This window comes from Hirsutella rhossiliensis, assembly GCF_020360975.1.
Source record: "Hirsutella rhossiliensis strain HR02 chromosome Unknown scaffold00002, whole genome shotgun sequence".
Lineage (NCBI taxonomy): Eukaryota > Fungi > Ascomycota > Sordariomycetes > Hypocreales > Ophiocordycipitaceae > Hirsutella > Hirsutella rhossiliensis.
This window is the reverse complement of record NW_025408668.1, coordinates 767,842-839,930: the sequence shown is the minus strand read 5'-3', so window position 1 is coordinate 839,930 and position 72,089 is coordinate 767,842. Positions and strand designations below refer to the sequence as shown.

General features: G+C 40.2%; 7 protein-coding genes across 7 annotated transcripts; 6 read left to right on the top strand and 1 right to left on the bottom strand.

Moving 5' to 3' along the window:
- Positions 1-39,082: 39,082 nt before the first annotated feature.
- HRG_01646 (short chain dehydrogenase domain-containing protein) lies at positions 39,083-40,176 on the top strand (the record flags this gene model as incomplete). The annotated part of the gene is made up of 4 exons (XM_044860117.1): positions 39,083-39,125; positions 39,239-39,797; positions 39,889-39,988; positions 40,105-40,176. The coding sequence occupies 4 exons, from the start codon at positions 39,083-39,085 to the stop codon at positions 40,174-40,176; spliced, it is 774 nt and encodes a 257-aa protein (XP_044723750.1).
- Positions 40,177-43,856: 3,680 nt separating this feature from the next.
- On the top strand, positions 43,857-45,518 carry HRG_01645 (fringe-like domain-containing protein; the record flags this gene model as incomplete). Its single annotated transcript, XM_044860116.1, has 1 exon — positions 43,857-45,518. One exon carries the CDS (start codon positions 43,857-43,859, stop codon positions 45,516-45,518), a length of 1,662 nt encoding a protein of 553 aa, XP_044723749.1.
- A 1,218-nt stretch (positions 45,519-46,736) lies between these two features.
- HRG_01644 (BRO1-like domain-containing protein) lies at positions 46,737-49,598 on the top strand (the record flags this gene model as incomplete). Its single annotated transcript, XM_044860115.1, has 6 exons — positions 46,737-46,747; positions 46,817-47,060; positions 47,123-47,831; positions 47,878-48,598; positions 48,653-49,123; positions 49,196-49,598. 6 exons carry the CDS (start codon positions 46,737-46,739, stop codon positions 49,596-49,598), a joined length of 2,559 nt encoding a protein of 852 aa, XP_044723748.1.
- Positions 49,599-50,101: 503 nt separating this feature from the next.
- HRG_01643 (SPFH domain/band 7 family protein) lies at positions 50,102-51,674 on the bottom strand (the record flags this gene model as incomplete). The annotated part of the gene is made up of 2 exons (XM_044860114.1): positions 50,102-50,291; positions 50,335-51,674. The coding sequence occupies 2 exons, from the start codon at positions 51,672-51,674 to the stop codon at positions 50,102-50,104; spliced, it is 1,530 nt and encodes a 509-aa protein (XP_044723747.1).
- A 1,402-nt stretch (positions 51,675-53,076) lies between these two features.
- HRG_01642 (uncharacterized protein) lies at positions 53,077-53,372 on the top strand (the record flags this gene model as incomplete). The annotated part of the gene is made up of 2 exons (XM_044860113.1): positions 53,077-53,227; positions 53,269-53,372. The coding sequence occupies 2 exons, from the start codon at positions 53,077-53,079 to the stop codon at positions 53,370-53,372; spliced, it is 255 nt and encodes an 84-aa protein (XP_044723746.1).
- Positions 53,373-55,537: 2,165 nt separating this feature from the next.
- HRG_01641 (cysteine-rich secretory protein family domain-containing protein) lies at positions 55,538-56,587 on the top strand (the record flags this gene model as incomplete). Its single annotated transcript, XM_044860112.1, has 1 exon — positions 55,538-56,587. One exon carries the CDS (start codon positions 55,538-55,540, stop codon positions 56,585-56,587), a length of 1,050 nt encoding a protein of 349 aa, XP_044723745.1.
- A 3,171-nt stretch (positions 56,588-59,758) lies between these two features.
- On the top strand, positions 59,759-60,271 carry HRG_01640 (uncharacterized protein; the record flags this gene model as incomplete). Its single annotated transcript, XM_044860111.1, has 1 exon — positions 59,759-60,271. The coding sequence occupies one exon, from the start codon at positions 59,759-59,761 to the stop codon at positions 60,269-60,271; it is 513 nt and encodes a 170-aa protein (XP_044723744.1).
- Positions 60,272-72,089: the final 11,818 nt, after the last annotated feature.

Here is a 72,089-nt window from a genome sequence, read left to right as displayed (position 1 = left end):
GATAGCTATACTATTAAGAGCACGTAGGTCTATTACTATTCGGCCCTTTTCGTTGCTATATACGGTTCTCTAAACTATAAATATAAGGCACGCGAACGGGGTTATAATTATAGCTTATTTTATACGCCCCTTTTAATATAAGTCCTTATAGGTCTAGTTAATTAGTACCTTATCCTTCTAGCTAAGCGAGTAAGCCCTAGACGCTAGTTTATATAAGTACTAATTTTCTATTAATAGAATATATATATAGTAGTTTAGGTAGACCTTAATAATACCCTAGTCCTTTTATAAGGTTAGGAAGGAGGCGACTTTATAATAGATCTTTTCTATAAACGTAGGGTCCTAATTATAGATTTTAATGTCTTTTAAAGTAGTTATTTCTAGGAGGCTATAGTCTTATAAAATCCTAATCTTATAGTTCGGAGTCTATTTATATATTTATAAAGGGAGTTCCCTTTTAGCGGACTTAGGGCTCCCTTCCTCTAAGGTTTCTATTAATTAGTTAGTAACTTAGTATAGGTCGCTATATCCTATAGTCTTTTATACGGCCGGCTCTTTAATTAAAGTTACCCTAGCTAAGGTTTCCCTTAGTAGGTCGATCTATAAAAACTATATTTCGTCGCTAAAGTCTATTAGTATTCTTAAGTACTATCCTTTCTTAAATCTAATATAGTAAGCGGTAGTATTAACCGCTATAACTAAAGTTATACCTTAGATTAAGTTATAGGCTAATAATAAGTCTCTTAGAAAAAACACTAGGTTACGATCCCTTAGTATATCCTTAATCTACGCTAGTAAGCGTTCTATCCTATATATAGGGACGTTAATATTAGCTTAGTATATAACCTAACGATAGATTATATAGCCTTATTAAGTCGAGCGAGCTATAACTATTAAGTTACTATATAAGCTAATAAATATTATTTCCTTAGAATTTAAGATATTAACTTTATTTAGTACTAAGAAATCTTATCTAAGTAATAATCCTATAAATAGGGTCTAAACTACCTAAGCGCTAATAATAAATTATTTAACCTTAAATCCTATTCTTTATTTCTATAGTATATTAATTATTAAGTATTACGACCACGGTCTAGCAAACCGCGGGGACCAATATATATTACGAGGTTACGTAACGTAGGGAGCAAGGAATATTAGACGGACCGACGGGCTAATTAAGTTTAGAGCGACGGGTTACTTTAGCGCTCTAACGCTCTACGGCTAGGATCGTAGGATCGCTCTAGCGCTCTAGCACTCCTAGACGACGGGATCACCTAGCGCTCCCGGCGATCTAGGGAAGCTCTCGAGATATATAAGGAAGGAACGGAACACTCCTTAGGATAAATAGCTCGATAGCTTTTAATATTATAATTATTATAATCTCTATTACGATCTTATCTTTAATTCCGATTACTTAATTACCTAGTTATAGTCTATAGTCTATAACCTCCGACTTATTACTAACGTAATATATATATTATTGCTTAGACCACGCCCTATTATATCTACTAATATAAACCCCTCGATAGGTTTATCCCTTAGGAATAACACCGGTCGTTATATATTAAAAGCTCTTATTTAGTATAATACCGCGTTACTCTAAGCAATATCGTAACTATTAATATGCCTATATAGTAAGCTAGATTAACTAACTCTAGAGCTACTATATCGCCTTAGGATATAATACGCGAAATTATCGCCCTTCGATATAAGGTATAGTTACTTAGGAATAGAGGAGGCAACGGATAAGTTAAGGACCTTAGAGAAGCAGTTAAACTAAAATAGCTAGGACTATTTAACGGTACTTATAGCACGCTTTAAGACTTTCTTACCTAACTTAAGGCCTACTACCGGTTTTACCCTACTAAACTCTTAGACCTAGTCGAAAAGGTACTCTACGTAGGAAATTATTTATCTAGAACGGCACTCGCTTAGTTTAGACCTATTATAAGGGACTATCTCGATAACTAACTAGTATAACGAAATAGCGAAACGGATAAAGTCTTTACTAGTTTCTAAGGATTTAAAGAAGCTATTACTAAGGTATTTAGAATAACTAACGAGGAACGAGAAGCTAAATAGAAACTCTAAGAACTCTAATAAAGGATCTTAGTATCGGATTATACTACGAAGTTCCGTTAAGTTACCTTAAAGCTTAATTAGGACGACGAACCCCTTATATTACGATTCTACGACGGGCTTAAAGAAGAAGTTAAGGACGAGCTCTATAAGGAAAATCGACCTAATAACCTCTCGGACTATATTACTATAGTAGTACGAATCGACGATAGATAGTATACGCGACGCTAAGAAAAGAAATAAGGAAGAGGAAACTAGAACCCTTCTTATAAGAATAACTTTAACCGACGCGCTAACTATAAAAAGAAGCGCGAAACTCCTATTGCCTACGCCTATATAACTAACCTAGGTAGGATAGATCTAGATATAATATAGAAAAGTAAAGGAAAGTGTTTTAACTACGGGAAACTTAGATATTACTCTAAAGAATATAGATAACCTCGTAAGGAGAAGAAAACCTACTAGGCACTAGCCCTAGAAGGTAAGAAATACCTAAACGCTACTAATAGATAGGAACTAAAGTATAAACTCCTTAGTTAGACTATATACTACGACGATAAATATACGGTATACTTAAGCGATAAAAACGGTACCGGATAGTTCCTAAAGCTATTAAAGAAGACCCTTATAATAATATAACGAAGGGATCCTAAAATATAGAAATAAGTTAAATTCGTAGAACTAGAACACCCCTATCCTAAAGGAGTCTCCTAAGACTAGATTAAGAAGAACGGCAAACGATTCTAGGAGGATATACGAAATAAAGATCGATAATAACGATAGGTAGTCTATAAGCAATATAATAAAGAAGACACGGACGTAGCCCTTATACTTACGAAACTTAGATAACTACCCGAAGAGGAATAATAAAGTATCGACGATATAAGCTCTAAAGAATAAGAAACACCTAGAGAAACGGAAGACGAGAACGAACTTATACTACTACCCTCGCTACTAAGGGAAAATGCTACGATTAGAGAATATACTCTATACTTCGAAGAATTTAAAGAAATACTTAAAATTAGAACCTAATAAATACCTTAAATTCTTATAGAAAACTAATAAGCTATACTAACTTAATATTAACCGGCACTATATAGAGGAGACTACGCTATAGCTATCGCTATAGTCGATACCTTTATAGCTCTATAACGAGAATAGTAACTACGAGGAGAATTTAGAGACGATCTATAAATACTACTTACTTATAAGCACTATAAGTATATTTTATAGATATTATACGTCTACCTAGATTGCATAATATACTTTTAGATAAAGGTACGATACGACGCCTTCCTAATTAAGTTTAAAGGATAAGTACTTTCGAAACCCTACTTAAGCATAGAACTAAACTACTAGAAAATCGATTAACGCTACCCGAATAACTAAGTTATATTATTAGAACCCGATTATAGCACGCTACTCGAATACCGCGATAATTACGGTTTATTAACGAGATGTCTTTCGGAGATATATAAAATCTATAAATACGCTAAAATAAAAGAATAGTATAACGCTACTCGCTCTAAGATATCTAAACCCTTAATCTTCTAAAAACTTACGTAATAAGTTAAATACGACGAAGAAGATTATAACGAATATATATACCCGAACTATAAAATTTATAAATATAAAAAAGCATAAGTATAGTATAAACGATATAACGGTATACTAAAAGATTATTAGTAATATATATAAAGGCTATAAGCCGTATTTAACTAAGGAAGAATCGATATAGAAATACTATATATAAAATAGAAAGACATAGAACGAAAACTCGACCTTTAGTACGAAAACGAATAAAATTATAAAGCATAGTACGCAATTAACTATAAAGTAGTATAATATAAGCGATATAGCGTCGAGAAATAAGAAATCTTCGATTAGCTATAAGAAATTAGTCTCTTAAGCCCCGATATAATACTACGCGATAAAAATATAAAGAAACGATATTAATAATAAATCGAAGAAGAATACTTAAATAAAACAAATAAGGACTAAGTAAAAAACAAGGTACGCTATCTATAAAAGGGCTATAGTCTAGCATAATACGATAAGATCTAAGGACCCTATATATAGTAACGGTAAGCTATAGCGACTAAATAATATTAGATATCTAAATCGCGGGATATTACGCACGTATACTTTTAGACTACGGCGCGATAGGTAATTATATTTTACCTAGAGTCGTTAATCGTTACCGACTTATATAGAGATATAAGAAAGATCTATATAAACTTATAAATATCGAAGGAGAGGCCTTTAACTATAATAAAGGAATTATTAATATAGAGATTAATTACCTCGATATTAATATCTAGGGCTACGACGAATAAGTTAACTTCGATATTATAGATATTAAAGAATACGACCTTATATTAAAGCTTCTATAGCTATAGGAGAGCAACCTACTAATTAACTAGAAAACTAGCTAGCTACGTTAGAATAAAGACGTAAGTTTCTAGGACTAGTAGATTTAGAAGAAAGTAAAATTTTGCGATAATTTAGCTACTAAATAGGATAAAAGGGATAACCGTTTAAGTAAATTATTACGGGCTTTAGCGATATAAACGAAAATAGCAACCGAACTAGCGGATATAAAATCGACTAATAAGACCTACGTACTAACTAACACGGCTATATAACCTAGCATCCGATATAAATAGAATAAAGGATATAATATAAAGATCTAAAGAGTTATTGCTACTTTAAGGAAAGACCTTAAATAAATTAATAAAGAGCTCGAGTTAAGAGAAACTAGCTCTTAAAAGAAAGAATAAAGCCTAAAAGATAGAATAAAGAACATCCCCTAGGAATACCGGAAATACAATAAACTCTTTAAAGAAGAACTCGAGATAGGGTTACCCGAATATAGCTAATAGGACTATAAAATTTATCTTAAGGATAGAATAACGCCGACGTTCTATAAAATCTATAACCTAAACGAAAAGCAACTATAAACGCTACGCGACTACCTTAACGAGAATCTACGAAAAGGATATATACGAATATTAATATCCGAAGCAGGCTATCTAGTTATATTTATTCTAAAGAAAAATAGTAAGCTACGACTAGTTATCGACTATAGACGCTTAAACGATATTATAATAAAGGACTAAATACTATTACCGCTTATATCGGAACTACGAGATCGACTATACGGCAAAAAATAGTTTATAGCCCTCGACCTTAAAGGCGCCTATAACTTAATACGTATAAAAAAGGGACGCGAATAGATAATAGCCTTTAGAACGAAATTCGGACTATTCGAATATCTAGTAATACTATTTAGACTTATAAATATACTAGCTACCTTCTAATAGATAATTAATAATATCCTACGCGAATACTTAGATATCTTTATAGTAGTATACCTAGATAATATCCTAATCTTCTCGGATACCCTAGAAGAATATAAGGAATACGTTTATAAGGTACTCTACGTACTTTAGAATGCGAAGTTACTAGTTAAACTAGAGAAAAGTAAGTTCTATATATAGGAAGTAGACTTCCTCGGATATATAATCTTACTAAGAGAGATATAAATATAATAAAATAAGATTAACTTAGTTAAAGAATAGCTAACGCTAAAGAACGTTAAGGACGTATAAAGTTTCCTAGGATTTATAAATTACTACCGACGATTTATTAGAGATTTCGGAAAGATTATAGCACTACTATACGACTTAATAAAGAAGGAAAAAGAATTTATATAGGACGATAAAGCTAACGAAGCTTTCGAATATATTAAAACTACGATTACGTAAGAACTAGTCTTAACTACCTTCGATCTAGAACGATAAATTAAACTCGAAACCGATATATTAGACTTTACTCTAAGAGCATAAATCGGATAAAAAGACGATAAAGGAAGACTACGACTAATTATATTCTACTCGAAAAAGCTATATAGCGTAGAACTTAATTACCCTATCTATAATAAAGAATTCCTTATAATTATTTAAGCTTTTAAGGAATTTCGATACTACCTTCTCGGAAGTAAATATAAAGTTAAGGTCTATATAGACTATAAGAATATCTTATATTTTATAACGACGTAATAGTTAAACGGATAATAGATCCGATAGGCCGAATACTTATTAGAATTCGACTATAAAATAATCTATAAAAAAGGAATAGAAAACGGTCGAGCTAATGCCCTTAGTCGACGAAGTAACTACGATATAGGGGCACCTATAGCGAAAGGATAGCTCCTAGAAATCAACGAAAACGGGAACTACTAGCAACGATAGCTAAATATAATATTTAAAGTATAACCTAACGACTCGACTTACTAGAAGATCCTAAAATAAATAAAAAAACATAAAGCACCGAACGAGATTATCTTTAATAAAGGAAGTATATTTATAGCTAAATTTTAGTAAGCTCTTATAGTATAATTAGGGACGAAATATAAGCTTAGCATAGCTTATTACCTATAAATAGATAGATAAATAGAACGACTTAACTAAACGCTTAAATAATATTTACGATGCTATATTAGCTACGAATAAAACGATTAAGTTAAATAGCTACTAATAGCGTAACTAGCTTATAATACCTTAGTTACGGAAATAACTAAGCTCTTACTAGCATACGCTAATTACGAATATAACCTAGAAGTATTTAAGGTTACTCGATAAAGACTATAAGCGGAACGAGCGATACTATAAGTAGATTAGCTACGAAAATTATATAAAGAAATATAATAAGAACTTTAATTCGTTAGAGAACGAATATCTACTTACTATAATCGGAAAAGATTATAGGGACTAATCTTTCGAGAGGGAGATATAGTCTACCTCGTACGACGAAATATTAAAATAAAACGACTAAGTAATAAATTAGATTTTAAGAAACTTAGACTATTTAAAATTAGGAAGGTTATTTCGAAAGTTAACTACGAACTTTCGCTACTAATAATAATACGGATATACCTAATATTTTATATCTTATTATTAGAACTAGCACTACGAAACGCTAAACTATAGGATAAAATCGAAGTCGATAATAATTAGGAATATAAAGCCGAATAAATACTAGATATAAGAAAATAAGGTTAGTAATAGGAATACCTTATTAAGTAGAAAGGATATAGACTAGAGGAAAATACCTAGGAACTACTTAAGCACTTAACCTACTACGGCTCTCTACTCCGATAGTTCTACTAGGCGAACCCTTAATCGGAAATATAGGGTTACTAAGAATAGCATCCTAGTCTAATACGTCTAAGGCACTAAACGATTAAACCTCGCTAATAGTAATAGTTTCCTTATTCGATAAACGAACCGATTCGTCTTAAGAAGAACGCGTTATACTATCTTCTTTATTAATAGCTTATATACCCCGCTAAAATAACTTACTACCTCGGTCCTTTAGGAAACGCTTCTATTTCCTAATCCGAGCTAGGCGAGCTATCGCTTCCTCTAATACTTCTTTTACTTTCCGTTCGTCCGAATTAATCTTTTACTATTAATTTATAATACGACGAACTAGAAAAGAAGGAATATTAATAAAAAGAACGATAAGGAAGGAAAGGGATAAAACGAACGGGCGGACGCTATATTATAACTATTATAAGAACGGCCTATAGAGGTATATTTAGAACACCGATTAGAACGCTCGCCGACTTTATAAGTTAGGCCTAACCGAAAATAACGGGAGTAAGGCATAATTTCAATACTATAGATCTCGGTCTAGGATACTAGCTCCGATCGTTAACGCGATTTATCGGAATTATAGGAACGGGATTTTTAAATACAACTAGACATACTATTAGCAGCATATCCTAAAAGGATAAAAGAACAAGGAATAACATACTTACGCACGACGCGATAAGGGTATATTTATATACGGCGGCTAAAGTAGCAGGTCTTAAGGATAAGACTAAAAAGAAGGGAGGCATCCTATTACGACCACGGTCTAGCGAACCGCGGGGACCAATATATATCACGAGGTCACGTAACGTAGGGAGCAAGGAATATTAGACGGACCGATAGGCCAATTAAGTTTAGAGCGACGGGTTACTCTAGCGCTCTAACGCTCTACGGCTAGGATCGTAGGATCGCTCTAGCGCTCTAGCACTCCTAGACGACGGGATCACCTAGCGCTCCCGGCGATCTAAGGAAGCTCTCGAGATATATAAGGAAGGAACGGAATACTCCTTAGGATAGATAGCTTAATAGCTTTTAATATTATAATTATTACGATCTCTATTACGATCTTATCTCTAATTCCGATTACTTAATTACCTAGTTATAGTCTACTATCTACGACCTCCGACTTATTACTAACGTAATATATATATTATTACTTAGACCACGCCCTATTATATCTACTAATATAAACCCCTCGATAGGTTTATCCCTTAGGAATAACACCGGTCGTTATATTAAGGTCGCTTAACCCTTAGTTTAGCTTTTCCTTATACTAGATAATAGGACCTACTAGGTTATATCGAGGGTTATATCGTTAAAGTAGTTAAGCTAGTCTTTCTTAATTATAGAGCGGGCTATACTAAAGTCTATATATACGTTTAATAGCTAGTTTAGGCCTTTAGTTTTAAAGATAGATATCTAAGCGTAAGTAAACTAAGACGGCTTTAATAGATCTAAGGTTATAGTTTATAGCGCCGCTTTTATAGTTAGCTAGCTCCTTAGTATTCTAAGCGAATAGCTTAGTCCTATAAGTTCTACTTTTATTATATTAAGAATAAATAAGATCTTATCTTTTATTTCTTTAGTTTCTTCTCTTATATCGGTAGTAGTATCTTTATCTTCTAGCCCTTTATCCTAGGTAAATAAGATCTAGTTTTATATTTCCTAGGAAAGATAGATCCCGCCTTAGTTATCGGTTAGTGCCGCTTAAAGCTAATAAGCGAGGTTAATAACGATTAGGTTTTCCTAAGAGCCCTTCTTTAGTTTTAAATCCTAAGGCTATAGTCTAGTTTAAGGACTAGTTAACTAGTTTAGTACTAGGCCTATATCTACTTAGTATAGATTATTCTATCTTAATATAGTCGTTATATTTTCTTTCTATTAAAATTATCCTTATTCTTAGGGTTTCTAACTAGTTAGTTTAGCTATAAATAGGGCGGAGTTTACTATAATCTTATTCTTAGTTTTACGTAACCTACTTTATACGCGTTCTTTTACTACGTTACTTATCTTCCCTTATAACCTAACTATTAGCTTAGTTTCTAACTATAGGATAAGTTACTTATAGTTATTAATCTAGGTATTAAATAATTTTAAACTAATAGGTTAGCGGAATAATTCTTATAGTAATACGTTTAGTCGTTAATAGACTAGTATAGTAAGGTACTCTTTTAAGTATAGTACTACTTTTACTTTTTAATAGAGCTTTAATATCTATTTATAAAAGTCGGCTCTATTTATAATATCTAAGGTAGTAAATTATTCCGTTTATAACGATCTTAAAGCTACTTTTAGCTAGATAGTAAAGCGTTTTTATAGTTTAGTATACTAAGTAGTATATCCCTAGTCTAGGGTATAAAGTATAGCTTAGTTAGATTTGCTAAGATCGCTAAAATACTATTTAATAGTAGTTTTATAAAGTAAGCTAAGGATTAATATCGCTAGTTTATTAGTATATTCCGGTCTATAGATAGCTACCTATTTTAGGGAATCGATAAATCGATTAACGCTTTTATATATAATCGTTTTCTTAGTTTCTTTAAGGACGTCGAACGTTATATTAAAGGGGCTAGCGGGGTTAAACTCCCCTCTTTCTTTTAGTTTAATATATACTAAGGGTACTTAAGGAGGGTTTATAGTAGTATTATCCTTAGTTTCTCTTACTATAGCTTTTACTAGTAGTTTTATAAAAGCTTCTTTTATAATTAGACTTACTAGCTAGTTTGCTAGGGTTATTATCGTAAACGTGCTACTAAGGGTAGTATTATTTAAAGGTTCTTCCTTATTTTATTTATTATAGTTTAGCGAAGTTCTTAGCGAACTTCTAAGGCTTTATCCTTTTAATAAAGGTAGTTAAGGTAAGGTAAGGGAAGCTATACTATACCTATTTCTATATAGCTCTATTACTTATAGCTAATATTACCTTATTACTAAAACGTATTCTAGGTTATTAATTTGTTTTTATAGGCCTTAACGATCGGCTAGGTAGGCTAGTAAGTTATATTATAGAAGTTCTACTCTTAATTCCTCTAAGCGTTATTCTTATAGCTAAGGTAAGCGATCTAGCTATCTTTTATTTCTATAGGCACTTAATAGGAAATATCCTAGAAATAAGTATCTTTCTAACCGCTAATAAAAGCTCTATAATACTTAAGCTTTAATACGTCGAAGTTTTACTTTTATCTAGAGTTCCCTAAGTATTTCTTCTATAAAAAGAGATTAAGAAGCTAGTATTTATTAGTATATAAGTAAGAGCTTTCTTTTTAAGAAGATATTAAGGTTTATAGGTTAAGGTTAACTTATCCCTTTCCTTATTCTTTATCTTTTATTCTACTAAATATAGACTTTAGGAGAATAAATAGTTAAGGGAATTAGAATTACTACTATTTACTATATACTAGTCCCTTAGTATAGGGCTAGTATATTAACCTTACCGTTTACTTAGATTTAGTATTGGTCTAATAGGTAATTAAATAGACTAGCTACTATATATAATTAAACGTATTATATAAACTAGCTACCGTATACTATTACGCGCGTTAAAAATAGACTAGCTACTAGTCTTATAAGTTAAAGTAAGAGTAGTAATAACTATTAGTATTCTTTTCTACCTACTTAAGATTTAATAGGTTCTTTATCCTTTATATATATTATAGCGAGTATAAGACCTTACTTAGGGTTTTAACTAAGTAATATCTTAACCTTATAATTATATAATAGTAGTATAGCGTATTAGCGGTATTTCCTAGTATTTTCCCTAGGTAGGTATAGGTACTTCTCTATAATTTCCTTACTATATTCTTATAGTAACTTCTTAGGAGAATATTAATATAGTCTTTAAGGAACTATTATTACTTAGGAAATCGTAGTATATTCCCTATATAATATATCCCTAGGGGAAATCTCTATAAAATGTCTATATAATCCGCTTAGTTATTGTTTTTAGGATTTCTAAGTAATTTCCTAGAGTTTACTTAGTAGCTTCTAGGTTCCTTCTTCCGCGGGGAGCCTTAGGGAGTTAAGGGTAACTTCCCTAAGGGAAGCAGATATCGTTATAGGTACCTAGATTATCGACTATAAGGTATCCTATAATACTAGAAGCCTATTATATAGTAGGGGGATAGAGACTAATTTCCTTTTTACCTTCTTAAGGTATATAAGTAAAAGCGGAATTTTAGGAAATTAAGGAATTATATAAGACTATATAATAGAAGGGAAGAAGGAGTATAAGGTAGGATTTTTAATAGAATTTATTAGTAATATATTAGTATATAGAAGAGGTATTAAAGTTAATAATTCTCTCTCTATCTACTAGCGGACATACCATCTTATATAGATAATTATAGCTAAACGGAAGAACCTTTTAGGACTAGATTTAGGCTGCTATATAGCCCTAAGACTAAGGGATTTAGTAACACCTCTAGTATATTAGGAAGTATCTTAGTTCTACTAATATTTATATTTAAAGGAGGTTAGTTATACTAGTATTCTTAAGAGGTCTTAGCTAGTATTCTAAGCTAGCTCTATTTCTTTAATTCCCGATTATACGATAACCGGTAACCCGTTTAATATATAATAGTATATAAGATAACGAGCGATTCTTACTCTATAATATAGGATTTTATCTATAATTAATATACTACTTATTAGCTTATATAATTAGGAGAGTATATTATAGCTACTTTATTTATAGTAGGAATACCGTTCCTTATAGCCTCCCTTAAAGAGTAGATTTATATACTCTTTACTAATTTATTTATAGTAGTATATATATAGGGTAAAAACCTAATTTAGGAAAACTATTCTTATACCTTAATAGGATATATAAAAACCTATTCTTTCTTAGGAAATAAAATCCTTAGGTATATACTAATAGAAAAACCTATAGTAGGAAAAATCTATAGTTATAATAATTATTTATAAGATAACCTTATATAAGGTAAAACCTATTATTACTAGGAAAATCTTAATAGATAAAAACTTAGTAAATATTTCTCTAAGAAACCTAAAAAGGAAAAACCTAGTAAGGGAAAGATATAAAAAGTATAAGAAATATCTAAAAATACCTTTTAATTGCTTAGGAACTTATATTAAGGATAGACTATCTTTAAATTTATAAAGTAATCTAGGTCTTAATTCCTTTATAAAAATAATTAGCTATATTATCTTTTAATTTAATATAAAAAACTCTAATTTCCCCTTTTCTTATACTAGTTCTAGTATAGTAATAGGCTAATCTTATATACTTAAACCTTTTATAAAATTCTAGATTTTCTACTAATTTAATAGTAGTAGTATTATCCGTTAAAATAAGAGGTATAGTATTAAGAATCTTAATAAATAGATCCTTAGTAATATTTTTAAAAAGTATATTTAAATAAATAGCTTCTTTATTTACCTCCTTAAAGCTAATATACTCTACTTTATAGGTAGAAAGGGCAATAGCTTTCTACTTAGAGTAAGCCTAGCTTATTATATTATTATATATATAAAAATAGTAACCGGAAATAGATTTTCCGTCCGTTAAATCTAACGCCTAGCTAGAGACGGTAAAACCCTTTATATATAGATAGGTAGAAAAGATATTACAATTATATTTAATCTTTAAGCTAAGGAATTTATTAAAATATTTCTAAATTATATTTAAAGCCTTTAAATACGTTTAGTCGGGCTTAGCCGCGAATCTAGTATAGGGAATTATAGAATATAAGATATCTAGCCTAGTAAATAAAGCTAAGTATAATAGAGATCCTATTTCGTTTTAAAATTATAATATATCTTCCTTAGAAGGTAATTACTTTGCTTTTATAAGCTTAAAGCCTACTATTATCGCGAAGCGTAGCCTAATTTCGTAGTTCTTAGAGATATCCCTTAGCACGAGGGACCTAGGAAGCTAAAAAACAGGTTTTAAGGAAGGAGCTAAAAGGAGGTATAGAGAGGAGGGTGGGGGCATAAGGGGAAGTAGAAGTAGCAATAGCTTCTTATAGAGGTAGCGAGAGATAAGACGGATATGCCGGCAACGGCTAGAAAGGAGGAGAAAAACCGGCAAAAAGCTCGGTAGTTAAAGGGATATTAGTAGCTTCTTTAAGCAGGATCTTCTTTATTAATTAAGATGCTAGACGGGTATAAAGAGGGGCGTTAGATAGAGGAAAGAAGGACAATTAAAGCAATATAACAATCACTCCCCTACCGCAATTGCTGCTCACGCAAGAATTAAATCTCTCTGCCCTGCCTATCCGACCCCTTACTTCTAATTTCACCTTCGTGCATTTTCATGCACTTCTCGCATCTCTCTTCGTGAGAGTTATAAGCCCGGGCGGAGGGGTTACCCCTCCGGGAACTTCCCGGTGACTGCGCACGCACTTCTTCTAGCTAGCCTGGCGCGCATTACCCGAAGGCCCGTGGTTCGAGTCCCGCTAGCGCAATTAAGCGCGGTTTTAGCATAGGGCCTGCCTATATAAAAATTCCCGCTATAGTCTAGGATATCTAGGTATCCCGGGACGAATTAACCCGATATCCCTAAGGGGGTATATCGCGTACTCTATATACGTTAATTAACGCTGTCGCTTATATCTAATAGGCGGCTATATCTTTTTCGTAATAGTTATAAGCCCGGGAGGAATAGAATTCTTATACCTTCCGGCTGCTGTAAAAGGCACCTTTCTTATATCCCTCGTAGCTTCCTTTTACCCCTCTTACTAGAAAAGCCGATTTTTACCTGACTTTTCTACCCTTCCCCGTAATAATAACGAAAACCGACTCCTCTACCGTCCCTACGGTCTATAGGACGATTCTTATAGAGCCCTAAGATTAGGATAAGTAGGTAAAGGAGCTACGGGCTTATATAGATAGAACTATCTATAATTTAGTCTTCTCTAATAAGTAGGACCCTCTCGAGCCCCCTCTTCGTCCTAGAGTAACGGAATTTATAGAGGGAGCTTCCCTCTTCTCCGAGCTAACCTCCGTATAATAGAGAGCTTTTTCTGCTGCCTTAGGTAACTACGAGAGTTACCGTAAGGAATACCTTTACGAGACGAAGCTGCTAACTACTGCACGCACGGCGATAACGGAATCCGTTAGTGCCGTAAAGCTAATTACTCTTCGAGAGGAAGAGACTCCTAGGCAGTGGCTTTTAAAGCTCGAGACCTCAATAGCTCCCTCGAGGGGCTATATAACTAACCGTATTAGGAAGACCTATATAGTATACCTAGGAGCCTTTTCTACTAGGAACCTACTAGCTTCTTCGTAGCTAGCTAAGTAGGAAGAAATCCTCGAGGAAGCTAACTAATACTTCCTTATAGAAGCTCTTTCCGGCTAGTAGCTACGGGATATATCTCTGCTAATAAAGCCTATTAGTAACGGTTACTCGACTATCTTTTAAGAAGCTAGCTAGGAACTAGACGAAGAGGCTGCTAGAGTATAATAGCAAGCAGTCTTATTCCTTCGTAGCTAGCACTCGACCTAGACGCCTCGACCTACTGCCCCTGCAGCTGCTGCAGCCCCTATTGCTGCGGGTCCCGCTGCTGCTGCTGCGGCTGTTGCCCCTCCGGCTCTACCTCCCTCGAGAGCCTTAACACCGTCTTTAACGGCTGCCCCGGTCCCGGCCCCGGCTTCGTATCTTGCTCCGGGCCCGGCCCCGGCCCTATTAGTTAGACCGGCCCGACTAGTCCCCTAATAGACCTTTTAGTCCGTTAGTCGAAAAATCAGGGAACTAGTCGAAATCGAACCTCGTTAATATTAGTAATAAGGGGTAAAAAGGGGAGGTTTTTAAGTAGACCTTCCGGATTAGGACGAGGATTCCTCGAAGAAACGAAAGACTAGGCGAAACGGCTGCCTAGCCTATAAATCCCTAGGCCATCGATTATTACAATGCTAGCAGGTCTTTAAGGAAAACCGACCCGAAGGATTTAACCCTTTAAAGAGGCTCTAAGAAATAGTATAATAGTCTCTTAAGGAGGACCCCTCGTTATAAAAGAAGATAGATAAGATTCGGGTTGCTAAGAAATAGTAACTAACGCCGCTGCCCTTATTCGAGCCGTAAATTCGAGGAAAAATCATTGGTATAGTAAATCCGGCATTCGTCTTCCCCTCCGACTATCCCCTACGAAAATCAGCTATCCTTAACTCTAGTGCTTCCCTCGATATCTATAATATACTCTTACGATTCTAGTCCTTTAAGAAAGCATGGAGGGAATATCTTATTACCGGGGAATTAACCGTACGGATAGAGGGATATAGAAGGGTAAATTTCACGATAAAATTACCTAATAGATCTATATAAATTCTTCGACGAAAAAGGGTAGCTTTTTGCCCTCGATTTTTAACGAGCTTAATTTCCTTCCGCCTTCTTCGAGAGGAAGGAATCTTCTAGGATATAACGTCTAAACCTATAAGGCTAGTCTAGAAGAATCAGACTATTAGGCTTATCGAGGAGAAATTCGGTTAATTCGTTCTCGAATTCTAACCTATTTATAGGAAGGAAACACTCGAGAAGTTAGCTTTCCCTACTAGGAGGAATAGGTCTACTATAAAAGACCCTCTTCTAGTAGCCTAAGGAGACGGCATTCTTTAGCACGCACGACTCGGTTACCCGGGCCCCCTAGCTTTATATAAGCTAGGCTAATAATAGGGCGTACGAATAAGGGGCCTAAAGACCGTCGAATGCGAACACTACGGCTAAGGAAAGACTAGGAGACGAATTTCTAGACGAACGCCTTTACGGCCGGACCAGCCGTGTAAGGAAATTTAGGTCGACTAAACCGACGTCTCTAGGGATTAGGAAAGCTTCGTTAGGGTAATGTTTTTTATAGACGCCTTTTTAGGGATAGTTTTCCCCTATTTCTTACGGACCTACCTAAGTAAGTATAACTAGTCTGCCCTCCGGGACTTCGTTAACTAGATAAATTCCTACTTCGGCTACGAGGTAAAGAAGATACGGTCTAATAGAGAGCTATTTACGAAGGATATCTTAAATTAGCTTCGAAAAAGGGGCATTTTACCCCTCCCGTTAGCACCGAATACCTAGGCCTAGAACGGAGGGGTAGAAAGATTAGGGGGTGCTATAATAGAAAGGGCCCGTATAATAAGACTTACTACGAGGCTTCCCTACGACCTTTAGAGGGAAGTCGTTGAGACCGCCTATTACCTTTAGAACCGGACCCCTAGGGACCCTAAGGACCCTAGGGAACTAAACTAAGGAATAGACTAGAAATCCCCCCTCGAGCTCTTTACGAAGAAGAGGGCCTCGCTAGCCTACCTTCGTGCCTACGGCTGCAAGGCATACGCTATAACTACCGATATATAGCTAAAAAGGAAGAAGAAAAGAAAGCTTAATCCTAGAGCCTTTATTAGTTACCTCGTTAGTTATAATTCTATAAATATCTTCCGGATCTAGATTCCTCTTCTATAGAAGGTTATTTCGACTAGGGATATGATTTTCGACGAATCTAGCTTCTTCGATAGAAAGAGGGATTAATAGCCCCTCTTACACTCTTAACGTTAGCTAATTTAGAAGATTTAAATCCCCCCTTCCTAACAGTCTTAAGAAGAAGTCCTAGACGAGGAAATAGAAGAAGAAACTAACGTCGAAGTAGTAGAGGATAACGCTAACTTCGAAGAAGAGGAAGCTACTAGATTAAATAATCTAGACGAAGAAGGAGACTATAGGAAAGCGGTAGAGCTAGAATACGCCTACCTCCCTACGCCTCCTCTTACGGAATAAGAAGAAGATCTAAAAGTAGCTTTTTTAGTTAGTCTTCCCGTCTCGACCCTTAAGGGGGTAGGAAAGGCACCTCTCTTAAAGGATTACCCGGCTGCCTTTTTATCCCTACTTCGAGAAGTAAAGGAAGGTATAGAGCCCGATACGGATACTAAAGAAGACTAACCTCTCCCCTATTTCGATCGTTTTTCCGACTTCTATCTAACGCCTATAGAAGACGGTTCCTATAGAGCATTTATAGCAGGCCGGCTTTTTAAGCCTCTATTAGCAAGGAAGGTATATAAAAGAGACCTCCTAGACCTACTAGCAAACTAAAAGTAGCTAGAAAAACACTCCTTTAGAGACTAGTTTTTCTAGGCCTAGAAAGACCACCTAGCCTTATACGAGGAGATAGGGTCTTTCGAAGAGGTCCTTAAGGAAAAGGTAAGAGGAAAATAGGTCCTTAGCTATAAGTAGGTCTTTATCTATAAGACTAATAAACACGGCTTCCTTTAAAAGTATAAAGCCCGGCTAGTTATCTATGGGAATTAATAGGAAAAAGGGGATCTACCTACTAGGGCAACCACCCTAGCAGGGATGTCTTTTCGGACCCTTATAGCTATAGCAGCAGAATTCGACCTCGAGCTCGAATAGATAGATATAGTTAACGCCTTCGTTAACTGCCCTCTTAAGGAAGAAGAAGTTATCTATATACGCCTTCTACTAGGCTTCTAATAGCTAGGAAAGGTTCTACGGCTTAGGAAAGCTCTATACGGATTACGAAGATCACCCCTTCTTTAGCAATAGTATTTAATAGGTTCCCTTAAAGCCCTAGGCTTTAAGAAAGTCCCTTAGGAACCGTATATAATGCAAAAGGGTAAAATCACGGTCTTCTTCTACGTCGATAATATTATCTAAGCCTATAGGAAAGAGGAAGAAGCTGCTACTAGGGAGGCTATACGAGGCCTATAATAAAAGTATAAGATAACTAGGCTTAGAGAGCTAAAGTAGTTCCTAGGGATACGAATCCTTTAGAATAGGTCCTAACGGATTATCTAGCTTACCTAAGACGCCTATATCGATAAGGTCGCTTATAAATTCCTCCTTAATTCCCTCGATAAGAAGCTTCCCTCTATGCCTATATTAGATAAAGAGCTTTTGCCTAATCCGTCCTATTAAGCTAGGGAGCAAGAGAAATACTAATACTAATAGAAGGTAGGCTCCCTGCTTTTTTTAGCTATTTCTACTAGACCGGATATCTCTTTTACGGTCTCCCGGCTAGCTAGGCATAACTAGAATCCTAGCCCTAGGCATTAAGAAGTAGTAGATAGAGCTATCCTTTATCTCTATTTAATAAGATTATATAGTCTGCGCCTAGGAGGGCAGGGAAGGAAATCAGCTACCGAAATCTTCCTCTATTCGAGCGATTCGTCCTTTACCGACAATTTATTAGATAGAAAGAGCTTATAGGGGTATATTATATCCCTTTTTAGAGAAACCATTGCTTAGAGAGCGTCGAAGCAAGCTACCGTTACTATATTAAGTACGGAGGCAGAGCTACTAGCTCTTTTAGAAGCGTTAAAAGAAGCGATTTTCCTTAGCCGGCTACTAATATCGTTACGACTATAAATTCCGTCCCCGTTAGCTATAGAATGCGATAACACGCAGACTATACGAATTCTTACGGAGGAAAACAGTAAGCTATCGACCTAGCTATAGTATATCGATATCTACTAGCATTAGTTACGCTAAGAGGTCTAAAGGGGACTTATTTCCGTCCGTTAGGTTCTAACGGTATCGATAAAAGCCGACGGTCTTACGAAGCCCTTACCGAAGTAGAAGCTAGCTGTCTTTTTATAGCAAATTAGGCTAGAAGACGTTTAAGAAAAGCTATCCTTAGAAGCCCGCCTTAAGAGTCTACGAGAGGAGCTAATAGCACGTAGGAGGAAGGAGACGTCTATAGCCGAAGAGAGGAATTAGGACTTATCCTAAAGGAGGGCCCCTAGCTTAATTAGGACTTATTCTTCTTAAAGGCCCCCTTTTACGCTTACCAGCCCGAAGCTATATTAGCTATGCCCTTAAGGGGCAGGCTATAGCTAAGGGGGTGTGTCGCGAAGCGTGGCCTAATTTCGTAGTTCTCGGAGATATCCCTAGGGACCTAGGAAGCTAAAAAACAGGTTTTAAGGAAGGAGCTAAAAGGAGGTGTAGAGAGGAGGGTAGGGGCATAAGGGGAAGTAGAAGTAGCGATAGCTTCCTATAGAGGTAGCGAGAGATAAGACGGATATACCGGCAACGGCTAGAAAGGAGGAGAAAAACCGGTAAAAAGCTCGGTAGTTAAAGGGACATTAGTAGCTTCTTTAAGTAGGATCTTCTTTATTAATTAAGATGCTAGACGGGTATAAAGAGGGGCGTTAGATAAAGGAAAGAAGGATAATTAAGGCAATATAATAATTACTCCCCTGCCGTAATTGCTGCTTACGTAAGAATTAAATCTCTCTGCCCTGCCTATCCGACCCCTTACTTCTAATTTTACCTTTATATATTTTTATGCACTTCTTATATCTCTCTTCGTAAGAACTATAACGGGTAAATTTAAAGTTCTTAAACCTTCTTTATTAAATTCCTTTAATTTATTTAAGGTATAATTTTCCTAGGATATATATAGCTCTTTATTTTCTTAGTTTAATATAATATTTAGATATAAGAAGTCTTTTATATCTCTTAAGATAGTAAAATTTAGGAATTTAAATAATTCTTTAAATAATCTTTCTTTTATTATAGATAACCTTATATAAGGTAAAACCTATTATTACTAGGAAAATCTTAATAGATAAAAACCTAGTAAATATTTCTTTCGGAAACCTAAAAAGGAAAAACCTAGTAAGGGAAAGATATAGAAAGTATAAGAAATATCTAAAAACCCCTTTTAATTGCTTAGGAACTTATATTAAGGATAGACCGTCTTTAAATTTAGAGAGTAATCTAGGTCTTAATTCCTTCGTAAAAACATTAGCTATATTATCTTTTAATTTAATATAAAAAACTCTAATTTCCCCTTCTTTTATACTAGTTCTAGTATAGTAATAGGCTAATCTTATATACCTAGACCTTTTATAAAATTCCGGATTTTCTACTAATTTAATAGTAGTAGTATTATCCGTTAAAATAGGAGGTATAGTATTAGGAATTTTAATAGATAGATCCTTAGTAATATTTTTAAAAAGTATATTTAAATAGATAGCTTCTTTATTTACCTCCCTAAGGCTAATATACTCTACTTTATAAGTAGAAAGGGTAATAGCTTTCTACTTAAAGTAAGCCTAGCCTATTATATTATTATATATATAAAAATAGTAACCGGAAAAGGCGTTTCCGCTTATTAAATCCGACGCCTAGCTAGAGTTAGTAAAACCCTTTATATATAGATAGGTAAAAGGGATATTATAATTATATTTAATCTTTAGGCTAGGGAATTTATTTAAATATTTCTAAATTATATTTAAAGCCTTAAAATACGTTTAGTCTAGCTTAGCCGCGAATCTAGCATAGGAAATTATAGAATATAGGATATCTAGCCTAGTAAATAAGGCTAAGTATAATAGAGATTCTATTTCTTTTTAAAATTATAATATATCTTCCTTAGAAGGTAATTCCTTTGCTTTTATAAGCTTAAAGCCTACTATAGCGGGTAAATTCGAAGTTTCTAAACCTTCTTTATTAAATTCCTTTAATTTATTTAAGGTATAATTTTCTTAGGATATATATAGCTCTTTAATTTCTCGGTTTATTATAATATTTAGACCTAAGAAGTCTTTTATATCTCCTAAGATAGTAAAATCTAGGAATTTAGATAATTCTTTAAATAATCTTTCTTTTATTATAGATTTAAAGGGCCCTACTATAAGAAAGTCGTCGACGTAAATTGCTAAGGCTATACTATAGTCCTTATCTATAAATACTCCTTTATCTATTAAAAGAGGAAGAAATCTAAGTTTATTTAATATAATTTTTAAATAATTATACTAGAGCTTAGGACTTTATTTTAGGCTATATAATGCTTTCTTTAGCTATGCTTTAATTTAACCGGTTTTATATAGGTCTAGGAATATAGTTAATTTAATTCCTTTAGCTTTAGAAGCTAATCTATATTTTAAATAATATTCTTTAAGAGCGTATTCTTCGTAGCCTATAAGAAGATCGATATATACTTTACTATCTATATCGGTATATATAAAGGCATTTATTATATCTATTTATAAAGGTTTAAATTTATAGATAATAGCTAAAATAAGTAGAATTCTAATAGATTTAGGTCTAGCTATAGTTAAGAAGGTATCTAGGAAATCTAAGCTATAGATCTACTTAAATCCCTATATTACGAAACGGGCTTTATATTTTATTATATTATTTTAACTATCCTTCTTAATAGTATAAACCTAGCGGCCTCTTATAGCCTCCCTATCCTTAAGGAGGTAGGAAAATTCCTAAGTTCTATATTTAATTAGCTAGATAATTTCCTTAATTATAGCTTCTTTCTAAAATACTACTTTAAGGCTATTTACTACTTATTTATAGGTCTTTAGAATTTTTAGATCCTTATTTTCTATACTAGCTAGAATTAACTTTATAAAATCGTAGTTTAGAAATAAATTAATATTAGGGTATTCGATATAGTTAGAATTAAACCCTTCTAGCTTCTTAGGTAATTCTACTATTATTTTACTAGTAGTAGGAATAGGATCGTTATTTAAAGACTCTTTTTCTATAGAGGGCGAGGGACTTTTATCTCTAGGTTCTTTAGTAGCTTCCTTTATAGGGATATAGCTTTCTAGCTTATCTTTATTTAAAATAAAATTAAAATCAAAGGTATTATTACTACTAGAAGTTTCTAGATTTTTTATAAATTTATTTTCTAGTATAGTAATATCTTTAAAGATAGTAATCCTTCTCTTAGTAAAATCCTAGATTTTATATATATTTTCTAAATAGCCTAATATTATTCCCTTAAAAGCTCTATTATCTAGCTTATCTTTAAGGTCTTTATTCTTATAATATATAAGGCTTCTAAAGGTCTTAAATTTATTTAAGGTCTCGAAGGGTAGTATTATATTATCCCTCTTTTTTATAGGACTTTTAAATCCTATCGTAGAATACGGTAATCTATTATATAAATAGGTAGCTATTAAAACAGCTTCTCCTTATAGATATTTAAGAAGCTTAGTAGTAAATAAAAGAGCTCGTACTTTTTTTAATATAGTACGATTTATTCTTTTTATTTTACTATTAGATTCTAGCGTCCTAGGAGGACTAGAATTAAAGGTAATTCCTTCTTTTTTATAGTAGAGCTTTATTTTATATATAAATTCTTTAGTATTATTAAAAAATGCTTCTCTAATCCTAGTATTTATAGGGTTATTTTCTACCTTACTTTTAAATTCTAGGAACCTATTTAAAGCTTCCCCCCTTTTTCGAGGAAGGTATATTTCTAGATATTAGGTTACTATATCTAGGAAAGAAATATAATAGTAATATTTATTATTAGTAGGTACTTTAATTAGCCCTTAAATATCTAATACTATTTTTTCTAAATAGGTATAAGACTTATATAAAGGTTATTTATTAACCTTATTTATTGCTTTAGCTTTAATATTTATTAAATATTATCTTATTTTATTTTCCTCTTTTAAAGGCGTTTTTATATCCTTATTATATCTTTTTAATATTTCTAAAATAGCCCTACTATTTATATACCTTAAGTATAAGTACTAAGTATAAAAATCTATATCCTTTACCTTTAAAGACGTAATAAGGATTAATTAGCTTTCTAATAAAGGTTCTATAAAAATATAATATAATTTATTTCTAAGAAATCCTTTAGTAAGGACCTTAGCCTTATTATTTAATAAAAGCACTTTATTTCCTCCTATTAAGGCATAGGTATTATTAAAATAAGATTAAGATAGTATATTTACTCTTAATCTAGGTATATAAAAGCAGTCTTAAAGGATATACCTTTTACGATTATATAAGAACTTAAATACTAAGTCTCTCTTTCCTTTTACTAATATAAAGGAAGCTTTTCCCTAGTAAGCTTTAGACTTAATTTCTTTATAATTAATAGGGAAATTCTTATTTAATACTATATACCTAGTAGCTTTGGTATTATAAATAAAATTAAAGATCCTTTTATTCTTATAACTAAGAAATCCTCTTTCTCTTACCTTTAAAACTAATTCCTTTATTCTAGGAATTAAGGCTTTTAAAGGTCCTAAAAAAGAGTCTTTATTAGATTCTACTATAGGGGTATTTATAGAGGTTAAAATTACCTTTAAATCCTTAGACGTTTATAAAAGGGTCGGAGCCCTAGAAAGGTCTATAAGGTTAATATCTAGGTCTATATTTTCTTATAAAGCTATATTTAAGACCTTATTACTATCGTTTAAATCGGACTCTAGCTCTATAATTTAAGCCTTCCTTTTTTTATTAGTAGTAGAAATACTACTAGAAGGGGATTTCTTCCTAAAAGAAGAAAGAGAAGAAAAAGAAGATTTTCTCTTTTTAAAAAGTTAAGTCCTATTATCCTTTTTTCCTTTATTTAAAACCTAATAAGTAGGATCCTTATTTAGGTATAATTTATAGTAATTTACTATAAAATGCCCTGGTTTTTATATTCCTTATAATAAGGAGTATCTATAGAATTTCTATAGGATTTCTAAGGCTTCCTTTATATTAAGAAGGCTTTCTCTAAAGATTCGTTTATATCCTTTATTCTTCTTACTTCGTTTAAAAGACTAGCTATTATAGTTTTAAGGGTAAACGCTATAGAATTATACCTAAGGCTCTATATAATATTTATAATATAGCTTCTAAATTCCTTATTAAGGCAATTAAGAATCTATGCTATAAGAATAACTTCCGGAATTTCTATATTATAGAATTTTAAATCCTTATAAATTTCTTTTACCTTATAAAGGTATTTCTCTAAAATTAGAGTCTAGGGGACTAAGATTAAAGAGCTGCTTAATAAGTAGATAATTCGACGAAAAGTTCGACGGATTATATAGCTTTTTAAGCTTATCCTATACTTCTTTAGTATTTTTTAGGCACCGAATTTATATTAAGGGACTATCTTTAACTTAAAGGAATATTATAGATAAAGCCTTTATAGTCTATATATAACTTACTTACTCTAAAGTAGTAATAAGCTTTTCTTTTATAAGGATAGCTTCTATCCTTATAGTTTATAAGGTATAATTTAAATTTCCCTTAAGTCTAGTAAATTTATATTCTTTCTATCTACCTATTTTATATAAATTCGGTATTATTTCGTTTATAAGGATCGAGCAGTCTAAACGGGAGTTTAATAACGTAGGAAGGTAAAAGAAGTTAGAGGGAATTTCGAAAGGAATTTTAATTAGGTATTTCGACGAGGAACTTTAAAGGTATAAGTTAATTTCCTAGCTTAAAAGGAGTAAGCTAGGCTTATAACCTCTTAAGGTATATAAGTAAAAGCGGAATTTTAGGAAATTAAGGAGTTACGTAAGACTACGTATTAAAGGGGAAGAAGGAGTATAAGGTAGGATTTTTAATAGAATTTATTAGTAATATATTAGTATATAGAAGAGGTATTAAAGTTAATAATTCTCTTTCTATTTACTAGTAGACATACTATCTTATATAGATAATTATAGCTAAATAGAAGATCCTTTTAGGACTAGATTTAGGCTGCTATATAGCCCTAAGACTAAGAAATTTAGTAATACCTCTAGTATATTAAGAAGTATCTTAGTTCTACTAATATTCGTGTTTAAAGGAGGTTAGTCGTGCTAGTATTCTTAAGAGGTCTTAGCTAGTATTTTAAGCTAGCTCTATTTCTTTAATTCCCGATTATATAATAACCCGTAACCCGTTTAATATATAATAATATATAAGATAACGAGCGATTCTTACTCTATAATAAAGGATTTTATTTATAATTAATATACTACTTATTAGCTTATATAATTAGGAGAGTATATTATAGCTGCTTTATTTATAGTAGGAACACCGTTCCTTATATACCTATAGTAGGGAAAGTACTTAAGTAGATACTAGCCTAGAAGATCGTAGGAGCTATAGAGACGAACGGTATCCTATTAGACGGATAAATAAGGAATAGGAGGGAGAGCTCTATAAAGGCGGCGATCTTACTAGTAATAGAACTAGTATACGCGACCTAAGCTTAAAGGGGTATTATATCGTTCCTATAGCTAGATATTAAGAGCGTATTTAATACGGTTAACTATAATAAGCTTATAAGAGAACTAGTGCTTTAAGGATACCTTAAATAGCTTATAAGCTTAATATAAAGCTTTATAAGCGATAGAAGATCGACCTTTTACTTTAATAGAAGGACCTTAGAGCTAACTTAAGTGCTAGTAAGAGTCCCTTAGGGCTCCCCCTTATCCCCGATCCTATTTCTATACTATATAGCCCCTTTATATAAGAGGCTTAGTATAATTTATAGTATTTATACTATTAGCTTCGCCGATAATATAAATATAGTTAGTATTAGACCTAATAAGGCTATAATAGTAGTACGCTTAAAGGAGGCCTAGAAGGTATACGCGGAGTAAGCGGCTAAGTTCGCGGTTACTTTTAAACCGTTAAAGAGTAAGTTAATATACTTTATATAGAGGAAATAAGTAATAACGATACTAGTCCGCCTTAAGACCAACGTAGTAATACTAGTCTAAGAGGCCCGCCTACTAAGGGTTTAAGTATACTAGAAACTACGCTAAAAGGTATACTTAAAATAGCTCTAAGTAAAGATAAAGTACTAGACTATAGCCCTAACTAAGCTTATATTATCTACGTAGGGCTATACCCTACTACGCGCTAAGGAAGTCTATAGTAAGGTAATCCGGTCCTTAATCTCCTATACTATAGTTATATTCTATAAGATAATATATATAAAGGGGAAACTACGTAGGATCGCGTAGGACTTAGTATAGGACTAGTTAGCCTACCTCTAGGTAGTAACGGGCGCCTACCGCGCGACCTTAGTCTATTAAGTAAAAGTAGAGGTATAAGTGCCCTTAATCGACCTTTACTTAAACTAAAGAATAATAGATACCCTTTAAAGGTTAAAGGATTTAAGGCTCCTAAGCTAAATTTAACGCGTATTTAATATAGTTGCGGGTATACTTAAGAGGAGGCGACGCTAAAGAGTAAGTAGGCCCTTAGCGGCGCTACTACCTAGTAGGCCCCCCCTTATAGAGGAGATAAGGGGGGTCTAGAGCTAGATAGGATTAGACGACCTCCTAAATAAAGCTAGGTTGCTTAAAAGGCTAAATAAGGAATAGGCCGCTTAATAGAACGCTAAGGAAGACGCGATCTAATAATACTAAACTACCCTCTACCCCGCCGACTTCCTACTATAGTTTAATAAAGCGATAACGCTAGACTATTATAAAGGCCTCCTTAAGTATATTAGTATAGTAATTACTTAAATATATATAGGAAAGATCGGGCTTAATAACTTTCTCTTTAACTAATCGGTCCTTAGTATAGTCTCGCTAATATATACTTATAAATAAAAATAGGATACTATCTACTATATAATAATCGACTATCTATTAATAAAGGAGGTAAGAAAGTCCTTCTTAATATAGGCCTAGGATATAGGTAATATAAGAGCGGGCCTTTAAGGGATAAAGATAGTAGCGCTATTAGTATAATAGTTCCTTTACTTAAGTAAGCTCTATTAATTCGACCTAGCTTAGAAGTTATATATAAATATACTAAATAATAAGGCTAGGGTCGCGCTAGAGATAGAGCGGCTTTAACTAAGACTACCTTAGCTAACTACCTCCCTTACTAAGGCGATCTAAGAAAAGGAGAGGACTTATAATAATAGGTCTATAGTATTAATTAAATTAAACTTAGACTAAGCGTAAACCTTACCGCTTAAACTATAGACTAAATAAAACTAATATAACCTAACTAAGCTAGCCTTAATAGCTATAGAATATAACCTACTACTAAAAGACTATAACTAAATAAGACTTAACTTAAAACTAAACTAAGATAAAGCTAATAACTAGCCCTTAAATAACGACCTTTACCTAACTTATTAGTAGTAACGTCTACCTTATTATTATAATAAGAATAATAAGACCCCCCTAAGGTAGTACGTAGGGTATAGGAGGGAGTAACCTAAGACTTATAAGGAGTATAAGGACTACTACTACTATAAGAAGCCTAACGACGACCGGCTAAGCCTAACCTTAAACCTAAACTAAAGCTAGTCTAAACGGCTAGCTTATAAGATAAAGTAACGACTAAGGTCTATACTAAAGTAGGACCTATACTAGCGGCGGCGAAGAGGCGTTCGCTATAGCTTATACTATAACTATAGATCTAATTAAGGTTAAGACTAGCGATAATCTTAGCTAAGACTAAACCGCGATAACTATAAAAACGCTACTAAATAAAGTTAGGAGCGTTAGTAAGGTCGGTAGGCGACGTAAGATAGAGACGCTTTAAGGTAGGCTTAGCGCTAAGAGAACTACTAGGCTATAACTTAGTATTAAAGCTAATAAAGGGTAACGTAGTAGGCTCTTATATTAGCTTAAAGATAACTATAAGTATAATAATAGTAGTAGACTCCTTAGCCTTAGCCTTAGATAGACCCTTAAATATAATAGCCGCCTTACCCTTACTTTTACCCTTACCCTTCTTTTTATTAAAAGGGGCTAGGGCTAGACTAGGCCTAGTAAGGTTAAAACCGCTACCCTTACTATTATAATTATTACCGGTAATAAGATAGAAATAGTTAGCGAGATCGTTAACTATTATAAGAGTCTTTTAAGTAACTAAGATTAACTTAAGCCTAACCTAGGCTAAGGTCTTAATAGTATCGCTAAACTTACCTAAGTACTTTTCTAAGGACTTATATATATAGTAGGTATTATCTATAAAATAAGTAAAAGCTAAGGTAAGCGTCTTAATATTTTCGGCGACTAAAGCTAAACTAAGGGCGGACTCGCTTAATATGCCCTTACCCTTAGTAGCGGGGGCCTTCTAACTAGCGTATATATAAGTTTCTAGAATTATATAGTAAAGGCGCTCTTATACTAAGCCCTTAATAAGGGAGGGGCTATCGACCTTAAACTAAGCTTAGTAAAAGGTATAAGCGGCCTTCTTACCCTTAAAGGTAATCTAAAACTTAGATTAATACTAAACTTAGACTATACTATAGTAAGGTAGGGTTACTTACTTAGTAATAAGACTAGTTAGAGTTAGCGTAAGTAATATATACTTTAGCCTTTATAGCTAGTAAAGTTAGCGAAAAGTATTAAAGGTAAGACTAACCTAAGATAAGACTAGGACTAATACTTATAGGACTAGTTTTAATAGCTAATAAAGGACTTATAGGTAAGCTCGCTAGTAAGGCGCCTAATATATATAAAATAAGGGATAAAGCGTTCCGATATTACTATAGTAGCGACTTTCTTATAGGGAGGGGGCTTTAAAAGAGGTAAGCTACTACTACCTAAGTTAGCTTCTTAGTTAGATATAGCGATATAACGGCGAATAAACTAAATATAGTACTAAGGAGAACTAAAGATATAGAAACGATATAAGTAAGGAACTAAGGCTTATAAAAGAAATAATAAATAAAGTAATAAGAGGAGATAGGAATAAAACTATAAGGGGAGGGTAGGTATATATATACGCGAGCCGGGCGTATATAATTAGTAACTATATAATAGACGGTAAATATAAGCTACCGCGCCCCCGATCGGGAAGTCGCGTAGCTAGAAAGGAACCGATTTTCGATTAACGGAGCCGGCCGACTAAATTTTAATTAGCTAGCCCTACCTAGGAGCGACCTATACCTACGCCCGGCCTAGTAACTAGAAATTACCTACCCTACTAACTAATAGACTTATAGGCCGACGCGGCCGCTACCGCGGCTATATAGTAGTAACGTAGGAGCTATAAAGAAGAGAGGTACCTATAAGCCGAGTACTTAAAGAGAGACTACTACCTATAACCCTAGGCCTAGGCTAGCGAGCTTAGGCCGCGGCTGCTTAGGATAGTAGCGGCTATAGCCTAAGAGGGCCTACGCCGAAATATAAATACGCGGGAGAAGCCTATAATAGCTAGCGTAAATTTCCTATATACTACTACTATAACCTTATTTAAGGTAGACCTATACTAAAAGAAGGGAGGGTTTTCCCTTAAGTACTTTAGTTTTTCCCTCCTATTTAATATTAAAGTTTTAGATACCTTTAGCTAGGTCCCTAGCTTAATCTTAATAATAATATACTAGCGTAAGCGGTTTAACTAAACTAGGTAATTAAACGTTAGCTTTAAAAGCAGCTAAATATCTATTTTATATATAGGGATATAAAGAGGGTAAAATAAAGGGTAGATTATATTATTATTAAGTAAGTAAAGGTATAGGCTTAGGTATAGTCTATTAAAAGAAGGTTAATAATTTATAAAAGGAAAAAAAAAAGAAGTATAGGCTTAGCTTATATAAGTATAAAGGCCGCTTATATATAGACTTAGCCTAGACCTTAGTCTAAGCCTATATAAGGTAAAAGCCTTTATATTAACCTTAATATAAAAAGGCTTATTATTTAAAGCTTTTAAATAGCTCTACTAAGCTTATATAACCTTTATAGTAAACTATAGGGCCTAGCTTTAGTATAGGGGGCCTAAGACCCTTAAAAGCCTTATAATACCTTTTTAAAGGCTTTAAAACTAAGCTCTTTTAAAGGTCTTAAGGGCCTTTAAAGGATCCCTTATTAAGGCTTTAAAAGCTAAAGCGGCCTTATTACTATTAAAGGTATAATTTAAAAGAGTATGCCTTTCTTATAAATTTTAAACTTTATACTTCTTACTAAGTTACCCTATAAAGTAAGCTTATAACCTAGCTATATAAAATAACCTCGCTAACTTAAGCTTTAACTTAAGGGCCTTAAGCTATATTAAGCTATATATATAGCTCTTCTGCCTCCTTAGAGGCTTAGTAGCTCTTATAAAACCTAATAATAACTTAAAAAGAAGGAAAGCTAATTAAGAGCCCTTATAGGCCTTAAAGCCTAAGGCCTTTATTATAATAATAAAGGCCTTTAAGCCCTTAGCTAAGAAGTAATATTAATACCTCTTAGCTAGCCTAGCTAGCCTAAAAGACTTTAAGTTATAGCCTTTAGCCTTTTATACTTATAGCTTTAAAGGGTGCTTTAAGGGGTCCCTTATAAAGACTAACGCTTACTCTTTCTATAAAATAAGCTTAGAAAATAGGCCTATTAAGGCATACTATAAGAACCTAAGGCCCTTAAATAAAGTAGCTAATATAGAGCTATTTATAATACTAAGGGTCTTAGAGAACCTAGCTAAGTAGCCTTAGCCCTTAAAGCTTAGCCCCTTAAACCCCTTTATAAATACCTATATCTTTATAGATAGCTAAGCCGCTATAAAGAAGGTTATAGGTTTCTTAGTCCTAGCTATATATATTAAAAAGCTCTTATTTAGCTTAAAAGCCTTTTATAATATATAGCTATACTAAAGCCTTAGCTACCTAAGGATCTTTAGTAATAAGCTAACCGACTAGCTAGCTAAAAGAGTCTTAAGGGCCTATACCTAAGGGACCCTTTTAGTCTTTATTAGTTACTTATAAAGAAAGGCCTAGTAAGCTACTAAGGACTATTAAAAGGGACTTTAAGCTACTAAGGCGGCTTAAGGCCCTAGGGCTAAGGGCTTAGGTAAGTACTATATATTTATTTAAAAGACCCCCTACCTAGCCCTTAGCTTAGAAAAGAACTTAATAAGGAGGCTTAGGCCGACCCTCTTAGCCTTTTATTAGTTCTTCTTTAAAGCTAGCTTCTTATTTTCCTTCCTAAAAAAAGTAATAAGGTAGACTAAGATAACTACTATTATAGCTAAGGAAGGTATATAGCTAGGTACCTTATCTTAATATACCTAAACTATAAGAGGGAAAGAGAGGTCTTTTACTAGACCTTTAAGAGATAAAAGGGGCCCTTAGCCTACTTATTTTCTATAGCTTTAAAGAAGGAAGGGAAGCCCTTTTAACCTTCTTAGCTAAAATAAAGATAGGGATAGCTAAGTAGCTTAAAAAGGAGTAACCTAAGGGCCCTAGGGCCCTTAAAAGGGAAAATTACTATATAAGAGGAACTAAACTAACCTTTCCTTTATTATTACCTTTATAGCTACCCTTTCCTTAATTAGTTATAAGCCCTTAAGCTCTATAGCTAGCTAGGACTACTAATAAAGGCCTAGGCCCTTACTAGCCTTACTATAGCCTTAAAGGCTATATATAAGTAATAAAAAAAAGTAATAAGTATATATTATAGATACTATAACTATAGATAGTTATTACGAAGTATAGCTTAATTTTATAGTTCTTAGAGATATCCCTTAATAAAAGGGACTAAGGAAGCTAAAAAATAAGTTTTAAGAAAGGAGCTAAAAGGAGGTATAAAGAGGAAGGTAGGAGTAAAAAGGGAAGTAAAAGTAGTAATAGCTTCTTATAAAGGTAGCGAGAAATAAGATAGATAAGCTAGTAATAGCTAGAATAAAGTAGAAAAACTAGTAAAAAGCTTAGTAGTTAAGATAATATTAATAGCTTCTTTAAGTAGGATCCTCTTTATTAATTAAGATACTAAATAAGTATAAAAAGGGGCGTTAAATAAAGGAAAAGAGAAGAATTAAGGTAATATAATAATTATTCCCTTACTATAGTTACTACCCTTATAAGAATTATATATCTCTGCCCTACCTATCTTACCCCTTACTTTTACTTTTATCTTTATATACTTTATATATACTTTTTATAATTTTTTTTATAAAAGTTATAAGCCTAGGAAAGATAGTATTCCTATACCTTTTAGATATTATAAAAGGCACCTTTCTTACTTTATTTTACCCTTCTTATTAGAAAAGCCGATTTTTAACTAACTTTTCTACCCCTTCTTTTATAACGATAGCGAAAAATAACTCCTTTACCGCCCTTATAGTCTATAAGACGATTCTTATAAAGCCCTAAGATTAAGATAAGTAAGTAAAGGAGCTATAGGCTTATATAAATAAAACTATCTATAATTTAGTCTTCTTTAATAAGTAGGACCTTCTTAAGCCCCCTCTTTATCTTAAGGTAACGGATTTTATAAAGGGAGCTTCCCTTTTCTCTAAGCTAACCTTTATATAATAAAGAGCTTTTTCTACTACCTTAGGTAACTATAAGAGTTACTATAAGGAATACCTTTATAAGATAAAGCTACTAAATACTACTTATATAGTAATAACGGAATTTATTAGTACTATAAAGCTAATCTCTCTTTAAGAGAAAGAGACTCTTAGTTAGTAGCTTTTAAAGCTTAAGACCTTAATAGCTCCCTTAAGGGGCTATATAACTAACTAAATTAAGAAGACCTATATAGTATACTTAGGAGCCTTTTTTACTAGGAACCTACTAGCTTCTTTATAGTTAGCTAAGTAAGAAGAAATCCTTAAGGAAGCTAACTAATACTTCTTAATAAAAGCTCTTTCTAGCTAGTAGCTATAGGATATATCTCTACTAATAAAGCTTATTAGTAATAGTTACTTAACTATCTTTTTAGAAGCTAGCTAGGAACTAAATAAAGAGGCTATTAAAGTATAATAGTAAGTAGTCTTATTCCTTTATAGCTAGCACTTAACCTAGACGGTTTAACCTACTACCCTTATAGCTACTATAGCCCTTATTACTATAGCCCCCGCTACTACTACTATAGCTATTGCTCCTTTAGCTCCTCCTCCCTTAAGAGTATTAATATCGTCTTTAACGGCTGCCCTAGCCCCGGCCCTAGCTCTGCCTTTTACTCTAGGCCCGGCCCTATTAGTTAGACCGGCCTAACTGGTCCCTTAATAGACCTTTTAGTCTATTAGTTAAAAAATTAAGGAACTAGTCGAAATCGAACCTCTTTATTAAAATTAGTAATAAATGGTAAAAAAGGGAGGTTTTTAAATAGACCTTCTAGACTAAAATAAGGATTCCTTAAAGAAATAAATAAGGAGGAATCGACCTACCTACTAAGTATATAAATAGCCCTATTAGCTAAAAGACTACTAGTAGGTCTTTAAGGAAAACCGACTTAAAGGAGTTAACCTTTTAAAGAGGCTATAAGAAATAGTATAATAGTCTCTTAAGGAGGACCCCTTATTATAGAAGAAGATAGACGAGATTTAGGTTACTAAGAAATAGTAACTAATAACGCTACTGCCTTTATTTAAGCTATAAATTTAAGGAAAAATCGTTAGTATAGTAAATCTAGCCTTTATCTTCCTTATAGATTAGTAAGACTACCTATTAAGACCCTTTAACTATCCCCTATAAAAATTAGCTATCCTTAATTCTAGTACTTCTCTTAATATCTATAATATACTCTTATAATTCTAGTCCTTTAAGAAGGTATAAAGGGAATATCTTATTACTAGAGAATTAACTATATAGATATAAGGATATAAATAGGTAAATTTTACGATAAAATTACCTAATAGGTCTATATAAATTCTTCGATAAAAAAGGGTGGCTTTTTACCCTTAATTTTTAATAAGCTTAATTCCCTTTCGCTTTCTTTAAAAGGAAGGAATCTTCTAGGATACGACGTCTAAGCCTATAAGGCTAGTCTAGAAGAATTAAACGATTAGGCTTATCGAGGAAAAATTCGGTTAATTTATTCTCGAATTCTAACCTATTTATAAGAAGGAACTACTTAAGAAGTTAGCTTTCCCTACTTAAAGGAGGGAAGGTTTAAAAGACCCTCTTCTAGCAGCCTAAGGAGACGGCCTTCTTTAGTACGTATAACCTAGTTACCTAGGCCCCCTAGCTTTATATAAGCTAGGTTAATAATAGGACGTACGAATAAGGGGCCTAAAGACTATTAAATATAAATACTATAGCTAAGGAAAGACTAAGAGATAAATTTCTAGACGAACCCTTAAACGGCCGGACTAGCTATATAAGGAAATTTAAGTTAACTAAACTAACGTCTCTAAGAACTAAGAAAGCTTTATTAAGGTAATGTTTTTTATAGACGCTTTTTTAAGGATAGTTTTCCCTTATTTCTTATAGACCTACCTAAGTAAGTATAACTAGTTTACCCTCTAAGACTTTATTAACTAAATAAAATTATACTTTAGCTATAAGGTAAAGAAGATATAGTTTAATAAAAAGCTATTTATAAAGGATATCTTAAATTAGCTTTAAAAAAGGGGTATTTTACCCCTCTTATTAGCACTAAATACCTAAGCCTAGAACGGAGGGGTAGAAAGATTAGGGGGTGCTATAATAAAAAGGGCCTATATAATAAGACTTACTATAAAGCTTCCCTATAACCTTTAAAGGGAAGTCGTTAAGACCGCTTATTACCTTTAGAACTAGACCCTAAGGGACCCTAGGGGCCTAAGGGACTATAGGGACTAAAAGACCCTTTTTAAGACTTAAGGAATATACTAGAAATCTCCCCTTAAGCTCTTTATAAAGAAGAGGGCCTCGTTAGCTTACCTTTATACCTATAAATATAAGGTATATACTATAACTACCGATATATAGCTAAAAAGGAAGAAGAAAAGAAAGCTTAATCCTAGAGCCTTTATTAGTTACCTCGTTAGCTATAATTCTATAAATATCTTCTAGATCTAGATTCCTCTTTTATAAAAGGTTATTTCGACTAAGGATATAATTTTCGATAAATCTAGCTTCCTTAATAGAAAGAAGGATTAATAGCCCTTCTTACTCTTATAACGTTAGCTAATTTATAAGATCTAAATTCCCCTTTCTTAATAGTTTTAAGAAGAGGTCTTAGATAAGGAAATAAAAGAAGAAACTAATATTAAAATAGTTAAGGATAACGCCGACTTTAAAGAAGAGAAAGCTACTAGATTAAATAATCTAAACGAAGAAAGAGACTATAGGAAAGTAGTAGAGCTAAAATACGCCTACGTCCCTATACCTCCTCCTAAGTAAGAAGAAGATCTAGAAGCAGCTTTTTTAGTTAGTCTTCCTATCTCGACCCCTAAGGGGGTAGGAAAGGCACCTCTCTTAAAGGATTACTTAGCTGCCTTTTTATCCTTGCTTTAAGAAGTAAAGGAAGGTATAGGGCCTAATATAAAAGAAGACTAACCTCTCCCTTATTTTAATTGTTTTTCCGACTTTTATCTAACGCCTATAAAAGACAGTTCCTATAAAGTATTTATAGTAGGCCGACTCTTTAAGCTATAGCTATTAGTAAGGAAGGTATATAAAATAGACCTCTTAGACCTACTAGTAAACTAAAAGTAGCTAGAAAAACACCTATTTAAAAACTAGTTTTTCTAGGCCTAGAAAGACTACCTAGCTTTATACGAAGAGATAGGGTCTTTTAAAGAGGTCCTTAAGGAAAAAGTAAGAGGAAAATAGGTCCTTAGCTATATATAGGTCTTTATCTATAAGACTAATAAATATAGCTTCCTTTAAAAGTATAAGGCCTAGCTAGTTATCTATAGGAATTAGTAGGAAAAAGGGGATTTACTTACTAAGGCAACTACCTTAATAGGGATATCTTTTCGGACCCTTATAGTAATAGTAGTAGAATTTAACCTCGAACTTAACTAGATAGATATAGTAAACGCCTTTATTAACTGCCCCCTTAAGGAAGAAGAAGTTATCTATATACGCTTTCTACTAAGCTTTTAATAGCTAGGAAAGGTTCTATAGCTTAGGAAAGCTTTATACGGACTATAAAGATTACCCCTTCTTTAGTAATAGTATTTAATAGGTTCCCTTAAAGCCCTAGGCTTTATAAAAGTCCCTTAGGAACCGTGTATAATATAGAAGGGTAAAATTATAGTCTTCTTCTACGTCGATAATATTATCTAGGCCTACCTAAAAGAGGAAGAAGTAAATACTAGGGAGGCTATATAAAGCCTATAATAAAAGTATAAGATAACTAAGCTAGGGGAGCTAAAGTAGTTCCTAGGGATACGAATCCTTTAGAATAAGTCTTAATAGACTATCTAGCTTACCTAGGACGCCTATATTAATAAGGTCGCTTATAAATTCCTCCTTAATTCCCTTAATAAGAAGCTTCCCTCTACGCTTATATTAAACGAAGAACTTTTGCCTAATCCGTTCTTTTAAGCTAAGGAGTAAGAGAAACACTAATATTAATAGATAGTAGGCTCCTTAATTTTTTTTTAGCTATTTTTACTAGACTAGATATCTCTTTTATAGTCTCCTAGCTAGCTAAGTATAACTAAAATCCTAGCCCTAAGCACTAAGAAGTAGTAGGCCGAGCTATCCTTTATTTCTATTTAACGAGATTATATAGTCTACGCCTAAGAGGGTAGGGAAGGAAACTAGCTGCCGAAATCTTCCTTTATTTAAGTGATTTATCCTTTATAGATAATTCCTTAAATAGAAAGAGCTTATAAGGGTATATTATATCCCTTTTTAGAGGAACTATAACTTAGAAAGCTTTAAAGTAAGCTACTATTACGACTTTTAGTATAGAGGCAGAGCTACTAGCTCTTTTAAAAGCTTTAAAAGAAGCTATTTTCCTTAGCCGGCTACTAATATCTTTACGACTATAAATTCTAACCCTATTAGCTATAGAATATAATAATATATAGACTATATAGATTCTTATATAGGAATATAGTAAGCTATCGACCTAGCTATAGTATATTAATATCTACTAGTATTAGTTACGCTAGGAGGTTTAAAAGGGACTTATTTCTATCTATTAAGTTTTAATAGTATCGATAAAAGTAAACGGTCTTATAAAGCCCTTACTAATATAGAAGCTAGCTATCTTTTTATAGTAAATTAAGCTAGAAAGCGTCTATAAGAAGCTATCCTTAAAGGCCCGCCTTAAAAGTCTATAAGAGGAGCTAATAGCCTATACTATAAGAGTCTAGGCGTTGCCTAGACAGTTAATAAGTGTGGTTAATTGACAAGCTAGGCAGCTTAGTCAATTCGTTACCTTTTATCGCGTGCGTGCAACACGCCGTACGTGGCAGAGGGGGGTAGTGGCGCGACCACAGCCTGTGCCCTCTTGGGTCTACTCCATGACATGTTGACTAAGCTACCTACTGGTCGTAGGTTCGAGTCCCCGTGCGTGAGGCCAGACAGGCGCGCATGCATACGGGCGCCGCAGCCTAGAGGCGTGTGCATGGCGCAGGCAGCGGGGGATCTCAACCTAGGCTAACAGGTGGTGCGGCACCTAGGGGTAATGGCCTATCAACGAAGGGAGTGACGGAAGAGAGCGCGGGAAGAAACCATGTATAAGAGTCTAGGCGTTGCCTAGACAGTTGATAAGTGTGGTCAATTGACAAGCTAGGCAGCTTAGTCAATTCGTTACCTTTTGTCGCGTGCGTGCAACACGCCGTACGTGGGCAGAGGGGGGTAGTGGCGCGACCATAGCCTATGCCCTCTTAGGTCTACTCCATGACATATATAAGAAGGTAATATCTATAGCTAAAGAAGAAGGAAGAGGTTATCCCTTTAGAGGGCCCCTTATTTTAATTAGGTTTCTCTCTTTAAAAAAGGCCCTCTTTCTTATAGGACTTTTCCCTCCTTAGGCCCTTATTCCTTAAGTAGGTCTAAAAGAGCCTAGGGACCTAAAAAGGCCCCTACTTTCCTTAAGTAAAGGGATAAGTATAGAGCTAAGAACCTCCTCTATACGCTTACTAGCTTAAAGCCGTATTAGCTATACCCTTACTATAAGGGCAGGCTATAGCTAAGGGGGTATATCGCGAAGCATAGCTTAATTTCGTAGTTCTTAGAGATATCTCTTAGTAAGAGGGACTAAGGAAGCTAAAAAATAGTTTTAAGGAAGGAGCTAAAAGGAGGTATAGAGAGAAGGGTAGGGGTAAGAGGGGAAGCAAAAGTAGCGATAGCTTCCTATAGAGGTAGCGAGAAATAAGACGGATAAGCCGGCAACGGCTAGAATAGAGGGGAAAACCTAGTAAAAAGCTTAGTAGTTAAGAGGATATTAGTAGCTTCTTTAAGTAGGATCTTCTTTATTAATCGAGATACTAGACGGGTATAAAGAGGGGCGTTAGATAGAAGAAAGAAGGAGAATTAAGGCAATATAATAATTATTCCCCTACTATAGTTGCTACCCCCGTAAGAATTATATATCTCTGCCCTGCCTATCTTACCTCTTACTTCTACTTTTACCTTCGTGCATTTTATATATACTTCTTATATCTCTCTTCGCGAGAATAGTAGGCAGGGTATACTTAGGTCGGCGGTAGTATAAATAAATTATATTAGCCCTTATAGGCGCGCTAAAGGGCATATAGATTAAGCTTAGTAGGCCTTTTTTTATAAGGTCTTAACTACTAAACGGTTGTCCTTATAAGTAGAACTAATCGTCTTATACGTATCTCTAATCGCACTTACGCCCTATTTTTTAAGATACGTACTAGCGCCAGCCCGCCCCGCCTACTTATACCGCGCGAGGCTGGCAAGTATCCGTATCGCCTAAATGCCCGCACCCGCGCTTGCGCCCGCCCGCATATATCACAACGTACTTTTAGCTATATTACGCATGCCTCTTAATTCGCTTAAATAACGTATTTCCGAGCGTTAAGCTCGAAGTTATAATAATCGGCCCGTTAATTAATCCGGCTCCTCCTCTAGCCCTTACGGCTATATAGGCGGCAGCGTAGCGAGAGCTTTAAAGGTTATGTGTATATATATATGTGTGTGTGTGTCGGCGAGTGTCTTGCGTTATATGGCTAAAAGTGCGTTGTGATATGTGCGGGCGGGCGCAAGCGCGGTTGCGGCGGGCATTTAGGCGGTACGGAAACTTGCCAGCCTCGCGTGGTACAAGTAGGCGGGCGGGCTGGCGTTAGTATGTATCTTAAAAATGGGGCGTAAGTGCGATTAGAGATACGTATAAGTGCGATTAGTTCTACTCAGCCACATTGACCCACCTTTTGGTAGGCTGAATAGTCAGAGTGGTAGGCGCGTTAGTCAGGCCCTACCAAGAAGCTTCATCGACAGAGCCAAACCAAGAGCCAAACACATGCTTGTATACAGCAGCACCTGATGGCCTACGTTGGACCGTCTCCTCGCCGTGAGAGCATCCGGAGAGGCAAATCTACAATGGCGGACAATTGGACATATCTCATCACCGGTTCCAACAGAGGTAAGAATAGACGGACTTGCGTGCCGTCGCATATTATCTCGCGACCCTGCCTCGGGATCACTCGCGCCATGCCCATGCAAACTCCGGGAATGAGCGAAGCTCAAGTCGAGCAGGCATCGGCAAGCAGATGGTGGCAGATCTGCTCATCAGACCTGCCACAACGGTCGTCGCCACGGTGCGCAACCCGAGCGCAAGCACATCGCAGTCGCTCAAAGCCCTGCCAACGGCCGCCGGGAGCAGGCTTGCCATCCTGGCCGTCGACGAAGACACCCCAGAGATTGGGTACAGTTCGATACCGAAGCGCGCCGCCGAGGCCGGCATCGATCGCGTCGACGTCGCCGTTGCCAACGCCGGGGCATCGGGCAGCTTCGACTGGGTGCTGGAGACGGATCCCGAGGAGGTGCGGCGCTGCTTTGAGGTCAATAGCATCGGCCCGTTCAAGCTGTTCCAGGCCTGCTGGCCGCTTCTCGACAGGAGCGACCCTGCTCTTGGCCCGGGCGGAAAAAAGTTTGTCCTCGTGACGAGCTTCGTCGGCAGCATCGCGGGATTGGAGGCCGAGAGCTTCCCGTCTGCGGCGTACGGAATGAGCAAGGCGGGCGCCAACTGGATGGCGAAAAAGATGAGCGTCGAATTCAAGGACAGGGGGCTCAAGGTCGGCATAATTCATCCCGGGTAAGTTGGTCGTCGGCTAGAGGGAGGATGGTTGCCACGGGCACTGATGGGTTGCTCATGTTCGTCGCTCGCTGACAATTGAGCGGAGTAGATGGGTGAGGACGGACATGGGGCAGTCTCTTGCGGATGCCGTGGGGTTGGAGCAGCCGCCGATGACGATAGAAGACAGCAGTCGCCTTGTTCTGGAGCAGGTACGCGTCGCTGATCAGCATTCACACCGAGCGACTTGATCATGGCTTTTTGCCCATGGTGTCTTTTGGGTCGGACTGCAATTGGATGCCGAGTGGTATACACTGACCAGCCGCAGATTGACAAGCTCTCCTTTGACACGACCCATGGGAAATTCATCAATTTTGACGGCCAGGAGCTGCCCTGGTAGCTTGAGATTTGTTTTCGCCAGTCTTTGGACGCGTCTGATAATTACACGTTGGACTGTGTGCTTTGACAGGGTACAGTATCCGTACATTGGACCCAAGGACCGACGGACGCCTACCGTGGAGCTGTGACTAGTCAGGAGGAGCAAGCATCTAAGGCTAGTGATTGCCCAATGGATTGCAGCGGTCGTCGTACGTACTCCCTAGTGCAAGGACGCATGAGCAGGGGGCAGACAAACTCGGTCAAGCACCCACTGTCGGTCTACTATAGGAGACTTCTACGCGTGCCAAGAGACGGAGAGAGGGAAAAGGAAAGAAATTGTTAGGAGAGAATGTGCCGGGCAAGGTGGAGTCGAGTCGATGCGAAACGTGGCAGATTTGATTGGGGGTGCCGGGTACTGAACAATTGCAATAAAGGACAGGGACATCCCGCACATGGGTACGGAGTATGTATTTGAATATGAGACAGGTGCTGGAAAAGAGTGGAATTGCTGAATGGAACAGGCAGACTTCTAGTGTTACACGGTGAGACGGCTAGCAGAAGCGTCGGTCCGTGTTGTGTGCCGTTGGTGTGGCCTCGGGTTGCACGTCACTTTGTGCGAAGACGGCGGGGGGAAGGAGGGGAGGGGGGGGGGGTAAGGAGTGAAAGGGTGCGGAACAGTAGCCATGGCTTATCGGACAACATTAGTTGCTATTGACTCATAATGCTCCAGCTCACATGGTGCAGCTGCGTGGCATGAAGAAGACGAGCATTTGCGGTTGGCGGTAAGTAAAGGCCGGCAAAGGATAAGAGTAGATGGAGGATCTGCAGACCACATTACATGTAACCTCCCCCTATCGGGCCCCGGGAATACGAGGCCCATGCACGGCACATCTCGAAGGCAGGTCGGGTCGTATCGAAAACGACGGGTGACACGAGCCGTGCCTTATCATCTGAGCTCGACAAGAGCAGTCATGTTATGTTATGCACAAATCACGCACCAAACCCACGTTGCGGGAAGGGACCCGAGGGACGGAATCAACAACTTGACAGAACGGGCCGGTCAAGCTCGGCCTGACAGCACCGACAGGACGTGGCGGGCCCCCTTTTTGCAGGTGGAGCAATGTGAGGGGTGTCTGTCGTCTCGGGTCCGCCGACACGGAGGAGAGGGTGGAGAGGGAAGGCTGTCGGGGGCTCCGGCCGGAATGTCGGGGCCAAAATGTATGAGCCTCTTAGTCACCCGAGATGGCCTGACCCGGTACCTCTCTGTATTACCTAGGTTCTTAGATACATTCCTGCCTTCTGTCACGACGCAATGTAGCGCTACAAAGGCGGGGTTACTAAGACGGCCATGCCCTGAGTTGTGCATCCCTGGCTTGTGCCAGTGTTGTTTATGAAAAAAAAAGTGACGACGTCGAGGTTGCCGGGCCTACGGGCGTGTCAAGCCACGGGCCAATGGGGTTAGAGGCTTTGTACTGTACATGCTGCCAGTCGGCCAAAGAAGTGCTCTAGCTGGTACAAACGGCAGCTGGTAGCCCCAACGCGTGTGGGTACCTTGGTGAGTTAGTTGTAGGACCGTACTCCGTGCTCCGTACCCCGTAAACGAGTTCCTTTCAAGGAAGCTGAAGCTTTCCGCTCGGTCTCTCTGAGCCCCTTGCTTGCGGCACCCTGTTCCTGTCACAGCCCAACGTGGGCCACAGACCAATGTGTAGGAATGGAGGTTGGGCTCACGCCCACACGGACCGACAGGCGCGCCCCCTTAGCTCCGGAAGCGGCGTAGAGACCCTCGACAAATCCGGAGGCACCAAATGCGGCAGTCAACCTATGGGACGCCAAGGAGGTCACCAGATAGATCTAGGTAGCCGTAAGCAGCCGGATTAATAGGGAACCCTATTCCCCGCCGCACTTCGTGTATATATATAAAGTCACCCCCACGGTCTGCCCTTTTCGGGAAGGACAGCGCAATCTACACCCTCTTTTCTCAATGCAAAGACCCAATATTAACTAGTGATCGTTCCATCCACGGCTACTCCCTCCCCTCCCCAGAGTCCACCGGCCGGAAGATCTTGACTCATGGCGCGGTGAGAGAGGCGATATGTATAAATATAGGGCCCATGCCATAGTCCGCCATGGATACCGTACGGCGGAAGAAAGAGGCAGACTTGTGAAAGAATTGGCCATTGAATTCCCTGTCTACTTCAAGCATGCAATGAACAATTGTTGGAGTACCCTGCCTACCGAGTCTTCGTACCCGTTTTGGAGCGTCACGGGAGAGCCACAGCCCGGCGCGTGCGACACCCAAGCCGCGTAATCCGTCGTATTCTAGGGGGCACCAGCGGGCATTAGCAGTTGTCGCCAGGTGTCTTGGGAAATACTTGCTGTGTCCGCCCGTGCACGAGCAGGCCAAGGTACCACCCAGGTACTAGAGGTGAGGCTGGACGTTGCAGGCGTGCTGAGTGGCTCCTCTCCTTGTTAGTGGCTAAGGTAGGTAGATACTATTTTTGGAGCGCGCAAACCCTTTGTATCTGGGACCTGCGAGCTGCGACAGGCCATTGAAGGAGACTGGGTCGACTACGGTTCGCCTGCTCTCCAGTATCATGTCACGAGTTTCAAGGTGAGTAGGGACCACTCGTAGGCCCAAACTGCCACGACGCAGATTGCTCGCAGAATGCATAGAAAAAGACCAGCCCGTGGCAGCCACGCGCAAGAAACGGGGCCGCGCCGTAGTGAGCGCCAATCTCTCCAGGCGATCTACAGTGCGGAGCCACTAAAGCGAAGAGTGGGTCACTACTCCGACCACCCCCCCCCTTCCTTCATCTTCCACTACCAATCAGCCAGCCGCGAACCGCTGCCAATTTCGGGCTTCCCCTTTATTTTCTTCCTCACTCGTAGCATTCTTCCCAGCTTGCAGCAAAAAAGGGGCCCCCGTCACGTCAGACCCAGGCCAAGGGTGGGGTGGGGGTGTGCAGCAGCGAAGACGCGGCTTGCTATCATCAGCTGTACCGTCACGACTGGCGGGCTGCCGGCAGATGCCAAGTACCTCGACTAGAATCTGTACTTGGTGCCTGGACACACAATTTCCTAGACAACACTTCCTCGCTGCTGCCGGCGCCGCCTTTCTCTCGCCAGTTTTCTTCCTTCTCCTCCCCTCGCTCTCTCTCTCTCTCTCTCTCTCTTAACTCTCCCTTCCATTTCCCGTCCCCTCCTCCTCCTGCACACCCAGGCGCCCCCGCTTCACCACCCCCCTCCTCTCTTCCATTTCCGCGCGCTTTCCTCCCCCCACCGCAACCTCCTTGTCTGTTCGTCGCTCCGGGGAGATCTTTTACGATTCGAGGTGGGCAATCTCAACCTCAGCATTTCGTCGACACACATACACACACCGGCTGTGCGTCCGCCTGCTCCTCGCTCGTCGGCAATCGATTCGCTCGCTTGTCTCTCCTCGTCAACCGCGCCTCTCCCACGCGAGTGCATGTTTGCCCACTCGTTCCACCTGGCCTCACCATCATCTTCCCGCCGACGACGCCCGCCTCCCGAGCAAGAGCAAAACCTCACCCGCCCTCAATCGCCTCGGCCCTGCCCTAGGGCCCTGCCTCTAGGTTGATCTTGGCTTCTCCCACATTTGCTTCGAGGCAGCTCGACAGCAGACCACTGTCCAACCACCAGGTACTAGCCATCCAGGCTGTGCCGACTTCCGCCCCTCTAAAAATGATAGGAGTCAAGCTGTCGGGCTCAAAACGAGCAATGGCCATGCGGAGTCCCTTCTCAAAGGCCCTCTTGGCCGCCCTGTGCATGCTGCTCGCCCTCATGGCCATGATGCACACCGAAACCGTCGTCCCCGTCCGCGCCCATCTCTTTGGAAAGGCTGCCATCAAATCTTCCCTGACCCAGCAGCAGCGGCCCCTCGAGCCTCACACGCCTCCTTTTCCTCAAGGCCCCTCGGACGCTGCCGAAAAGACCCCCGATCCCGCTCACATCATGAACTGCAGCGTCGACACGCCCCATCTCTCCGAGATCAAGCAGCGCTACGGCCTCGAAGATAAGTTCAGCTACATGAAGCGCTACGTTCGCTTCACCCGCAGGCAGGGCCTCGACCGCAAGAGCATCACCAAGCTGCCCCAGAACCTGCTGCCCTCGACGTCCCTCAAGACTGTCGACGTCAACCAGCACTATGCCAGCGACGTCTGCGCCGAACCCCTCGACGTCCAAGTCCCTGCATCGGGCCTGCCCTCGACCGTCAACGCCTCCGACTTCATGTTCGGGGTCTCCACCACCTATCAACGCTTTATGGACTCGGCGACGACCCCCATTAACGAGTGGATGTTTTGGCTCACCGACGGCCGCGGCCACTCCAACGGCGGCAAGCTGCTACTCATGCTCTTAGACGCCAGCGACAACGAGCTCCAGGAGGTGGCTAACCTCCTCGGCGACGTGGGCATCGATGTCGACGTCTATCACTCCGACTCGGCCGTCGAGATGGCCGTCCGCTACCTGACGCTGGTGCCCACGCTGTACACGCACGCCGATGCACACAAGAAGAAGTGGCTCGTGACGTGCGACGACGACACCTTTTTCCCGAGCATGCACGCCCTCATCAACAGGATTAACGGCTACGACCACACGAGGGAAATGTATATTGGCACCCTCTCCGAGGACGTCGGCGCCGTCGAGCGCCATGGCTCCCAGGCCTTTGGCGGCGCCGGGGTCTTTCTGTCGGTCCCCATGGCCCAAAACATTACCGAGCGTTACAGCAGCTGCAGCACCGAGCAAAAGGTGCTTGAGTCCAACTCGGGCTGGGGCCCGCAAGGCGACATCCTCCTCCGCAAATGCATCTACGAAAACACGGAGACGCGCCTGACCACCGTTTGGGACCTCTGGCAACTCGACTTTTATGGCGAGCCCGCCGGCTTCTATGAGTGGGGGATCAAGCCTCTGTCCCTGCACCACTACCGAGGCGGCGGCTGGCATAAGGCCAAGCCCGGCCAGTTTACCAAGATTGCCCAGACGTGCGGCGAGGATTGCACCCTGCAAAGGTTCCAGACGGCCGACAACTTCATCATTTCGGGCTACTCCATTGCCCACTACCCGCAAGGCATTACCTTTGACACCAACCAGATGGAGTCAACGCTGTGGGCCGCGCCGGAAAACAAGGGCTGGAACCTCGACTTTATGTTTGGGCCCCAGCGGCCGGCTCTTGAGAAGACGGGCCGCAAGATTGCCTGGGAACTACAAGAGTCCGAGGTTCGGTCTGACGGCTCCGTGATGCAGACGTATACACGCAAGAGGAACGACCCTCGCTGGGTCAACAAGGATGGCCTTCCAATGAGCAACATTGATGGCATCTTTGAACTGGTCTGGATCCCATCATAGGCCTCTGGATTGCCACCTGGCTTGGCACATCTCACAATGATACGACCCCGGGTCCCTTCACCGGCAACAGGGCTGCAATCTGCACCCTGCGGATGAACAACGGCGCTCCGCGTAGTACCGGGCAAGCTTCAGTTTCGGCGCCGCCCATCTCCCACCTTTCATCCATCACCATCTTCCAACACGACCCAAAACCAGGTACAATCAACGTGTGCCAGGTCCAGGGCCTTGCGATTACCACCGAGACCGGGCTTGGTAGGCAAGGGCAGACTGAACGAAAACGAATATGCGTGGGGCTATCACGTGTGGCGAAATACGTCTCATGCTTGGACTCACTTGTACGAGTCACTCATCTTCTTTGACATTGGGAACAAGGCGTTCTGGCCAGCATGCCATATCCCCTTCATTCAGTCTTCCCGGCCAAGGCCATCCAGTTCTTTTGTTTTGGAGTCCCAGTGGGTCATGGGAACCGGTCCAACTTGACGGCTGCTTTTGCATTTGAACAATTCTGTGAGAATAGCCATTGTTCGCTGCCTTTATTTTTTGAGTCCTAGCATCAAGGCCTGTCGCCCGGGAGTCAAGGGAGACTCGGTGTACATACGGATCTAATGTATCGATCTACATGAGGCAGCGGGCTTTTGTTTTCCCCCACTTCTTTTTCTCTTCGACATAGAACATCGAGCAGCTAGCGAGTCAGCTCAAGCATCGGGCATTGGGGAGGCGAGGTTAAACACGATGGAAGCAACGCCGTATGTAGGAAACGCCTGGAATCCGGGCTGGCACTGGGTGGGCAAAACGGGGCTTCTTCAACGATGCGGCAGAGCCATTGCCACCTACCTGATATATCCATATTACATAGATGGAGGAAGAAGCGGAGATGAGCCCCAATCGTCAACAGAAACATTGGCCCCTCCCGTGTACCGAGATTACCCTCGATATTTCGCCGTGGACCATAATGATGTCCTCGGTGGTGTGGCACGGATCCTGCTTAGTCATTTGGACGCCCCCCAAAAGATCCGTCACCGCTCCGCCCTCCCAAGCCTGGCCATTCTCATTGAGCTTCAAGGCCCTCTTAAGTCGTTTGCTTGCTCGCCCTCCCCGCGACTAGACGCCACGCGGTGCGACTTGCGCCGAGGTCCCAGGCTCTGGGTCCCCGTCAGACGGCAACGCCGGCCCAAGGAATCCCGCCTGATCCCGTCCTCCATCGGCCTTTGATTCGCCATGTCGACGACGTGAGGTTTCCCGCAAACACTGTTCCCTCTAGCCGTGGGGACCTCAGACTGACGCATTCGACGTCGTAGTACGAGCAACACCCTCTCCCTACCGTTTCGCAGGTCCACGCACATCTCGCTCTCGTCGACGATCCGGCGGTATATCAACACCAAGTATGACCAGCACCCCGACATGTTCAAGCAGGACCTCGAGGTCGTCGACGCCCTGCGCAGAGATGCCGTCAACGTCCGCGAGCCGCACTCGAGCGGCATCAAGAAACTGCAGGCCTATGCCGGTCAGCTGGCCTGGGTTGGCGGCAAATTCCCCATTGACGTGCGTCGCCCCGACTCTGTCCTCGTGCGGATTGACTGACGACGGCGAATTCCTGTGAGCAGATCGGCGCCGAGTTTACCTGGTATCCCGCCCTCGGTTACAACACGGAACGGCCCATGGTCCGCAACAACCTCAAGTACGAGCTCATGAACGTACTCTACAACCTCGCTGCCCTCTACTCCCAGCTTGCCGCCAGCAGCCCCCGCGCAAGCCCCGACGGCCTCAAGGTTGCCGCCCACCATTTCAACCTCGCCGCCGGCGTCCTGTCGCACATGCAGACTGAAGTGCTTCCCGAGCTGAGAATGTCGGACCCGCCCGAGGACATGGACGCCCACACCCTAGAAGCTCTGGTGCAGCTGTTGTTGGCGCAAAGCCAGGAATGCTCTTGGCAGAGCGGCGTGATGAACGGGCTTAAAGACCTCAGCATCGCCAAGCTCGCGGCCCGGGTGGCGGATCTATACAACCTGGCCGCTGAGGCGGCCGTACGAAGCGAAGCCATCAGCAGCGCCTGGATACACCACATGACGGCCAAGCACCATCACTTTGCCGCCGCCGCCCAGTTTCGCGCCGCCCGCGACTGCCTCGAAAAGAGAAAATACGGCGAGGAGGTGGCGCGGCTGAGAGATTCTGTCGCGTGCGTGACCGAAGGCCTCAAGGAGACGAGGGGTGGCTATTTGAGCAAGCTCATCCTTGATGACCTCAACGGCCTGAAGCGTAAGGCCGACGACGACTTGAAGCGGGCGGAAAAAGACAATGACATGATCTTTCTCAGTACGTTGGCCGAGCCAGCTGCACCGGTCCGTGGCTAACAAGGCAGATCCGGTGCCACCCAAATCTGAGCTCAAGATCTTAGATCGGTTCAACATGGCCGAGGTCAAGGTGCCGCTCCAGGTGGCCAACCCATACGATTACCTGGGCGACAAGGCAGAGTTCGGGCCTGCCCTGTTTTCTCGACTCGTTCCCTTTTCCGTCCACATGGCCATTTCGATCTACGAAGAGCGCAGAGACAGAATAGTGAACCAAAACATCATCCAGGAGCTGGAGGCGTTGACGGAAAAGGTCCACACGTTGCTCTCCTCCATCGGTTTGCCGGGGTCGCTCCAGGCCCTGGAAAAACCGCTCGGGCTTCCGCCGAGCTTGGTGCAGCACGCCGAGGAGCTCCGTCAGGGTGATGCCATTGGCAGGGTCCACAAGAGCCTCGCAGATATTGACAAGTTGCGAGCGGCAGACTTGGCCATCTTCGAGGCAGGAATGGCGGCATTGACGGCCGAGCGTGACGAGGACGAGAGGTTAAAGGCAAAGTACGGAACAGACCGGTGGACGCGCCCAGTCAGCCTGGGAGACCCTCAGGGAGCCAAGCTGTGGAGCCACGCGAGTGAGATTGAGGGCTATTTTCAGAGCAGCGTCAGCAGCGACAGCATCGTGAGAGACAAGTTTGCCGCCAACGAAGGCCTGCTGCGCGTGCTGTGCGGGCCGGACCGCGGGCTGATGGAGTTTGTGCCGTCGAGCACGCAGAGGGAAACGAGCGACGAACTCAAGTCGGCGGTGGGCAGACTGCGCAGCGCGTACAACGACGTCCTCCGTCTCGAAAGCAAGAGACGGAAAAGGGTGGAACGGCTGCGAGAGGATGCACGCAGGGACGACATCAAGCCCGACATTCTCCGGGAGGCGGCGCGGCTGGAGAGAAGCTACCCGACAACGGCGATTGTCCCCGCGCACTTTGAGGATTTCTTTGAGAAGCGGCTCGACCGGTTGTACGAACCCGAGCTTGACAACATTGGCAACGAGGCCGCGGAGCAGGAGAATCTGCTGGCTCTGGTAGAGCGGGCGAACCGCGAATTCGACTCACAGAGGCGCAAGGTGGGAGACCGCGGGCTTCGCGAGCGCGAGCAGGCCCTGCAGCGGCTGGACAGCGCGTACTTCAAGTACAAAGAGATTGTGAACAACCTCGAGGTGGGGAGGAAATTTTACAACGACCTCAGCAAAATTGTCGGGCAGGGGTTCCGAGACGTCGTCAAGGGGTGGGTGGCGCAACGGCAGATGGATGCGCGAGCCCTCGAAGAGTGAGTTGGCCCTATCCTCGTGCGTGGGCCGCTGGTGGCCGGAGGAGTCTGCTAACGACGACGTCTTGCTAGGGAATTGAGCATGCCGCCCCTCTCGAACCTCAACCTGTCTCGCAACCACACAGCCGCACGCGGCACTCAGGCAGCGACCATGCGGTCGTACGAGCCGACCCAACCACCGCGATTCGTTCCCGAGCCCATGTCGCCGCGACAGGCGGCGTCGATGCAGCGCCCCGTGCAAAGCCCTGCGGAGGCGACGATTCAGTCCTGGGCCGCCGGGGGCGTCCAGCAGCCCCAGCCGATGGCGGTAGCCCCGAACCCGATGGGCGGGGCTGTCTGGAGCCCGGCGGTGGGGATCAAGTTTGGCAGCGGGCCGGAAACGACAGAGGGACAGGGACAGGGCCAGGGCCAGCCTAGCAAGGGAGGGCCGCTGGGCGGTACGTGGGATCCCAGTGCGGGCATCAGGTTTGGCTGAGCCGTGCCATGCGTCGGGTGTATGTCCCGAGGTCGACTGCACGTGGGCACATGAGGGCGAAAGCACTACGCAGGCCCAAGGAAGACGATGCCTCCCTCCTCCATACCCCTCTACTTCTCTCTCACCCCGGCTACAAGAAGTCTTACAAGGCGCTCACCGGCGGGATAACAGGCTTCGACCTGTTCATAGAAGCGATGCACGACAGCGAGAGGGACCCAGCCAGGCAGCAAGTCAGCTCAAGAGTTAAGGCGATGTATTCTCGAAATGCCTGAAAAACAAAGGGCAAGTACAAACCCCACAAGGAAGAGGAGAGATGAGTTTGAACACGTTTCAAGCACAGGACTTGTTCTAGGGCTGGTCGGGTGAGCTTGAAGGGTATCAATATGCAAGTGCAGGATGACAGAGGGCAAGGCTATCTATCGATGAGCAAAGGGAGGAGATCAAGAAGAGAGATGATTTCAAAAGGTTTCGAGGGCTTGGCATCATTCAGAGGCCAAGAGTTGCTAAGAATCGGTTCGGTTGACGCCATTCACCTTTGGGGCGGCAGCGCCGCTGTCGTCGTCTATAGCCTTCATCTGGGCATTCATGCGGCCAAACTGCCACTCGGGCAGGGTGATGCCCGTCTGGTCGTGGATGGTGGTCATGAGGGGCGGCAGCATCTGATAGACGTTGCGCATGGCGTCGAGACCGTCGCTGGCAGCAGCAGCGTTATTTGCGGCGCCCGTGTTCCAGATACTAATCTTGGGCTCGATCGAGGCCGCGGATGGCGTCTGCGTTTGCCCTGGCCAGCTCAACATAGGTGCTCTTTTCGATCATGAGGTACTGCAGCAGGCCTTGGGGCCCGCCAAAGGCGTTGGCGAGCTTGGCGTAGGCGTCGGCCATGCAGGCGAGGGCTTCGGCGTCCTTTTGCTTGCCCGAAGCGGCGGCGTCGGAGGCTTTTTCGGCGGCATAGGCGGCGGCATCGGCGTCGGCGCGGACCTGGTATGCGCCGGCGTCGACGGCTTGCTGGCGGCTCTCGCGGGCAGCGGTGGCGGCGACGACATCGAGGGCGCGCAGGCGCTCGAGCTCAGCGGCGGCGCGCTTGAGCTTGACGTCGCGCTTGAGGTCCTCGTCGCGCGACTCGAGGGCGCGCTCGGCCGAGACGCGGGCAATGTGGACGTCGCGGTCGAGGCCGGCTTGGGTCGTGTTGAGCTTGGCCTCGGCCTGGGCGCGCTCAATGTCGCGATCCGTCTTCTGAACGGCTGTCTCGGCGTTGATCTTGGCAATCTCGCGGTCCTGCTGGCCGCGGCGCTGGGCCTCGCCGACGGTGCCGCGCAGCTGGGCATCGGCGACGTCGATGCGGGCTTGGTTGGTGGCGCCCTCGTGGGCCTTGCGCGAGAGCGACTCAAAGTAGACAGATCCAGGCGCGTCCTTGAGCTCCTTTACATTTGCGTTGTAGATCTTGAGGCCAAACTGGTCCAGCTCGGACTGGATGTTGCGGAAGATGCGGCGCTTGAAGACGTCGCGCTCGGTAAAGATCTCCTCCATGGTCATGCTGGACACGAGCACGCGCGTCTCACCCTCGATGATGCCCTTGGCAATGTTGGCCACGTGCGCCGTCTCGTCCTTGGAGCCGGCCAGCGCCGCCTTGCCCCCCTGCTGCAAGTGGCCGGCGGTGGCGAGCAGCATGGCGTACTTGACGAGGGAGTCGCCACGGTCCTCGACGTCGTCGAGAGACGCCGCCGCCTGGTTGCCGCCACCATGGCCGTTGCCCCTGCTGTGGTTGTTGCCGTTGCTCCTAATGTAGCCCCCGTGGGTACCGTCGGAACCCTTTGTGCCGGCGTCAACAGCACCGCCGGGGGCATTTGCGCCGCGGCGGTTGACGTCCGGGCTGACGGTGAAGACGACGGGCAGGGAGAACTGCAGCTTCTCCTTGGTCATGGCCTGCAGGTCCATGGCATAGTCGTGGGGCTGGACGCTGAAGCGTTTGCAGCGCTGAAAGGGCCAGACCCAGGCAGCCTTTGTGATGTGCACGCTGCGGATGCCCATGCCTGTAATGGCCAGGTACTCGTCCGGGTCTGAGATGCGGTACCTCATGGTTACGGCTGAGGAGGTTGTTGGGCGGTGATGGTACTCTTGGTGTTGATTGTTCAAGGGGTGACGACGAGGGGCTGGGGGAAGGAGTGTGATCTGTCGCATGTGATGGGATCTTGCACGAGAGAGATGCTGATATATATACTCTCTCTACCTTGCTCGCCTGTTGTTCGTGCAGCTATGTTCTCGGCTGTACGAGTACGAGTGCGCAAAAGGTTCCAGCTGTGTTCGGGGGCTGACGCCACCCTTGGGGAGAGGGGGAGGTTTATTTCGTAGCTAAGAGAAGCCTTATTCTGGGCACGGGCGTTGATAAGTGCGCACGTGTGTGGTGATGGATGTCCATGTTTTGTCGATGCCATGTGCGTGTAACAGGCCGTCATCTCAGCTCCCAGCTCCCCATCTCCCCGGATACTTTGCATCCCCTTCGAGCTGTCACTCCCCTCTAGGCAGACGCATTGGCCCCAGTCCGCACCGCCCTCCCCCTTTCATCGGGACCCTTCATTGGCGCATGCATACACATAACGGATCTGACTTGTCTCGGCTGCCTGGCTGGGGGCCCACGCAATGCACTCTTTTTCGCGAGGCGCACTCCCTCCACTCGTCGGTAGCTTTGTATTTGTCCGGCTGGGCACAGTAATCTAAATAAACGCGGAAGCATAGCCGGCGAGCGCGGCATTGACGCACCCTTGAGGCGGTTGATCAGGTGGGAATCTGGAGTGTGGTGTTGGCTCTTTGGTCGTTGGTTAATTACACCTAGTCACATATGTGCATACCCTTGGCATGGAAGGATGGAAGGACGAGAGAATCCTTGTCGACGCACCTTGTTCCCGTCCACCCGGCCTTTTGCGGGGGAGGCGGCGGCGGCGGCGTCATGAGCCAGCCCCTGCGAGGTGATTACTTACCGCGGGTCACAGTCGACGCCACAAATCAGGGCCCGGCGCCGTCTCGTCTCGGCTCGTCCCGTGACTGGATTAAGCACAACGGTCCTCGGCCAGCCAACCGCTCCACTGACCGACTACTCTCGGGCGTGCCCATGGCCCCATCTCGCCATCCATCATTCTGGTACCAGCGGTCTTGGCTTGGGCTCTGACACTTTCACAGGCCAACTTCATCATATTTATAAGTGCCCTTCTATAACTTTCTTGCCCACAACGTAGACAACGCCGGCCGGGTCCGACCCCACTCCGTCACCGGCGAAGAAAGCCCGGCTCGGGGCTCCACTACGACCCGGCCGGGCTCACCGAAACACTGTCACTCACGAGCCTTCTGCCGGCCGTCTTCTTTTTTTTAATAACGGTCCAGCATAGTTAGAAGTTCAGGTCCGCACCCTCAAAAGACAGGAGTCCGTTTGCCTCGCTTATTCTTAGTCCCGTCGTTTTTCTCTTGCTCCTCCCTCCTCGGCATCATGGCTTCGTCATCTTCCGAGCCTCCCCGCAACGCCCTCGTCTACTTCAGCACCACCAGCACCACAGGGCTGGCCCTCACCTCTGCCCCTCGGATTCTGCGTCGTCCGGATCGACGAGAGGGTAATTCCAGCGCCCAAGAACATTTGCGGCGTCACAAAAGTGGTCGCCGAGGGCCTGTGCTCCACGCCCAGACGTGCATGCCCGTCCTCGCCTGCGCACCACTCGCTTCTTCCCTGGGCCTGACGACGACAACGACGACGCCCGCCGCGCCAGCATGAGCGATGACAACCCCTAGCTGCTCATGTTCGCCACCCGGTCGCTACGAGTAGCCCCGTTTGCCCACCCTGGCTGTGAGCTCGCTCCGCCAGTCGTCGACCCGGGTCGCGGTCCAGAACGGCGAGCGTGTGCGTATTGTTGGCGAACGGCGGCTGTGCGTTCATCATTTACCTGGCCCATCCGATATCTGCGGCGCGGCGCATGGCACAGGCGGCAGCGGATTCGATGACTGTCGGCACCGGCGTCTACACCAAGCGCCGAAGGGGCGATCCACTTGCCATAGAAAGGGTTCGCCACGGCCTATACTAAGTCCACGGGGACGGTATATGGCAGGTGACGTGCGGGATTATGAGGACTATTACGGCGACCTATAGGTGAGTTAGGGTCAAAACCCATTTTGGGTGGTTTTGTCATGTTATTTGCTTGGCAAAAGTACAGTGCACGCTCTAGCAGACGGCACTGCAAGTGACTGTTATAATTGACTGTTGTTAAACATAACAGTCTTCGCGACATCGTCACTATTCACTGATACTCACAAATAGTAGGCGCACCCTACGCGGCTTAAGCCCACCAGTGATTCCTGCACACGAGTCTGCAGCATACGCACACTAATGAACGGATAGGGTAGCTTCCTTAAAAAGTTGACTAGTAGCGATAAAAGGACCTTTCTTAATGCATTAAAACACGCATGCTTTATGTGATTCGTTTGAACTAAAGGCCTTGCTACGCGGTAAAATGTGTACTAGTTTTGAGTCTGGTATCTTCGTGAGCCTATCTATGGATAGCGCGGGGGGTAACTACTTCTTTCTCAGCAACGAAGGGTGCTGGAATGCCAAATTCAACAAGAGGAACAATCCTTGCCTTCTTATACGAGCTCTCGTGTTTCTTGGACCCAACCGGGGCTTTGTTTTTTTGGTGGAATCGTGAGCATTTAAACAAAGGATGGATTACGAGAAGGGTCGCGTTAACACGATGCGCATGTAGGGCCCGGCTGTCCAGGACTTTTGCCGACCTACGGAGACTGGACGCGCCTTCCTAGGCGGCTTCCACGTCTGATTTGTGCTTAACAACGACGAACTAAAGCTTACGATAACATCGTTAGCTATATTTTTCGAGCTGTTGAAGAGCCCATTGCCCCGGGCCTGCAGCAATAGCCCGGGAAACCGTGAGGCAGACCCTGTTCTTTGGCCCATCTCTGGATGTCGCCATGCCTTTTGCTAGAGGCCTGACTTGCTGGCCCGCTTACGAGCGGCACGGGCACTTTTCAACGGTCTTGAGGGCATGCCCACTGATTTTCAGCCGTGCACTGGCAGTCTCTACCCGTATCTGCCTTTCCTAAGTCATATGGTGAAACACCGCCCCGCCCCCGCCAGATTGCAGTCGCGCAGACGGTGCTGAAAGTGGACAAGCAAAAAGTTTATGCGTCTCCCTGTCACCTCCTCTCAGAACTACCGTTGCACTATGCAAAGTAGGTTCGCGCACCCTAATTAACATATGAACGGTTAGTGTGCTCCATCTGCGCGCCGTCCAGACAGCTCCCTGCTATGAACTATGGGGACAAATTTATTTCTTCATGCTGTGGACTTGCTCATAATCAGGGACGCTGCCTGCCACAGCCGGAACTGTGGGCATCGCCACGGACGCCGTAACAGCTTCTAAGAATCGGCAGCTATACCCAAGCCTTGGCCCGGGCAGATGATGAGCAGGAATTAGTCGAGCTGCTGTAAGCATCCATGGCACCGTTGATTGCTGGCCCCTTTTTTTATGTTCCGTACCTCTTCTTAGCGGCGTGGAGTTTCCTTCACCTCCTAGGGAATTACGGAGTACATTAAAGCCGATCTCTTGTCTGTTGCGACTCATTAGGTCCTTGGAAATGGATCAACGATTGCGGAACCCGGCCTTCATGCACCATGCATCCAAATATTGCCGATGAGCCAGTGACTCGTATTCTTAGCAACCAGCTTCATTATAAACACCAGCCAGCAATATATAGTGCTTGATCAAGCCCTCTCGTTTCGTCTTCAGCCCTCCCTCAGTGCAGTCGTTTCTCCATGCCTTGAAATCTCAAAGGTCACACACTCTTTTCTGATTCATTCATTCATTCATACATCAAGACTTGAACATTTTGCTTTCTTCCCTCGACCTTGCACACACGATCTTTTTTTACTTAGCACACGGCTTACAATGCGCTTTGCCCTGTTCACCGTGGTGCTCCCGCTTGCAGCGGCCATCCCACCAAAACCGGCAGGCGTAAAGGATGCCGTTTCCCAAAATCGGACAAACTTGGAGGCCAATGTTTCCGTAACCCTGACAGGTCGGGAGGGTGAGCTTCCCAAAAACCTTACATATGAAGGGGAAACTATAGCAGTGGAACAAGTTGATGCTGTTGACCATGTGATATCACGACGGTACAATCCAGGCAGTTGGCAAGAGTGGCTAAACCGGAATCAATGGCGGTCTGGAAATCGGGGTCAGTCGCAAGGTTCGAGAAACAACGGCGGCTGGGAGCCTCAGGGGGGTCAGAGCGGCCAGAATTCTAGATCCTGGGGCGGCAGGGGGGAGGTCTTGACCTTCGCCGGCAACTCGGATGTCGACTACGAGGCGTTCAAACAACTAACCCTCAACTTACACAACATGGCCCGACAAAAGCATCCAGACACCGGCCCGCTAAGCTGGAACGAAGACTTAGCCGAAGACGCACGGAAATATTCTGCCGGCTGTGTCTATAAACATGGTCATTCTGATCTTGGGTCAGGCAAAAGATGGGGCCAGAACATTGCCTCTTCTCATACCGTCTGGAAGTGGACTAGCGGACCGAATGCTGGACAGCTTGTGCCCCTAACGGATGATCAGAAAAGGCCATTTTACAATGCCAACGAACAGATGAAAAGAAGCTTCACGCACTGGTGGGATTGGGAAAGGTTTCTTTATAACTGGTGGGATACTGCCAACGCAGCATCGCCACTTCAAACTTTCTCAGGCAATGGGAAGGATACCATGGACTCGCTACGGTCGAAATATCCCGGGGAAAAGATACCAGCTCAAGTCGGACATTTCACCCAGATTGTCTGGAGGGATACCACCGAGGTTGGCTGCTCCGTGACAGTGTGCCAGCCAGTCGATGGGGTTTCATTCAACCAAATTGGCGCGTATACTGTTTGCAACTATGCCGAAGCAGGTGAGCTACGGAACCCCCTTGGAGTGTCTTCTCCAATTGCTTCGTCCTTGCTCTAACAAAGTGGTGCAGGCAATGTACAGTGGTCACAACCGGCCCCAGGCACTAGTCGGTACGCTCTATATCAGGAGAATGTCAGGGTGCCTTCTGACTGGTCTGGATGGTGGAACGAGCTGTATACAACGAACTAGAGGAGCTGGCGCTTAACATTGTAGCTCTCAGACAGTAGTGAGAGCACAGTGGAAGGAAAAGGGGGTCTTGGAGAGGTGAATTGCGATGCATCTCTCGTTCTAGCTGTGTGAGACCCAAAGGGGCATTTATCTGCATAGATAATTACCTCGACGCTTAAGAAGGTTTGGTTGAGCAACCAACAACCAACGACTGGGGCTAGGCTAGCTAGCTCCGTGGCAATAGACGCTAGGCCGCCTTATGCGGGCTGCCGGCCGCTGAACTAACCGAGGTACATTTGTGATGGCACGATGCTTATCAAGGCTTTAGCGGGGCCCAAGGCGGTGGAAAAAATAAAAGGCTCCATAGTGAGGTGGGACGGTACGTATCCGTACAAGCAGAGGTTCGCACTATATATCTATGGGGACAAGTCTCACTGCACGTCCACAGGGCCCCGCCAACGGGCACTAATCTGGCTCCTGTCGTGCTTTGTGTTAGCATGCAGTCAGAACTCGTTAGTTCTTTCCCATGAGCCGTACGCAAACTCGCCCGCCACATTCTGTGGTGCAACAAGCAGTGCCCGGGGGACACTTGTTCTGTGGGCAAACAATGATGCATGAGGCATTTGGCTGCCACCGTCGGTTGCCATGTTCGCACACCACTGCTATGAAAATGCAATCCAGTAGTGGGCGTTGACCATACCTTTTTACACTTTGGAAATACTGACCCTGGGTTTTGCCAGACCTAGTCCGATAAGGCCGGCCAAAAACATGAGTGAAGCTTTCATATTGAGTAAAGATGTTTCGTGTAAATCAGCACGCTTGATCGAATGGTGGCTAGATGCCCAGACTGTGCGGTAGTTGCAATGATATTTCCGCATGGCTTGGGCACTTCCTTAAATAGTACTCTCGCGCCTCTGATGGCGGCGGCGGCGGCTAACCGGCACTGAGTGATCTCGCAGCAACGACCTCTTGTATAGCCATGACGTTGCAAGTACGCAATCTAGCCCCCAGCCAGCGGATGATAGCCCTAGTCTCTGCAGCCATTAGGCCGGCCACCTAAAGTTACTATACCTATGACCCACCTAGCGACTAGCAGTCGGCCTCCCTATCATGGCTTTATAAAGTTCGGGGGACCAAATTGGTAGGAGAGTGTGAGGTTTGGATAGCAAATGCCTTTATAGCTGCCCACATCAAGGTACAATATGACTTTCTGTCGAGGAATGGCAGCTGCAAGGCCAACTAACCGCGCGGACATCTAAGTTATCTTGCCAATACTCAATTAAAACGGTCAGCATAGTAATACCGCCCATCATTGTCCACACGCGCTGAAGAGGCCTTTTCAGCCCTTCCAATAGCCCATGTCCATCACAGAGCATTATGTGTCTCTGCAACATTCTCCATGCCGCCACCCCTACTATACACATGCTTTGCCCGTATGTCTCGGCAGGAATGACCCGAGCTTAGCACAAACGATGGATGGATTCGGGGGCGCTGGTTGATCGTCTAAAGATTTGCCGTGGGCCCGCGTGCCCTCGCCAACTCCCGGGCACCAATCAACCGCCAGGGGCTTCGTTTGTCACCTGCGTTTCCGACTTCGCATTACTCCCTAACACTCCAGTGATGAGATTTCACGACATAACTGGGCCATTCAAAACGCCGTCGGGGCAACGCCCCTCATCGCAAAGTAGAGGCGCACCGTTGAATTGACAGCCGGGTGCTCGTCTCTGCTTACAGGGCTGCGCGCACACATCTTACATTCGCGATGGCTTATGGCAGGGGGGGGAAGCGGTAAAGAAATCACCCAACAAGCGAAGCTGCGCACAGAATTTGTATGCCTCCTTTTTGCGAGGCGTTAATATGGATCAGGGCCTAGATATGGATGGATGTAGGCACCAAACTTTGTCCATTTATACTGAGTCTTGGGCTTATTTAGCGTTCTCACATAAGCCTAAATTAAGACTGAGAGAACATGGCCTCGGCTCCCTAGCAGGGAGAAAATACGTCCTCAGACCCAGAAGTTGATTAAGGTCTATGTCTCCCTCTGTCTCCTCGCCCTAAAAGATGAGCTTTTATAATTACCCCTCTTTCCTCCTGGTAGTCCCTTCTCTCTATAGTGGGCTTACTTCCTTCCTCACAGGGCATGGGGTCGTAGAAACTGATGAAATTGGACCACTATCCCACATCCCACGCCGCTAAGACGGTCTAATTTCAATAAGTTTTTACGGTAGCCGTCCACGATGAACTCGGCCATTGGCTCGAGCTGTAATTACTATGCGCTCCATGAAGATTGCGGCGGCTCAGGTGATATGAAGGACAATACATTAGCGGGCTAAGAAGGCGTCTGGTGGCTGTCCTGTCTCTCCAGCCTGGTCTGCATCCCATCAGCAACCAATCTTTTGAGCTATTCGAAGGATCAAGGCACAACCCACCGTAGCCACGACACTGAGCCTGGTGGCTTGGTGCTCATTCCCTTGGCGCACTGCAGCCCTAAAGCCAACCTTGCAGCAGTTTAAGGTGAATAGAATTCACGCCCGGTCACGAACACCGCACTTCGCACAAGCTGCTCTCCTCAATCCCACCACTAAGCCAATAAACGACGAGCCAAGCAGCCTACTACCCTTCGCCATCGAGAGAAGCCACAATGTCTCGTGGATCCATTCCATGCGTCGTGTCAAGTTCGCTAGGAATGCTACGCCACTCTCATCTTCTGCTTGTAAGCTCTCCGGAGTCCGTTGACTGGCAGGCGAGTCGTATAACCCCGCCGACTGGAGAGAGTGCCGCTCATGTCCGGGGCCATTCCTTGCAGTGCGGAATACCCTATTGTCCCATCCAGCTCTAGATTTAGTGGCCCTCTCGAGGGCTAGCATAAGGCCTGTTGGGGGAGCCTTTTCCTGTTGGAAGGTTGTGTGGCTACTGTTGAAGATTTTGAGGATGCTTTGGCTGGGAGGCTGCCGTCTACTGTCCTTGGCTGCTGTTACACGCGGCCGGCGGCTTGAGTCTATAGAGCTTGCTGGGCCCTGTTCGACACTGCCGGTCTTTGGGTGCACATCAATATAAAACATGACGCCGCTCCCATCAGACACGGTGCCGCAAATTCGGCATCGCGACGCAAACACCAGCAAGATGAAGGCCCAGATCTTTCTCTGTGCCACCCTGGTCTGTTTAGGCCTGGCCTATCCATTAGCAAACACCCTGGGTTCGAACGACGGCCAAAGCACCCTTTTGCCAGACAACGAACCAGCCCCATCTCGGCAACGACGAGGAATCCCGATTTTGTCTGCAATAATAGCCGGCTCCAGGTTTTTCTCCATCCTTTTTCGGATCATTTCCGGCTCTAAGACTATCGGTCATATGGCTGGTGCCATGTATGGTGTCCAGGTTTCCCATATTATCGCCATGCAGGCACTCAAGGCTGTTGGCACCAAGACTCTCGGGGCTCTTTCTGCTGCCATGAGGTCTAGCGCCTTCGCCAAGGTTGGCGCTGCTCTCACTGAGGGCGCTGTTGTCGCTGGTGTCACTGGTATCGCTGGTGGCGCGGCTAAAGCACTCATCACCGCTGGCTTCGACAACTGACTGGCGGAATTCGTGACACAGGCATCTACCTGCCCGAGTAGTAAGTACTCTTCACTTCAAGGTACCTATCCAATGCCTCGTACTAATGGCACCGCTCTAGACGGCGAGTTATTGCGATCAACCTGGAAAGACTCAACGGTCGGCCGGTTGAACCATTCCTGTATGAGGAGACCATCTGTGCTGTGCTATCAAAAACATGGCGTTTCCCGAGGTCGCCAAGCACCCAAACCATTCAATCAAATCGGACAGCTGCGCATAAAGATGGGGGCGGTGAGAAGCGTATCTGAACTAGTAACTGTGAAGGCGGCTTGCCAAGAACAGCGACATATTTCAGCCCAAAAGCAATATTGCTGCTGGTCTCGAGCTGTGGCCTGGCAAGAAGATGCACATCGCCACCTGGATCCAAGGGCCACCAGCCAAGGGTAGTGTGAGAACTGTCAGAGCGGACAAGGACTTATAATACGCGATAATTACATCTCTACTGAGGTGCCCTCATTTTGCATGGTGTAACCGTAGTATACCAGCTTGATAAGAATATAACCGATCTCATTTGGGCCAGACTGCGCCGTATTGGTCTGACCTAGGCTTGAAAGTAAGCGCCTGTGGGTAGACATGGCAGCAGGCATCAAGGTGTGAAGAGTGACAACTCTACGAAGTACGGATATTAGGAAAGGCCACCGTGGGCGCTAGATATATATATATAAACCTAGCATAGTCCAAGAATCAAAATCGTCATCTTTTGCGCCCTTATACGCTAAATCGCGCCTAATTAAAGTCGTTTTTTTTTTCCGGAATGGAGTGCGAAGGGCGCGAGTCGTAGTCGTGCCATCAAGAGCCGCGCACAGTCTATAAGGGCGGTTGTTACTCGGGCTGCCGGAAGCGGGCCTCAACGGCTGATTACGGTGGCATATTAGCTAAGGTCCGCAAAGTGTGCTAAAACCTAAACCCACTAAATCACTATACCACTTTATTTATAAAAAATTCTTTAATTTAGATTATACACTTAGTCTCTACTCTTTATAATGCGACTAGTAAAAGACCTCGAGTATATATAAGACGTAATTCTTTCTTCTTTTTATTAAGGATATTCTAACTAGATTATCCTCTAGTATATAAACGAGCGCCTTATCGCCTAAGGGCATTAATCTATTAGCCTATAGACTCTTTAGCGCTAGCTTTCTACTTAAGGACTATCGCGGTAGGTTAATCTTAAGTCGTTATATAAGGATATTACCGAAATTTATACTACTAAGGCGCTAAACTAAGAGATTCTTTACTAAGTTAATTAAATACTGTCTATATAAGGGAGTTAAAGTATTAGCCTATAAACCCTTAAGATATCTCTTACGTTATAGGGCCTTACCCGGTAGTAGTATACTTAAGTATTAGACTAGCGTATTTAATACGTATGCTTTTACTTTTATACTTATAGATTTAATAATGCTTTTATCCTTTAAGATATCTAGTATTAAGATAGGCTCTAAGTATCTCCTTTTATAATTTAACGTATCTACTAGGAGAATAAGATAAAAAGACGTTTCTATATAAGTAAAGAAAGAGAGGCTGCCCTTTAAGTTATAATTATATTCCTTAAAAAAGACATCTAAGAGTCTTTTATAATTTAAGGCTTTAAGAGAAGCTACCTTTATTATTATATATAATAAAAGGGAAATATCTTAGTCTTATAAAATCGCCTCTATAATTTCTATTAGTTAATTCTCCTTAAGGAAGTTTAATAACGTCGAGAAGGGAACTTTAAGTATCGTATAAACTTCTTAGTCCTAGGACTAAATTTCCTTTAATACCTTAATAGGTATAAGAAACTAAATAAGTTTAGGTTTTAGATATACGCCTATATTAATACGTACTTATAGTATATTATTTAGTTTTACGTTAGCCGATCTATAACTATATCTTTAAGTACTCTTAAGTAGTATTTACGTATAATATAGTAGCTTAGGATATAGCTATTCTTTACTCGCTTAGATTATAGCGTTAAGACGCTTCTCTAAGTAGTAGCCTAAGTAATACTTACTTAAGCTAACCTAGCTAAAATCTTATATAAGGACGAGGTAGGGAATTAGTACTAGTACTAATAAGGGGAACGAATTAACTCTTACTATATATATAGCCTAAGTATAAGGAACGTATATATTAAAAGCTAGTAGTCTTAGTTAAGGAAAAGGGTAACTAATCGGTAGATAGTATAAGCTTTTCCCCTTTTATATAGAATATATTTATTTTAACTTATTTTATTAGTCTTTCTTTAATAAGCTTATAAAATATACTTTCTTTATTAAAGATTCCCTTACTAATTAAATTATATTATATATAATTTATAGTACGATTCTATAAAACGAATTTACTAATTTTATATCCTTTTAAAATAGGTATAAGATCTATATATAAAGAAATCGCTAATATATTCTTTCTAGGATCCTAATAAAATTCTATTATAAGTAAGATATACGTAATTAAGGTATCCCTCTAAGCTAGGATAAAGAGGACGATAACTAAGCGGCGCTTTATATAATACTTAAACCGCTTAAAGACTATAATATCGATTCCTTTCTTTTAAAAGAAATAATAGCTTAGTATATAAGAGAGCTTTCCCTTTTTTATAAAAATAGAATTAACGACTATCGACGGCCTTTCTTACCTTTATATATTAGACTTTAATAGCTAATCTAAGAGTATTAGTAAAGTAGCTAACTTCCGATCTTATTACTTACTACTATCTTATATAAGAGGGCATAGTAGTTTATAAGGAAAACTCTTTATCTTATATAAATATATACTTATTCTCTTAGTATATACTTTTCTAGCGAAATTACGAGCCTATCGCTAACCTAGACCTTTAAGGGGACCCTTTACTATAAGCTCTATAAGCTTAAATTTAAGACTTTATATAAGAAGACGTTAAAAATATCTAGTCTTTATATATACTTTACTTCTTTATTTAAATTAGTTATCTTTCTTAAATATAGTATATATAGTACGACGGGCCGCTTTTAAGGGCTTATAGTAATACTACTTAGTCCAGTAATAGGGTCGTTATATAACTTTAAGCGGTATCCTTTTAGTTATTAGTTTTATCTTAAAGGGAAAGGCTTAGACTATAAGAGCGCTACTAAGAGGTATAAGCTAATAAAGTACTTAGGTATATAGTACTAATATATTAGTAGGGTATTAGTAGGGAATTATACCTACCTTACTTATAAGTTATAGACTTCTTACTACTTTAATTAAAGAGGAAAAATCCCTTTTCTTATAAGCTTTAGTTTTATAATAAGGAGAATATAATATATATAGCATAGTACCTCTAGCTATCTCTACTACCTAATTAATTATACCGTAATATATATTCCCTTATAACTTTTAAAGCTTCTCTTTTTAGTTACTTAGTAAAGATAGCTACTTAAAGAATACTATATAACGCTCCTATAGCACGATATAGTAGTTAACTAGTTAAGGCCTCTTTATTATATATATTAAGTATCTACTTAGGAGATAAAGAATAGGAAGATATATTCTTAAAATAGACCCTTATTATAAACGATATTCTAGCTATATTAAAGATATTACTACCTATAAGTATAAGACTACTAACTTATAAAGAAAACCTTATAGCTATATAAGTACGTATTAAGGAGCTAGAGGAGATAAAACGCTTATAAGACCGTATTATATAATTAGAGGAGGAAATTACTAAACGCGCTAGTACTATCGCTATCTATTTAAAAAAGTATAGATAGTCTTACTCCTTTAAATCGGATAGTAGTTATAGTAGTAAGGTTAAGATTAAAAATATCGCTTAATTATCTTAACCTACTAATATATAGAAACGTTTAGACTAGACTTACGATTTAAAGGACGCTTTTAAGGTAGCACTTAAACGTTTTTATTATAATAAAATAAAGATCCTTTATATAGTAGATTATATATATAGCGATTATAAAGCGAGATAGTACTAGTACCTTAAAGAATAAACGCCGATTAACTAAACTAAATATAGTATAGATTAAGTATACTTTAAAGAATAAATACTTATCTTAATTAAGGATACTATAAATAAGGAGATACTATTAGCGATATAATTAAAGGAGGCTTACTAATAAGAAGGCTAGTCCCTCTTAAAGTTTAGCTTATACCTTAACTTCTTAGAGAGGTATTTCGAACGCTTATTAAAAAAGGTATATACTCTTATATTTTTCGCTAAGCTAGAGCTATAACTTTAAGACTAAATTAACGTTTATTTAATACCTATTTATACTTATTAATAGGAAGAGCTTATATAAGTCGCCTAACGATATTAAGATACTACTATTAATAAGAGGCAATATATTAATATTAGTTCTACTCTTAAAGGAACTAAGAATAAAAGTAGTACTATACCTTAAGGTAGTATATATAAGGGAAGGAATTTAAGAGGCCGATACGCTAGGCCGAATTATTAAGGAAATACTATTAATTCGACTAATAACTAGTAAGCTAGTAATATACCTACTAAGGGCTAAACTAATAGACGTTATTAAGAAAGAGGATCTTTTACTTAATTAGGAATTATATATTTCTAATATAATAAGCCGGGATACCTATCTATAAAATATATTAATATTTTAAAGGTAGAAACCTTAGTAAAGACTTTAAGATTTAATACTATAAACTAAGGAAAAGGTAAGATTTTAAAGTAAACGCCTCTCCCTTAGTAAACTTAATACTTATAGGATAGTAACTTAAAACTACTATAATAATATTAAGGCGAAACCTTACTAAAGTTCTTATATACTTAGATACTTATAGTACTATTAACCTTATAAATATATACTTTACTTAATAGTAAGGATTATTATAAGTAGCGCTATTATACCCTAAGTTATTAGGGCTTAGTAATAATAAGGTAAGGGAGTATAAAGTATAGTTAGTACCGCTTTAAATAATAAATATAAGAGGCACTAAAAAGATAATTACTTATTTCTATATTAATACTAATAAGTTAATATTAAACAATTAAGTATTAATCCTTTTATTAGTTACTACCTTAAAGGATAAATATATTTATATTATCCTATAAAAATAATAGTAGTAGTTTAAGTATTAACTAAGTAGTAAAACCTTATAGAACCCTTATAAATTCCTTTAAGAATATAAGAATAAGGTAAGGGTATATATAATAGCGCTTAATCCTAAGCTAATCCCGCTATTAAATAAAGATAAAGATAAAGGGATTTTATAGGAAGAATAAGCCGAAATCCTATTAACTCTTTACTAGTTTAAAGATACTTTCTTAGCTAATAAATCCGACTTATTACTAGCTAGAAAAGGAATAGATTATTTAATTAATTTAATCCTTAATATAAAACCCTTTTATAGACCGATTTACCCTTTATTATAAAGGGAACTCTAAGTATTACGCGACTAGATCTAAAATATAATAAGAAGGAAAATAATCTAGGAGTTAAAGAGCCTACCTAAGGCGCTTATCTTTTTCGTTTTAAAGAAGGATAATACTTTATAGCTATATATAGACTACTAAGGACTTAACTAGGTTATATAAAAGAATCGGTACCTTTTACCCTTTATATTAAAGTTTATTAACTACTATTAAGAAGCTAAGTATTTTTCTAAGATTAATATATAGAATATATAATAATATATTTAAATTTAAGAAGGAAATAAATAAAAGACCGCTTTCTAAACGTATTATAAATGTTTTAAATACCTAGTAATACCCTTTAGACTTACTAATATACTAGCTATATTTTAAAGCTATATCTATTAAGCGCTTAAGGGGCTTATAGATATAATCTATATAGTTTACTTTAACGATATCCTTATATACTTTAAGATAAGAAAAGAATATACTAAATACTTAAGATAAGTAATAGAAAGGCTAAGGGCTATAAAGCTTTATATAAAACTATTAAAGTATATCTTTTATTAATAGTTAATTAAGTTCCTTAGGTTTATTTTATTTATTAATAGGGTATTAATAGACCCTTAATAAGTAAAGGTAATAGCTTAATAGCTTAAACCTATAACCTATTATAATATTTAGGTTTTTCTTAGGTTCTATAATTTTTACTAATAATTTATATATAGGTACTTAGGAGTTATAGTACCCTTAACTATATTATTAAAGGGGAGTAAGAATAAAAAGAAGCTAGGGAGTAAAAAGCTAAACCTTACTAAATAGGCAGCGTTCTAAGCTTAAAAGGATACCTTTTAAGGAGCCTTACTCCTTTAATATTATAATCTAAAAAGATATATTTATATTAAAATAAATATATTATAATTTATAATAGTAGGGATTATCTTTTAACTTAATAATAAAGGGCGTTATTATTTAATCGTATTTTAGTTAAGGAAGTTTATTAAAGCCGAACTTAATTATAGTATTTTAGACTAAGAACTAATTATATTATTAAGTTATTTAAATACTTATAAGGAACGGTGTTACTACTATAAATAAAGTAGCTATAATATACTCTCTTAATTATATAAGCTAATAAGTAGTATATTAATTATAGATAAAACCCTATATTATAGAGTAAGAATCGCTCGTTATTTTATATATTATTATATATTAAACGGGTTACTAGTTATTATATAATTAGGAATCGAAGAAATAGAGCTAGCTTAGAATACTAGCTAGTATTATAGAGTAGGCAGAGGCGTAGGCTTAGGTGCGGTCCGTTAAAAGAAGGTTAATAATCTACGAGGGGGAAAAGAAAGAGAAGTATAGGCCTAGCCTATATAGGCGCGGAGGCCGCTTATATATAGACTTAGCCTAGACCTTAGTCTAGGCCTATATAGGGCAAAAGCCCTTATATTATACCCCTACCTAGCTTTTAAAGAAGCGCGCCTTTAAATAATACCCGATACCGCGCCTAAGGGGACGGAACCCTCGCGCGGACTACGCACGCCTAGTCGCGGAAAAAACGTTAGTAAATAACGTATAATACCCTCCTAAGTAAGCTTCTCGGATAAACTATATTATTAATAGGGGCCGCGCCCTAGGAGTCGGGCTTTAGTACTTCTAGCTAAGGAGTAGAGGCACGTAGAACGGCGTATAGCTAGCTTCGGTAAGCTTATAGTATCCCGCCCCCCCTATATTAGCGCACGGTAGTAGCTCTTAGTACCGCAACGTAGGGGACGGTACTCCGGCATATAAGGCTCCGCTCCCTCCTATACGGGGCTATACGGGCACTCCCTTTCGCTATAGTTATATTATATTAGCGGCCTTCTTATATCTTAGCCGCCCTTTCGGTCGCTATAGGCATACGTCCCGTCCGTATAGCAGCTACTACTATATGCGAGGGGACGCCGACGAAGCCTATAGAGGCGTTACTAAGATTACTCGTCGCTAGAGTCGCTATCGTCGAACCTAACCTCCTTTCCGTCTTAGCGCGTACGCCCCTCTACTACTTAGAGTGCGTTTACCCGCGCCTCCCGGCGCGGGCACTTTAAAAACTAGTGGGATTTGCTGCCGTAGCCTATATAGCGACCCTCCTATCGCTACCTCTTTCTATCCTCGGTCCTTAAGGCGGAGATAGAGATATCTATAGTATTACTAGCGTTATCCTCTTCTTATACTATAGAAAAAGATAAAAAAAGAAACTTATTACTACTAAGCTCGCGAAGAAGGTAGACGAGATTAGTATATATATCTAGTAGTATAGACCTTTCGCTTAGATAGGTACGCTAATCTGAATTTAAGCTTATAACGAGGTAATTATACTTTACTACGTTAGGCTAGCTATATACGTTTACTCGATAAAGCACCTCTTTAAACTATATAAGGTAGGCCGGAATAGCTTTACTCCGCTTTTAATAGAGCGTTATAAGCTCCTAGCCTACCGACTTAGCTACGTTAGGTTCGCCGTAATTAGTATAGAGCTTCGCGAGGAGGTTAGCTAGTCTATTTATACTAGTACGCGTAAACGGTAAGAGATACCTTTATAGGCGTAGGGATAGGCTCGCGTAAAGATAGTCGAATTAGGCGCGGATATCCCCTATTACGGCGCTATTAGTATAGAGCTTTACTTTTATATAAAGTAGCTATAGCTTAAGCTCTATAGAGGAGCCGTCGAACTTACTAAGGTACGGTAGTACCGCTCTTAGTCGTATAGAGCCCTACTATTATAAGAGGCTCTTAATTGCCTAGGCGAACTAAGTATTATATTCGCTTTAATTTTACGACTATAGGAGTATAGATATTTCGCGTGCGTATATACCGGCGCGGGCGGTTTAACTAGACTAGGTAATTAAACGTTAGCTTTAAAGGCAGCTAAAAATAGCTATTCTATATACGGGGATATAGAGAGGGTAAAATAAAAGGTAGATTATACTATTATAGAGTAAGTAAAGGCGTAGGCTTAGGTGCGGTCTATTAGAAGAAGGTTAATAATCTATAAGGGGGAAAAGGAAGAGAAGTATAGGCCTAGCTTATATAGGCGCGGAGGCCGCTTATATATAGACTTAGCCTAGACCTTAGTCTAGGCCTATATAAGGCAAAAGCCCTTATAGCTAGGACCTCTTAAGAATACTAGTACGACTAACCTCCTTTAAATATAAATATTAGTAGAACTAAGACACTTCTTAATATACTTAAGGTATTACTAAATTCCTTAGTCTTAGGGCTATACGGCAGCTTAAATCTAGTCCTAAAAGGTTCTTCTATTTAGCTATAATTATCTATATAAGATAGTATATCCGCTAGTAAATAGAGTAAGGATTATTAACTTTAATACCTTTTCTATATACTAATATATTACTAATAAATTCTATTAAAAATCTTACCTTATACTCCTTCTTCCTTTCTATTATATAGTCTTACGTAATTCCTTAATTTCCTAAAATCCCGCTTTTACTTATATACCTTTAGAGGTTATAAGCTCGGCTTACTCCTTTTAAGCCGGGAAATTAACTTATACCTTTAAAATTCCTTGTCGAAATATTTAATTAAAATTCCTTTTAAAATTTCCCTCGACTTCTTTTACCTTCCTATACTCTTAAACTCCCGTCTAGATTTCTCGATCCCTATAAACAAAATAATACCGAATTTATATAAAATAAGTAGATAGAAAGAATATAAATTTACTAGACTTAAGGGAAATTTAAATTATACCTTATAGACTATAAGGATAGAAGCTATCCTTATAAAAGAAAAGCTTATTACTGCTCTAAAGCAAGTAAATTATATATAGACTATAGAGGCTTTATCTATAATATTCCTTTAAGTTAAAGATAGTCCCTTAATATAAATTCGGCATCTAAAAAATACTAAAGAAGCGTAGGATAAGCTTAAAAAGCTATATAATCCGTCGAACTTTTCGTCGAACTATCTACTTATTAAGCAGCTCTTTAATCTTAGTCCCTCGGACTCTAATTTAAAGAAATACCTTTATAAGGTAAAGAAAATTTTTAAGGATTTAAAATCCTATAATATAGAAATTCCGGAAGTTATTCTTATAGTATAGATTCTTAATTGCCTTAATAAGGAATTTAGAAGCTATATTATAAATATCACGTAGAGCCTTAGGTATAATTCTATAGCGTTTACCCTTAAATCCCTAATAGCTAGTATTTTAGACGAAGCTAGAAGAATAAAGGATATAGATAAATCTTTAGAGAAAGCCTTCTTAATATAAAGGAAGCCTTAGAAATCCTATAGAAATTCTACGGATACTCCTTATTATAAGGAATATAAAAAACTAGGGCATTTTATAGTAAATTGCTATAAATTATACCCGAATAAGGCTCCTACTTATTAGGTTTTAAATAAAGGAAAAAAGGATAATAGGACTTAAATTTCTAAGAAGAGAAAATCTTCTTCTTTTTCTCCTTCTTCTTCTAGGAAGAAATCCCCTTTTAGTAGTATTTCTACTACTAATAAAAGAGGAAGGCTTAAATTATAGAGCTAGAGTCCGATTTAGACGATAGTAATAAGGTCTTAAATATAGCTTTATAAGAAAATATAGACCTAGATATTAACCTTATAGACCTTTCTAGGGCTCCGACCCCTATATAAACGTCTAAGGATTTAGAGGTAATTTTAACCTCTATAAATACCCCTATAGTAGAATCTAATAAAGACTCTCTTTTAGGACCTCTAGAAGCCTCGATTCCTAGAATAAAGGAATTAGTTTTAAAGGTAAGAGAAGGAGAATTTCCTAGTTATAATAATAAAAGGATCTTTAATTTTATTTATAATACTAAAGCTACTAGGTATATAGTATTAAATAGGAATTTCCTTATTAACTATAAAGAAATTAAGTCTAAAGCTTACTAGGGAAAAGCTTCCTTTATATTAGTAAAAGGAAAGGGGGACTTAGTATTTAAGTTCCTATATAATCGTAAAAGGTATATCCTTTAAGACTGCTTTTATATACCTAAATTAAGGGTAAATATACTATCTTAATCTTATTTTAATAATACCTATGCCTTAATAGGAGGAAATTAAGTCCTTTTATTAGATAATAAGGCTAAGGTCCTTACTAAAGGATTTCTTAAAAATAAATTATATTATATTCCTATAGAACCTTTATTAAGAAGCTAATTAATCCTTATTACGTCTTTAAAGGCAAAGGATATAGATTTTTATACTTAGCACTTACGCTTAGGGTATATAAATAGTAGGGCTATTTTAGAAATATTAAAAAGATATAATAAGGATATAAAAATACCTTTTAAAGAGGAAAATAAAATAAGATAATACGAAATATATATTAAAGCTAAAGCAACGAATAAGGTTAATAAATAACCTTTATATAAGTCTTATACCTATATAGAAAAAATAGTATTATATATTTAGGGGCTAATTAAAGTACTTACTTATAATAAATATTATTATTATATTTCTTTCCTAGACGTAGGAACCCGATATCTAGAAATATACCTTCTTTAAAAAAAGGGGGAAGCTCTAAATAGGTTCCTAGAACTTAAAAACAGGGTAGAAAATAACCCTAAAAATACTAGGATTAGAGAAGTATTTTCTAATAATACTAAAGAATTTATATATAAAATAAAGCTCTATTACGAAAAAGAAGGTATTACCTTTAATTCTAGTCCTCCTAGGACGCCGGAATCTAACGGTAGAATAGAAAGAATAAACCGTACTATATTAGAAAAAGTACGAGCTCTTTTATTTACTACTAGGCTTCCTAAATATCTATAGGGAGAATATATTTTAATAGCTACCTACTTATATAATAGATTACCGCATTCTACGATAGGATTTAAAAGTCCTATAGAAAAGAGGGATAATATAATACTACCCTTTAAGACCTTAAATAAAATTAAGACCTTCGGAAGCCTTATATATTATAAGAATAAAGACCCTAAAGATAAGCTAGATAATAAAGCTTTTAAGGGAATAGTAGTAGGCTATTTAGAAAATATATATAAAATCTAGGATTTTACTAAGAGAAAGATTACTATCTCTAGAAATATTACTATACTAGAAAATAAATTTATAAAAAATCCAGAAATTTCTAGTAGTAATAATACCTCTAATTTTAATTTTATTCTAAATAAAGATAAGCTAGAAAGCTATATTCTTATAAAGGAAGCTACTAAAGAACCTAGAGATAAAAGTCCCTCGCCCTCTATAAAAGAAGAGTCTCTAAATAACGATCCTATTCCTACTACTAGTAAAATAGTAGTAGAATTACCTAAGAAGCTAGAAGGGTTCGATTCTAACTATATCGAATACCTTAATATTAATTTATTTCTAAACTACGATTTTATAGAGTTAATTCTAGCTAGTATAGAAAATCAGGATCTAAAAATTCTAAAGACCTATAAATAGGCAATA